Here is a 72,089-nt window from a genome sequence, read left to right on the forward strand (position 1 = left end):
CAAAAAACCTAATGACTATACAAGTGGTGCCCAAACGAAAAGGTTGGTGGATGATGAATCTCCCCGCCAACAATTTTGCGATTGGTTCTCCTAAAATTACCACTCGACCTTAAGTCGGAGTATATAAGTCGGAGTATATAAGTCAAGTCGGAGTATATAAGTCATTTTTTCTCCGCCTTCTCAACGTGCATTCGGAGTGCGGTAGTCGGCACGCTGGGAGCGTATTCCAGAGCTCCACTGTTCGATTCTCGGCGAAGGCGTAGCTTATTTTTCATCTCTTCTGCTTCCGAAATAAACCTAATGACACAACAAATTTTAGTAATTTTATATTATTATTATCTGCAAGTCTGACATAATTACGTGTCTCAACTGGGTACGCAATAATGTGTGTGAAATTTGATTTGCATTTTGTTACTAGATATTTTTTCCTTGAATTTAATATTTTTGTGTACATTGATTTAATTCCGAAAGTTCGGTGATTCTTCAGACCATTAGTATACAATCAGCAGTGAAAGAAAAACGTTATTACAAAAATAAAATATTCTATAATGATTTTAATGCTGACTCATATAAATAATCAAACCCATAAATTCAAATCTCTAAATTAGTTTAATATCAGAGTATGCAGATTTTTAGAGGCGTTACTCATTTTCAGTTTTCATGATAATCAAAATAATCGAAAATTGGACTCAAAAGGGGTAAAAATATTAAAATTGTTACAGATCCTTCACATAATAATTAGTATCATAATAATTTTGTTCGGAGATCCGCGCTCACGTGCGTACAAAAGATGTAAATTCGCGTCGAAAATTGTGTGCTAAACTAAGTGCTACAGTTGTAAAAAGGAAAAATTGAGGAACACAAATGCCAAGCTAAGATACATTTAATCGCAAACAAAACAATTTTAATTGGTATTTAAGGAAGTTCTTGCTCATGATATAGTTTCGGGATTATATACCAAGTTTCGCGGAAGAAGAGTTTGACAATGTTCTTCCTTAGAGAGATGGGTTATTATGTACGAGTTTCCTCCATCTGACATCATAATGGTTTCCTAAATGTAGCAACTAAATTCGAACGGCGAGACTATTAAATTACTGTTTATAGAAAAAACAAATTATTGCACACCAGTTTTCTCATGAACTAACACGGTATAAAAATTTAGCTACTTTTTACGAAAAATGACGTATGCAGTAGCTATCGACATTTTTTAATGAAACTGCATTGCATTTTAGAGGCAATGCGGTGGTTTTATGATGAAAGATTCGACAGTTGTGAGATTTTTCTGCATTTTTATTAACAATATATGGTGCAGCACCATACATACGAACTTTTGTTGGAAAATTTAGTGCTGAAAATTCTCCGTTCAATGGAAAGCGTGCGAATTCATAAAAATGCTCGAAAATCCTGATCTAGAGAAATATTTCACAGACGTATGCGTAAGCCAGAGCGGTTTCTTCAACTGATAAAAATGGCAATGTCAACATTTTAGCAGTTTTTCGCAAAGTCGTTTTTGCCTGGTACACATTGGACTAAGAACTATTGACGGGGTATTGATACCATTGACGGGGATCTAATAGGCTAATGAACACCTAACCCAGTTAACGAACGGTTCTGTCAATGGCGAAATGAAAGAACAAAAGACACTAACTGCTGATTAATTTTAAAGTCTTCATTTCGACTAAGAGGTTTTCTCCCTTGTTTAATGACGAAACAAAATTACACTGTATAGATTTGAAATGATGATATTAGCATAAAGCTGAAAAAATTATCCAAAAGAGGGAGACTGGATTAATTGTAAAAGAGTGTTGCATATGGCGTATGACGATATTTTTGACTTCCTCGTTAACAACAGTTTACAAATGAAATTACTATTAAATTTCTTCAAGAGTGTTTTATTGTTTCAAAATTTCGTATCTCGATGCAGTTTCTCATTTCAAACTTTAACAAAGCTGATTTTATAATGCAAAATTTCATGTGGCAGAGCGAGCGGTAACTGTGTATAAAATTGATGTAATTTTGTTCCGGGGAGAAAATTGTTTAGAGTAAACAAAGTAGTACTATTACATTTTTCAGATTCCACCTTTCTTTATATTCATTGCTACAGTTGTAAAACATTATTTTTATTCTTTCTCATTTCAGTCAAATTTATCACTGAAGTTCAGTTAATATCCATTGTTATCATGGGTAAAGCAAATAAGTATCTTCGCTCCGGATGCAGTGGTGTATAGCAAAATTTTGACAGAAGCAAATATTTCGAAATAAGATTATTCTGAAAATATAGGAATAAGACTCCTATGAATGAATGTAACTTCAGATAGAGATTGCAAGGACGTACTAAGAACTCGCAGCTAATTGAAGAGCAAAATTTAGTTTTCAGGCATCTGCATATCTTTACATTTCAAGAAACTCTAAAAGTGCATATGCTTCTGTATGTGACAGTGCCATCTTTTTTATATATATACACATAGATAGATAGATAGATTTAAAATATATTTTAATACAAAAATTTTACTATCCTGGAAATTTAAAAAATATTTTAACTGTAAATTACATTAAGAAAACTTCGTGCAACTAATAAAGCATTTTCAACTATATGTTAAGCAACGGTCACGGTAAGATAAAAGTCGCAAATGATAAATGGCAACAGTAAGAAAATGTTAAAGAAAAACGATTTTTCGAAAAAGAATAATTGACAAAATATATAAGGATAAACAACATCTTCAGGATTTTGAAGAGAACAAACAGTGAGGATCATAACTTTCAACTACAGGGACAGGAGTTCTGTGCAGTTTGACTTGTGGCTTTACGCTTTTACATGACTATTAATTTTTTCTTTTTATGATGTGGTGAAATATCCCTTCAGTGCAGTGTAAGTCTTAAAAGAGTAAAAATAAAATATTTAATAAGATAATAACGCTTGGAATTATTGCATTCTGATTAAGCATACTAATTATTCATATTTTAATGCTACAAATAGACACACCGGGTGATAATTATTTAAAATATTAAAATTGAACAGTTATGTATTACCGAATACTATACAGATTCATATCATCCTATATAGGTGTCCAGCCTACTATTGCCCTTTCTATCTGCTTAAATAATACAAATACTCCCTTCAAAAAGTATCTACTTTCCAAATAGTATCTCCTAAGCTAAAAGAAAATGATGCTCAACTTTTAGTATCAAAATGATATCTCGTGAGCTAAGACATTAGTAATGTTCGTCGGTTGTAGCAATGATCCGGAATACACATACGATATGACACACGAAATACCACGCCCTCATAGCATGTAAATTTAGTGTTTTGGTTACGTCATGTTACGTCGTTGTTCTGTCAATGCGGCCAGTTTTGACGTAACAGACCACGCCATTGGGGAGCACTGCGTCATTGAGTGAACATGTAAAACTGCATTCTACCGGGAAGATGTCTAATGTAAACACTGAATAGCGAATTAACATCAAGTTTCTTGTGAAACTTCAGGAATCAGCCAAAGATAAAACTTTTCAAATGTTAACCGACGCTTGTCTCATGCACTTGTGTTTGAATGGCATAAGCGGTTTTTAGGCGGAAGGCGCACTGTAGTAGATGATCACTATAGACATCATTATTGAATGGGTTTCCAAGTGGTCAGCCTGTTAATCAATACTACTACATTGAAGTACTAAAACGACTTCGTGCAGTAATTAGGTAAAAAGGTTACAATTGTGGATTGATGGGTGCCTGCTTTACCAGGATAATGCACCCGCTCACACGGCTCTATCTCTCAAGCAGTTTCTCACCAGCAAAAACATTGCTGTGATGGGGCATCCTCCATATTCACCTAATTTGGCTCCATGCAACTTTTTTCATTTCCTATAATTTAAGTCTTACCTAAAGGGAACCCATTTTACCTCAGCTGAAGAGGTTCAATCCAAAACGAAGAATCTCCTGAAGAGCCTTTCAAAACCCTCGTTTCAGAACTGCTACCAGCAATGGCAGCACAGACTGCAGAAGTGTGTGAATACTTAAGAGAAATACTTTGAAGGTGATGATGTCAAGGAAAACTGATTCTGTAAGTACAATGATTCATTGAAAAAACTCTTTTTGTGTGTGTGTGTGTGTCTCACTTTGCGGATTACAAACACGGTTCGGTATTTTTTTATTATGTCCAAACACGCTATGAAAAGATGACTTCTCTGAGGTCTCTGTAAGGCGAACTGGCTCTTAGTTACGTTCCACATCGGAAAAATCATGAAAACGTCTTTGCAGCCAACCCATCCCGGACTTGCGCGAATTTTTTATTATTTCGATGCATCTAATGCGTCCGAGGGCATTACAACAGGACTGTTGTTTGTGTGTGTACTTGAAAAGAATTATATATTGAGTAATTACACCACTTGTTCTGAACGAGGATGTGAGTGGAAAATTCAGATGCTTATTGATTTGCTAGAGACTCATCTTTCTCAGTTTCTTTATATGCGATCCCGTTAGTGCTATTAAGATGTGTAATATTTGTGTTGCGTCTTTATACTTAGAAACAGCATTCAAGACAGAATTATAATCCGTTGAAAGTGATTCTAAGTATCTAATCCGGTCAAGTTGAAGTTGTTTTTTGATAAGACTCCTGACCTCATTGAGTGTATTCATGACTCTTTCGTATTGCGCACAACATGATATTTTTGCAGGTTTTTCTTAGCATGGTTTGTATTTTTTAATCAGTTCTCTTAAGGCAGGAGTTTTACATCGTTTTTCTTCTGCACCTTCCTTGCCTTTTTTGGTGTGTGCGGAGCGTGAAACCTATTCGTATATTCTTTAGTCAAAACGTCTAAATCAGCAATTCTCAACATTTAACTAACGCGTACCATCTAAACAAAAATTGTAAACCTTTAATACCATTACTACATTTTTCAATGATTATATTTCAATTTCTGCATAGAAATATTAAGCAACAACAACGATAATTATAATAATAAAATCCGAAAGCTTTCAGATTGTGCATTACGCCCAAAGGGACACATTTTTTTTATTTTGTGTGTTACCTTTATTTATTAAATATCTCTTTGCACATAAAACATGAAATTCAGTTCAACAGGAATATCCCGAAATAATTTTAAAATGAGCATGTATTTAGTTTTTCCGATACACAGTATCGCGAGCTGGAGATACTTTTTTTTTCTCAGTGCAGTTTTGCCATTACTCGCTTTGAAATCGTTCAGTTTGTTAATTAAAGCTTCGTTCTCAATTTAGTTTCAGCTGCGGCTTTCTTTATTTGAGAAATCTCTCCGGAAATTTTTCCTGTTAAAGCCCGAGCTCCGTCACAGCATACGGCAACACACTTATTCCAAGGACACTGTCAGACATAAAATTGCCAATTACTTTTAAATTTTTACTTGCAGTTGCTCTATCATGAAGAGATTTACGAAATAAATACTCTTCAACAACTGGTTTATCTTCTTCTAAACGTACGTAAACTAATAATTGAACAAAGTTCGTTTTATATGATTTTTCATCCAATTGCAATGCGAAATGCTCACTGTTTTATTTTTTGAATAAGTGTCCCTTTTGCGGAAATTAGAACAATTCTGCTTTATAAAGCCTCGGCCTGGGCCATGGCGTTAAAGACTGAACAAAGGAAAATTAACCTCCTGCAAAATAAAATACTAAGAGCGATGTTAATGCGCCTTGGTATGTTAGAAATACGATCATTTATGAAGATTTAAAAATTAAACCAAATTAAACCAATACCGGAACAGATCCTAAAGGATGCTGACAACGTTTTTAAGAAAATGTAGAATTTGGCAGTCAATACTTTGAGAGAACTTGGAAAGCGTCGTAAAATGACCTAGGCCAATTCACCACACTGTAAAGTAATAGCTTTAATAGTTCTATCCAATTTATCTCATTTTATTCCAGTATTTAATCACGCATTTAATCCTAGTATTTATTCAAGTATTTAACTAAGATTTATTTCCCGTGTTTGTGAATTTGTGTTTGCGTTTACTACTAAGATTATGGACTTATTGCCTGGATAGGCAAAGACTTTTAGTGTCATTTGTACAAAATGTAAATAATTGAACTCACCAACGCCTGCCAATGTCGATCCAACCGTATTGGCTAGTACCAGTCACATGATACTCATACCCTGAATTCTCAAGAATTAGATACTACATTCTCGAATCTCTCACTATGCAGTTTAATGTTCTTTAATCAGGACTGAGATGATTTTCCTGACATAAAAATTGAAATTTTTGCTATTATGTTAGTGTATGCCACCTTGACTTAAAACTCTGAATGTCTGGTCTTTCAGACTCTTATTTTTGCTTTCGGGTAAGTAGCGTGATAGCGCCCTAAATTATTCTACAACCGTGAATGGCCGTATGGCAAGTTAGAATGATCGGGTTTAAACTCTAAGAAGCTGATGCCTGTAGTGAAAGTAAATCATAAGCGTAATCATAAGCATGAATTTGTCGACTTACTGCATTATTTGATAAAGGAATATTATTAAGTTCATTAGCCTCTTTTCGTTGAATAATGTTAAAACGATATCTTAAGCTGCTGGTAATATAAGCATTTCTTCAATACCGTGAGCCTTTACAGTCTTAGTAATACTTGGACTTACCAGGTAACTAGCTTTCAAACCTTTTCACTTGAAGAAGCAATACCTTTCATTACTTGTGTAATATTTATCCACTTCGATAATTTCCTCTTAAAATAGTCTTAAGATTTATTCTTTAAACTGGCATGCTGAGATTCAAGATATCCTTTACGAGACTATGGTTTTATACTTTGCTTGGATAATAGTTCACCACAAACAACACATTGAGGTTGAGGGTTCATTTCATCTCCATTCCAAGTAAATACAAATAAAAAAAAAACCTTTCATTATATTTTCTAGAAATTTTCTTTTCTACTTTTCTTTTCGCTTCAGTATTCTCAGTGCTAGTAGATTGTCCCGGATCCGTCACTTGGGAACCGTCCCTTTTTCGCTTAGTCAATCCTACACAAATATTTAAATGCACATTATATTACTAGTTCTTCAAAAACAGACGACTTTATTCTCAAATCGCGTAGAAAGGTAAAGAATACAAAGCAACAAGAAGACACAATGCTTACTCTTAAAGACAGCAAACCGGCGTAAAAAATGATTCTCATTGAAAATGGAGCAATACGAGCCCGGAAATGACGACATATGAAGCGCCGACATGCTAAAAAATCGATAAACTCTCAGAGAATTAATGAGATACAATTATCTTTGTTATACAAACTTATTTTTATTTCCTATGAAATACAGCATCCATTTCCTTCACGCTTTTTAAAAACATCATTTATGGAAAACTTTGTTATGTCTGCAGCTAAACGAATGTTTGTGAAGTGTACAACATGGAAGAACAACGGAAACTGCCATGCAGACAGATCGTACGCCTCTTGCTAAAGTCTATAAGCGGCTGGAATAAAGCTCAGATCGCATAAATTTAGGAGTGTTGGAGAAAAAACCTCAATCAGGATGTCGGGGTTTTAATTTTTTAATTTAGAAGTTAAAAATACTTTGCTTCTTTGCGAACCACCTACATTTCTTTTGCGTACCACCGGTTGAGAACACCTGATCCAATTCATCCCTCGTGCTAGAAATGTATCTGGCGTTGTCTAGAGCTTTGGCGTATAATGCCCAGTTAGTAATAAGGACTTTTTTGTGTTGTGTACTGTAGCACTTAATGTTGATCTACGCCATTTCCAAATTATGATCCGAAGAAAGTTCATTCATGCTCTCAGTATAAGTCGGAACGTTAATATATTTGAAAAAAAAATAAAACAATAACGGCCGGTTATATTATTATTGGTTTCTCCGGACCTGCACTAGATTTATTGGCCCATTGGGGTAAGTTTATATATTTTCTACCCTGATGTTCTACCATTCCTTGATGTATCCCAAGTTGTACCTGACGGATGTGATTCGATAGATGGATATGTGGTTTGGATTTTTTTATTCTAGGTATTATGATTTGCTAGGACAGGCTGTTAGATGGCGCTCCGAGCGTCCTGTCTCTGGAGTCATTCCATAACTTAATTTCTAGGTGAAGAACGAAGATCTTATGCCTTACAATACCGTAGGTGAATGCCCCTAATGATTCTGGCTGTATTGCGCGTAAATGTATGTGTGAATAACGACCGGAATCATCCGATTTCATACTCGAAATTAAATCTAAATATTGGTAATATAAATAGTTATCGCAAAAATATGATTCAAGAACATCCGACATTCCAGAAAAATAGAGTATACGAAAAAAGAATTGCTTGGAAAAAAAAAGTTACAAAAAAAAAGATATGAAATTTTCCTCTTAAATAATGGATTCACTTGACAAGAATGTATAGAAGCGCCCGGCGCTAAGAAGCAACTGCAGCAAAATTTATTACCAGAACTAAATCTTACACTCTCGAACACTAAACTGATTGAAAAACTGTTTTAATATTAACAGAGACAAAGCGAAATCAGTTACAGTAAAATAAAGAAACAAAAGTAGATATGGCAGACGTGAATCAATTAAAAATGACATATCATCTATTACAAATTACAAAGAAAATATTTTAATTTGCAAAACACGCATGGACAGAGATATAAAAGAGCTGTCTCACGTGAAATTATCCGAGAATATCCGATATCAATTCAGCTCAATTTAAAATTTAACATTTAGTAACCGAAACATGTCTCAAAATATTTGGACTTAGTTTAAAACTATTTTTCAGGATAACGAATTTCTAAATGACATAGAAAGGTTGAATTACTTATTATTAACAATATTTAACGAAATTTCCGCAGGAGCTTTATTACTGATTTCAGAAAATTATAACACGGCAAGTGAGATATTAAAATTAAACGCTTTGGATAGAAAAGAATTACAGCTAGACATCTGTATGCCTAGATTACCGAATCTGTCTCCATGCAGATATTCCAAAGCGATAACGTCATTAACAAAAGACCACTTTAGTATATAAACAGAAGCTTTAGCCAGGCTTGGCATTGATGTAAACGCATATGGTACACTTTTTTCCCCATTTTAATTGGGGGGGGGTACAACAGGTAAAGCTTTTGCATTTAACCGATTTCATGATCCCCCAAAAAATAAAAATACACATGTGAAGCATTTTAGAGAAAGAAATTGAGTCTAGAAAATGCAAATTTCCTTTAACTGATTGCGATAATATTTATTAAAAAAATACAGATAAATAAATTCGATATAATAAACAAAATAAAAAAAAATCGTATCCTATGAAATTTTTTTAAAATGTGAAGAAAGTTTCAACGGCTGCAGCCTTAAATAGGCTTGCTGAAAATTCAAGTTTTTCTTTTGTTGTTTTGATAAAGTAACAGATCACTTACCGGATCGTTGTAATAAATTTAATTTCGCGCAGAAGAAGGATATTCTTAGAATAAATGTTAGATACTTTAAATGTTTCTTGTGTTATAAAACGTCTCATGCTAAAAAAATATGCAGAATTAAAGTTGAATGTAAAAGGCAACAACACAGAAAAGAGATTATACGAAAACGCTTATCCGGTTGTAAATGATTCTTTATGTGAACAGGTAAATTCTGCTAATAACTGTCAGACAGCATTGAAATTACTAATGACGGAAACGACAGAAGTTAGAAATGGTAAATAAATTGTTTTTCTACAAATAAATCTGGCAGTTGTTCTTGGCGCAGGTATCAAAATGAAACCGATGATAGGCGTACCACTGGTTGTACGCAAGAGCAAGATAAGTGGTACGCAAAGAGGCAAGATACTTTTAAATATGAAATTCAAAAATTAAGACCCCAACATCCTGATTTAGTATTTTCTCTAACACTCGTAAATTTATGCGAACGCGAACGACGGCATTGGAGCCTCCGTCTCTTATAATCTGTGAGTTCTAGCACAGGAATGTGTACATGTATTTTCCGTACTATTGGATTCAACTTAAACTTTGACTCTTCAAGCCTAAAAAATGGAGAAAAATATATTTGTAAAGGCCGTTACAGGAGAATGCGTCTTACCAGAGCTAAGACATAGACATAGACCTACTTTATTATAATTAAATAAAGTGAGCAGAAATAGGAAAAATGCATAAACTAACTTATGCAAGCTAGAGGGAGCCCCATGAGCTCGAGAAAGTTTAGGGGATAGAGTTAGATAAAATTAAGATTAATAAGATGAAATTTTTAGTTTTTATAATCATAAAATCCATGGCATCATCGAATCGAAACCTGTTTCCATGTCACATGTATTTCATGAAGAAATCTGAAAAATTAACTTTCCTAAGTGCTTAATAGTACAATCTATATAAGCTGCATGCATTTGTTTTAAAATTCTTATGACACATTTTTTTTTAAAAACGCTATCAGAGATTAAATCTTCTATTGGTCGTCAGTAGTGAACAAGAACACCATGCATTTGTATAAAAATAGAAAAGATGTGTTTCTGAGATTTATTGCATGACCAATTCTCAATTTTAATAGTTTTATATTATTATCCTCAACAATTCTGATATAATTTACCTATTTCAATTAGGTACGGAAACTTGAGTGTGAAATTATTAATCTGCATTTTGTTCGTAGGTATGTTTTCCTTAAATTTAATATTTTTTAACCAACATGTCTGTAGTCAATGTGTGCGTTGTCTTAATACCTGAAGTTCCCTGATTCTGCAAACGTCAGTAGATAAGCAGTAGTAAAAATAAGTACAACGTAATTGAGAAAATAATATATTCTGCAGCGATTTAAATATCAGGTCATATAAATAATCAAATGCGTACGTTCAAATTTCTGATTTTGTTTTATACCACAGTTTGACGGCCTCTAGGCTCAGACCACTATCTTATAGAATTAGACTTCATTGCGCACAATAAAATACTGTTTTCTAACAGAGGTTTAGTCTAATAGATCATGAACATTATTATGCTGTATTATGAGCTGAGAAACCACATTCATTTTGTTAATCTTACTCAGTGCAAACCACACGGGAGCGTAATCAGCAAGAGATGGTTATACCTTCTAGCAAACCTGAACTATGTGTGAACATTCAATCTAATGGCTCACATTCAAATTTGCTTAACTTGTTAAAAAATTTCTGCTCTTAATAGCAATGAAACTCTAACCAGAAAGCAATCTTTATGAAATTACGAATAAATGATCATTAAGCCTTTCTCGTGATTTATAACAGAATATATAATACAAATCTGAAACAATAATTTGTTGGAATTAAAATAGTTTTCTCGTTACTAATTTTGGTTGTCTGATTCAGATCAAGCCAACGAAATTCATTATGTCAAGGATTCCAATTTGTGCCTATCGATAGCAAACAGGTTCATTATAGGTAGTTTGCGCAGAGATCAGCTACCTTGGAATACATATCGATAGCACACAGATACCTTGGAGAGCATACACGTAGCAGTTCGACTATCCTCATCTCCGCCGCCACATTTGAAGGAGAACACCCCAAGTGGACGCAACCGAGAGCCTCCAATCCCAATTTCCCTACCGCTAACCTCTCGAGAGAACTTTCTGCTGGTCGCATATATAGAGTTCGTCATGCTTCAGAGACACTACTCATTTACAAATATCTATGCCTTCATTGGAATTCGTAATCGTGGCTCAATACCCGTGATACCACAGTCAGCGTCTCTTACCACTCTCCTATTTTAGTGGCATACAAAAAAGATGACCAAGATGAGTGTTTTCGCTTGTAGTTAAACTAAAAAATTATGAACACAAAGTTTATTTCAGTTAAACATCTGATAAGTCTACACTACAGTTAAATTCTACAGCAACTTACCAATAGCACAATATCTACCTAATTTTAGGACTCAAATCTTGGTCTACACTCCAGTTAAATTTTACGTAGCTTACCTGTATCACAACCACTATCTAAATTTAGTTCTCATATGGATTTAGCAGGAACAACATTTTTTTGATATAATGACGAACAATACATTAGACGAGTTAAATTCGTAATTTTTTGCTCTGCCGCGTAGACATTAAATTTGTGTAACTGTCTGATGTGAGCGAAAAGTGTGACATCAGTAAAGAAAGATAAAACACCTTATATAAGCTCTCTCTAAATTTATGAATAATTATCACAAATGTTCTGAACGGAAAATGTCCTTTTGCTTGTCTTACGCTCAGAGATCACTTGCACTCATCTTTGAAACAAAGACTGCAGCTATAAATGAATGAAAGTTTTTGATGTTCAAAAAGCTCAAGGATTTAAATTAATCATGATAAGCTTCGAAGAAACTGGGACTAGAAATCTTTGAAATATTTTATGCCTGTAAATGTAATAAATTTAAGTTTTTAATATGTCTAAATATAACTTAAAAAGCAACATGTATGCTGGAAATTAAGAAAGGAATTCTCTTGAAATTGTGATATACTCCGAGAAAATTTTTCCATAAAATTGCTTCGGTGAGTAACACCCACTGAAGGCTTACCATGACAGGGAGTTCTAGGCTGATCCGACGGCTCCTGCACGGCTGTGCCTTCTGGGTTATTAATAAAAGCAAAATTTAAATTGGCATTACTCACAATAGTTTTACTAGGATTGGGCTTGTCATGAACATTATTCAATACAGCATTATTACGAGTATGAACATTACATTTGTTATCATTCTAATAGGAATATCATTTAGATCAAGATTAGCAAATATATTTTGTACCGTTAACTCGATCTAGGTTAATTAATTTCATGCCACTGGCACTTTTAGCCGACTTCTTAAAATTTGAGTCATCATCATTAGAAATACACTCATTACCATTAACAACATTTTTCGTTTGTTACTGGCATTTACAAAAATTAGTGTTCTCTATTTGACAAATGAAAATCACATTTACCCATTCTCGAAGTAACATAGACTTCGAGTTTCTTAATTTTCATGAAATTATCCTTACGAAATTGTTGCCCATAGACCAGGAGTTCATTAGATTCAGGCAAATTATAGTAATAGAACACAGCATCGATATTATCTTTATGAACGCGAGCTTATGTTTCAGTACGGAGAGAGGTTATTTTCAAATTTCGATGAGCCAGTCAACACGTGCACAATCCGAAGTATCACGCTTTGAAAAGTATAGAGATAGTGATTTATCCACATGCATATCGTCGATTATCTTATTCAGGTATTCCGAAATATCAGAGACATAGAATTTAGTAAGAAATTCCACATCAAGGTGAATATCATTTTCATGCGAAAAGCACGAGGCATCGGCCTAAATAATATTCCTAACGGCATTTTCAGACACACTATTCGAAGTATTCTCCAACGTATTCTTAATAGTACAATCTATATAAGCTGCATGCATTTGTTTTAAAATTCTTATGACACATTTTTTTTAAAAACGCTATCAGAGATTAAATCTTCTATTGGTCGTCAGTAGTGAACAAGAACACCATGCATTTGTATAAAAATAGAAAAGATGTGTTTCTGAGATTTATTGCATGACCAATTCTCAATTTTAATAGTTTTATATTATTATCCTCAACAATTCTGATATAATTTACCTATTTCAATTAGGTACGGAAACTTGAGTGTGAAATTATTAATCTGCATTTTGTTCGTAGGTATGTTTTCCTTAAATTTAATATTTTTTAACCAACATGTCTGTAGTCAATGTGTGCGTTGTCTTAATACCTGAAGTTCCCTGATTCTGCAAACGTCAGTAGATAAGCAGTAGTAAAAATAAGTACAACGTAATTGAGAAAATAATATATTCTGCAGCGATTTAAATATCAGGTCATATAAATAATCAAATGCGTACGTTCAAATTTCTGATTTTGTTTTATACCACAGTTTGACGGCCTCTAGGCTCAGACCACTATCTTATAGAATTAGACTTCATTGCGCACAATAAAATACTGTTTTCTAACAGAGGTTTAGTCTAATAGATCATGAACATTATTATGCTGTATTATGAGCTGAGAAACCACATTCATTTTGTTAATCTTACTCAGTGCAAACCACACGGGAGCGTAATCAGCAAGAGATGGTTATATCTTCTAGCAAACCTGAACTATGTGTGAACATTCAATCTAATGGCTCACATTCAAATTTGCTTAACTTGTTAAAAAATTTCTGCTCTTAATAGCAATGAAACTCTAACCAGAAAGCAATCTTTATGAAATTACGAATAAATGATCATTAAGCCTTTCTCGTGATTTATAACAGAATATATAATACAAATCTGAAACAATAATTTGTTGGAATTAAAATAGTTTTCTCGTTACTAATTTTGGTTGTCTGCCAACGAAATTCATTATGTCAAGGATTCCAATTTGTGCCTATCGATAGCAAACAGGTTCATTATAGGTAGTTTGCGCAGAGATCAGCTACCTTGGAATACATATCGATAGCACACAAATACCTTGGAGAGCATACACGTAGCAGTTCGACTATCCTCATCTCCGCCGCTACATTTGAAGGAGAACACCCCAAGTGGACGCAACCGAGAGCCTCCAATCCCAATTTCCCTACCGCTAACCTCTCGAGAGAACTTTCTGCTGGTCGCATATATAGAGTTCGTCATGCTTCAGAGACACTACTCATTTACAAATATCTATGCCTTCATTGGAATTCGTAATCGTGGCTCAATACCCGTGATACCACAGTCAGCGTCTCTTACCACTCTCCTATTTTAGTGGCATACAAAAAAGATGACCAAGATGAGTGTTTTCGCTTGTAGTTAAACTAAAAAATTATGAACACAAAGTTTATTTCAGTTAAACATCTGATAAGTCTACACTACAGTTAAATTCTACAGCAACTTACCAATAGCACAATATCTACCTAATTTTAGGACTCAAATCTAGGTCTACACTCCAGTTAAATTTTACGTAGCTTACCTGTATCACAACCACTATCTAAATTTAGTTCTCATATGGATTTAGCAGGAACAACATTTTTTTTATATAATGACGAACAATACATTAGACGAGTTAAATTCGTAATTTTTTGCTCTGCCGCGTAGACATTAAATTTGTGTAACTGTCTGATGTGAGCGAAAAGTGTGACATCAGTAAAGAAAGATAAAACACCTTATATAAGCTCTCTCTAAATTTATGAATAATTATCACAAATGTTCTAAACGGAAAATGTCCTTTTGCTTGTCTTACGCTCAGAGATCACTTGCACTCATCTTTGAAACAAAGACTGCAGCTATAAATGAATGAAAGTTTTTGATGTTCAAAAAGCTCAAGGATTTAAATTAATCATGATAAGCTTCGAAGAAACTGGGACTAGAAATCTTTGAAATATTTTATGCCTGTAAATGTAATAAATTTAAGTTTTTAATATGTCTAAATATAACTTAAAAAGCAACATGTATGCTGGAAATTAAGAAAGGGATTCTCTTGAAATTGTGATATACTCCGAGAAAATTTTTCCATAAAATTGCTTCGGTGAGTAACACCCACTGAAGGCTTAGCCATGACAGGGAGTTCTAGGCTGATCCGACGGCTCCTGCACGGCTGTGCCTTCTGGGTTATTAATAAAAGCAAAATTTAAATTGGCATTACTCACAATAGTTTTACTAGGATTGGGCTTGTCATGAACATTATTCAATACAGCATTATTACGAGTATGAACATTACATTTGTTATCATTCTAATAGGAATATCATTTAGATCAAGATTAGCAAATATATTTTGTACCGTTAACTCGATCTAGGTTAATTAATTTCATGCCACTGGCACTTTTAGCCGACTTCTTAAAATTTGAGTCATCATCATTAGAAATACACTCATTACCATTAACAACATTTTTCGTTTGTTACTGGCATTTACAAAAATTAGTGTTCTCTATTTGACAAATGAAAATCACATTTACCCATTCTCGAAGTAACATAGACTTCGAGTTTCTTAATTTTCATGAAATTATCCTTACGAAATTGTTGCCCATAGACCAGGAGTTCATTAGATTCAGGCAAATTATAGTAATGGAACACAGCATCGATATTATCTTTATGAACGCGAGCTTGTGTTTCAGTACGGAGAGAGGTTATTTTCAAATTTCGATGAGCCAGTCAACACGTGCACAATCCGAAGTATCACGCTTTGAAAAATATAGAGATAGTGATTTATCCACATGCATATCGTCGATTATCTTATTCAGGTATTCCGAAATATCAGAGACATAGAATTTAGTAAGAAATTCCACATCAAGGTGAATATCATTTTCATGCGAAAAGCACGAGGCATCGGCCTAAATAATATTCCTAACGGCATTTTCAGACACACTATTCGAAGTATTCTCCAACCGGAGAATTTCACTATTTTGGACTCAAAATAATAGTCATGGTAATTTAAAAATATCTCAGCACTTAAACACCGCAAGAAGATCACTCACAAAAATGCAAAAAGCAGGGATCTCAACGCACATAAAATACCCAGAGAGCACTTTTCTCGTCATGGTTACGCGGAGGTATAATAAGATATAGAGCAATATGCGACATGAATCTTCTATCGCACACTTGAAGGAAATCTCGAATCAAAGCGGATTTTATGACTGTCTTAGCGCGCCACAAAAAAAACTATTCGCGTTCCGCAATTTGCCCACTCTTTTGTACTTTAACTGATAAAACCTTCCGGCGGAGCTTTTGGAAAGCGCTCCTGAAATAAACATAATTCAGCTGTTGAAAGCATATATCAAATAATTTTTCAAAAAGATTACAATCTTCATCAGGCTGTAAATGGATCATTTGAATTTCATTTTTAATAGCTTTTGCAGTGAGCAGCAAACTGAGGAAACAATTTAACCACAGATAACTAAGCAGTATAATATATGAAACTACAATTTATTCAAAAGCCACCGCTCTGCCTAAAATACGCAAAGCAGTTTCATTTAAAACATGGAACACGCTTCAAAAAGAATATTAGGTTTTCTTAATTTTAAAAGCAAATGTATCGCTAGAGTGTTCGTAAAAACTAGTAAGTAACAAATTTCTTATAACGTTTTTCATAATAACTACGAAAAATCATTGTAAATATAATTTCAAAGTATATTTAAATATACATTACATTGTAATCTATAATTTTAAAAATCCCATTCATCATCGAAACGAAACCTGTTTCTATGACACATGTGATTCATGAAGAAATTGAAAGAATTATTTTCCGAAGTATGTAGCAATCCAATTTGTATAACTCTTTCGCATCGAGAGAGGGCAAAATCTCAATTCCCCAAACATCGAAAACGCCCGTATCTAAGAATTTCTCCTGGAATGCTTTTCCTTCCCCCATGACAAGTTGAATACTACAGCGCTAACAATAGCCTTACTTAAGTAAAGCGAGAACTTCTTTCTTCGACGCTTTGACACTGTGTGAAGTTCCCCCTTGGAGCAGGATTGCAACTTCGGGTATCAAAAGCTAAACACTGACAGTAAACAAAGGAAACAAGGAAGCTACTTTTAGTAGCTTCAAAAGAATGATTGACATGTGATTTAACAACACCTGAAAGCAATGAGTAATGCAATAACGTGATGAGGGAAAGCACTGGGTAGGAAATTCTTCAGGCGTTTCGGGCGTCCAGCCGATGTCTGAATGTTTGGGCGTTTGGGTCGACTTCGATGCGAAAGAGTTAAGCTGCACGCATTTGTTTAAACGTTAGTAAAGGGGTATCACAGATTTTCTTAAAAGGCTATCGGAGATAAAGCTTAATATTGATCACAAACTGTGAATACCATTTAGGAACTGAAGCGAAGTATTTCTGAGATTAATGGCACCACCAAGGTCTCATTGTTTTATATTATTATTCTCTATAAATCTGGTATAATTTACGTGTCTCAACAGGGTACGGAAATATGAGTGTGAAAAGAATGATCTCCATTTTGGTAATAGATATTTTTCCTTAAATTGAATATTTTTAAACCAACATGTCTGTAGTCAATGTGTGAATTGATTTCACTCCGGAAGTTCCCTGATTCTTCAAACATTAGTATACAAGCACTAGTGAAAGTAAAACATAATTATGAAATTAAAATGTTCCACAACAGTTTTAATGCCAAGTCATGTAAATAACCAAATCGCATATCTTCAAATATCTGAATTAGTTTAAAAACACAGTTTGCAAGTTTTCAGAGGATTTACTCATTTTAGATTTTAATGATAATCAAAACAATCTCAAATTGAACTCAAAACCTTAAAAATAAAAAAAAAATGTTAAAATTCTTAGCCATAATAATTAGTATCATAATAATGCTACTTTACTGAAAGGAAAATATATTCGCTGGTTGCGTAAGTTTGCTTGGACGGCCTCTAGGTTTACAACACTAATTTATAAGATTAGTGGTTTATTTTTTTATTTTTTTTTATTGCGCGCAGTGAAATATTAATTTTTAATAGTATTTTCATCTAATATATCTTTGACTGTAGAATGTTGTATTATCATCTCGGAAACGACATTGCTTTTCTTAACATGACACAGTGTAAACCGCACGGGAATCTAATCTGCAAACAATGTTGGCTTGAAATGGTTAAACCTTCTTACAAAGCTGAAGTATCTGTAAACACTCAACCTAACGGCTAACATTACCTTAGACTGTTAAAGATTGTCTGTTCTTAACAGCTATTTAACTGGAATCAGAAAACAAGTTTGATGAAAATACAAATAAAAGTTTATTAAGCCATTGTTTTGGTTTTTAACAGAAAATATAATACAAATCTGAAACAATGATTTATTGTTATCAAAATAGCCGCTTTTGTTACTAATTTTGGTTTGTGATTGAGATTAACCACACGAAATGCATTGTGGCAAGGAGTCATGTTTGCGACTTTTGTTAGCATACGGGTCCATTACATGTGCTGAATACCTTGTGCATAGACCCGCTGCTTTGCGCTTTAGCATACGGGTAACAGTTCCACTTTGCTTAGTTCTGTCACCAAGTCTGAAGGAGAACAGCCCGAGGTGACTTGCCCGATGGTCTCCCATCCCTCTTTCCCTGCCTCCAACCTCTCGAGGAAATATTTGGCTGGCAGCTTTTATACAGTTCCCCCATGGTTCAAATGCACTACTTTTTTACAAACATTCGCCGAGATTCCTACCCGTGGGCTCTTCGATACGGCGGTCAGCGCCGTTGACCATTGTTCAGCTTGGGTGGCAGAGAAATTAGATGACTAAGATGATTCTCTTTTCTCTCGTAGCTAAATTTTAAAATATATAAACGCAAAGTTTAATTCTAACTTAAACATCTGATAAGCCTTAATACAGTTAAAACCAACTTACCAGCAGCACATTGACTACCTAATTTTGGAACTGAAATGGATTTAGCAGGAACAATCGTTTAGTGAGGTAATGGTGAACATTAAACTAGCTGAGCTAAATTCCTACTTTTAAGCTTTGTCGAATAGGCATTAAAGTTGTGATGTGAGTGCAAATTTTGACATAAGCAAAGAAGGATAGAACACCTCAAAATATATGTGTTAACAAAGATTTTGAATAATTATCACAACTGGTCGAAATGGAAATTTTTTTTATGCTCGTCCGATGCTCAGAGATCTTTTACATTGATTTTTGAACACAAGATTGCAGCTGGAAATGAATGAAATATTTTCGATATTTAAAAAATCCAAAGACTTAAATTAACCACAATATGCTTCGGAAAATGTTTGAGTAGAAAGACTTTGAAATATATTATACCCGTAAATTTAATTAATTAAAATTTTAAATATGTATAAACATAATATATAAAGTAACCTGTATGATGGAACATTAAAAATAATTTGAAATATACCTGAAATTTCTTAAATGGTCTTATAACCGCGGAAAAAAATTTATATTTGCGAAATCTCAGAATTTTCTGAATATTTGAGATATACTTCGAAAGAATTCCTTCACAAATTTGCTTCAGAAAGAATTTTCAAGATTATTTCTGGATAAAACTATTATCTCATCTTCTTCATTAAGATTTTTTTAGAGACGAGGCTGGAACACTATTTAAAGAAACGCGATTGGAAAAACTCTGTTGCATCAATAAAAAGATAGTAAAAATTTACCTAAGAAACCTTATATCAAATTTTTCTTCATTTCGCAATCTATTTCCTCATCTTAATTGCAAATGTTGAGCAAAGCGTGAATACTCAAAATATTTCTATCTGGCTTCGTTTTTTAAACCTTTCTTTTACAACTTTTTCCAGCTGATATGAAGTGAAACAAAATGGATGAAACAAAGATCGAAATAATTGCTTAAATTCGTCTTGAAAGAAACTTAATTTCCCTGGAATGGTTTATTACAGGTGGGATGGGCAATCCAATTTTATTCTGAACACAAATAGCAGGTTGCAAATGGAAACTGTCAGATTCTCCGAAAGGAGAAAAAACTGCAATCAGTCAGTAAATCAAGAGTGAATTTTTTTTAATGAAATCAAAGGAAACTTTTGACCATGCAAATATAGATATCTCTTGAAACATGACGGATATAAATATGTTTGCACATAATAGCATTGTCTACATGGGAGTTTTTGTAAAATAATTATTCATTTTAATTAACCAGTTATTTTAAGTTACGCATCTTTACTTACCTTTTCTCTTCCAGACTGTAACTTTAGCTCGTGCATATTTAAATGATGTATAAAAAGGGGTACTATTCGGTTTCGAGGGCCGTAAAAAATTTGCAGCGAAACTGTATGCGCAAAAGCACCAAATCTAGCATTTAACAGCGCGCCAAATCTCGCGTACGCGCTGATTTCAGATTGCGTAAGTTTATATAGTTCTATATTTCTTAAGACGCCATTGAAATACTAGTTTAATTTTTAATTCCTTTTTTGATATCCTATGGATTTAACAATTTGCGAATTGCCTATGATGAAAAGTCTGCGATAGAATCATCCACTGCTTGACGCGTTTTTAAGAATTGCACATACTCGGTAACCATGTACACATCGACTTATTTTCACTTAAAAACAAAAATCCCAGAATTGCACAAAAATGGCACTGCGCACACCCCTGACTTCATCTATGTATTCATCGACCTATTGTCACTTAAAAAGTAAACAAAATTGACAAAATTCCAATTGTTTTTACCCTTGTAAAAACCGGCAAAGAAATAAGCGGGCGATTCTGCACTTTACCGAAAATATTTTCAAAGAAAAGGCATCATTCATTATAGAAAATTATGTTTGAACAACCAACGAGATGACATTATGCTTTAGGGATAACTCGGTAACGAAATATTATATGAAATGATCTTTCATTTAAATTAAAACATCAATATTTAGATAGTTATTTACTATTATACTTCCTTTCTTGCATTAGAGTTGCCGCAATTACTTTTGGCACCACTGGCATCAACAATAGTTTGGCGATTTTTTACGGCCCTCGAAACCGAATAGTATTGAAAAAGTTAGTATTTAAAGGAAGGTTTTCGACTGGAGCGAGTCCGGCTTGCTGAAGGACTCATTACTAGTTGAAATTCTGCGTTAGTAATCTGTCTTCAGCGTTGTTTTATTGATACCAATAGTGCCTGTCGTCCTCGTATTCGGGTCAGAGAACATATTCCGCTGCAGGTTTTGGGCTAACTCAAGATTTAGCTTAATTTTTATTGCAGATTCCTTACTTTTGATATCTTCCTCGGATATATGATATTGGTAATGTAGAAGATAATTTCAGTAATACTAATAAAAGACTTGTTTCGTTGTTTGGAAAATTGTATTAGTATCCATCCTTGTATTCCGATTACAAATCAGTTATAGAAGAATTCTCTAAGTCGGGAATCGTAGTGTTGCGTGTGTGCCAGTTCTTAATAGATTGAATGCGCACAGAACCAATTGGTGCTTGATAAAATTTATTTAGAGAAAGGAACATTTTACAGTTCAGGAGTTTTCCACAAAAATGATTTTACAGCTCTTCACAGGATGACAGTACAATTACAATTAGTAGTTACATTTCAAACCACTAAGAACGTTAGAAACAATACGGAGACACCTAAGTACTCCGAACTCGCCTTGAACTAAACAACTCATAAACTGATATCTTATACAGTTCTCGCCAGGTTATACAGATACCCATTTTCTCAATGTTAACTTGCTTCTGTTATTTTTACTTTTCGTCAAAGTTCGCGTCTCTAGACTTTCATGTTACATTTTACAGAAAAATACAACGATTTCACATATAAGTCCGCTAAATTCATCCATCTACACATAAAATACGTAACTGTATTTACACGCGTATTTTCTTCCCTAGCTTACCTCCTCTCAGTGGCTTCACTATAAACTCCTGATTTACGGTAACTATGTAAAATAATCCCGCCAATAGCGGAGTACTTTGTATAGGTAAAGGATTATTACTGAAATAGATACGTTCTTTGAAATACGTATATAATAATTACTAGTGTGAAATGGACGCTTTTAAATGTGTCCTATTTATCATCGAAGCCGAAGAAATAGAATATATATTCCTCTCCCAGCTTTCAATCGAAAAATTTAGCACGGAAAGAGGAAAAAATACGCTAATAAGCACTGTATTTCATATTTGAAAAAAAAATGATGTATTCATAATAAATATTTTAAAATACGCGTATAATAAATATATATATGCTTATAATTTTTTTTCATGCATGCCCTTTTGTATGAATTCAAAAATTTCTGTCCAACATTTCGCTGCATTTTCAATTCAGATTCTACTAATTGCTGCTAAAGTTTATTAAAACGTTACATATATAGATTTATACTACGGAAAACGGATTTCCGCTATTTCAGCGAAAATTTCTATTGCGGTATCATTAGCTAATAGAAACGTTTATCAGCCATATTTTTATTTCTGTTTCAACCGTAAAGCATTTTTGTCGGACTGAAATACAGGGAATGAAAATAGAAAAACTATTTATGGGAAGAGCAATTCTTCCTATAAAACAAAACAAGGAAAATACGCAGTTTGTTTCGATTCACTGTATCAGCGAACCTTTTCCATCGCTGTTTTACCTAATAAGCAGTTAGGAATACTTTAGCGCACATTTTCTGTCAATGTTTTAAGGGCATTTCTCTACTGATGAAACGCAAACATGTTACGATTGAGAACGAGAAGAAAAAAGTTAGGGGGGGGGAGAGAAGTCGGAAAGGTTTCGGGTTTTAATTGACGTTAAAAGGGTGTATTAAGTTTTTGACACTCTCGCTCAGCCCGCAGTCATCCAGTCTGCTGTTACAGTCACTCACTCATTTTTTTTTTTCTTTTTAGCCTTATTATTAAACAGCAATATCTTCGCACTTACGCATATATAATTCAACAGCAAAATTACAAAAATTTTAGCAGCAGCATAGCGCTCTACGTTTAGAACTCCCGATGCAGCTTTAAGTGTTGGCATACACTTTTCTCTTTTTTTAGCAGTCTTTCCTCAGTTCTTCATATCGATGTTCAATTTGCTTACTATGATATACTTACAAAAGTTATTTTCTCTTTCTATTATTAAAATTTTTGTGTGTCTACATTATTTATTAAGTATCGCACTCTTGGCTCTTAAGCCACATAAATCTCTATTTAACAGCAAAATCAGAAAATATTTAAAAACATCATATCTTTAGAATTTCTGATAGACAGCCTCGCCCGTCGGAGATAAAAATATTTCATTCCGTACAGTTTTGCCACAGCTCGCTTATGAAAAATTCGTTAAATTTTTAAAATATGTGAAATAGACAATAAAGCAAATTCCAGATTTGTGATTTTCTGTGGCCATGTTTGGGTGGCAGACTACGCTATTCAAAATTGGATGGACCTAAATACTGTTGTGTTTTCACAGGACGATAAGTATACGTACATTTATGCAGACTCTATTATTTAATTTCTTTAACTATTATACTAGGCGATAATATTTGGTTTGAAAATTTTGAAAATAGCATGTAAATGTTTCGACGTAAAATTCCGTTTCGAGACTCATATCACTGTCTTGATAAACGTCCCTTTTGGGCTTATTAGAAAAAAATGCGAAACAAATGCAAAAATAAATTTAAAAAAAAACTATTGTGGAGAATTTAATAAAAAAAGAGGAAGAGATTTCTCTAAAATAAGTGTGATCGCAAGAGGAGGTTAGTAGGTTATGGGCGTGGCGGAAAATCTTCTGACTTTCATATTCGAAACGGTTAAATCCCTTTATTAACAAGTTTAATCGTTGTATGTAATATATCTAATCATTAAAAGCATGATTTGTGACCACTGCAAGAATACGATTCATCATTTAAACTGTCCCTAGTCCCAAACGACTCGTAAACATTTGCCCATTAAGCTAAGTATAAAATTAATTTCGGAAATGTATGAGAATCACTTTTACATGAAAATGCTTCTACTATAAGGGTCATATTTGAATTATATAAGAGTAGTTCTTGCGCTGCAAGTCTGATTCCGGAACTAATATCAGTTTCGTAATCACGAATAAATACATTTTACAGTCAGAGCGCAGTTAGGGGGTGCTTCGCAAATATGAACATTAGAATTATACATATCGAATGCTTTTGGAAAAAGTAGTAACTTTCAGATATGATGGTTTGTCAGAGTTTCTTACATGAGGTGATAAATAGTTTATTACTAGGATTTTTACTAGGATTAGGCTTGTCATTAATATTATTCAATGCAGCTTATTATCAGTATCAAGATGACAAATGTTTTCAATAGTAATAGCTTTATCATGTACATCAAGATTAGCAAATATGTTTTGTAACGTTAATTGCGACTTACATTTAACTAATTCCGTACCTCTCGCTGTTTTAGCCGGCTGTTAATGCAATAAGTGCACAGATATTCACACGTGAAACATTCAGAGATCACTTTCTTCTACAGGGTTATGCGAAGTAACTAACTTTGAGGAAATATGTAGTGAAATGGAATATGTATCTTTGTTCGTGCACTTGAAGGAAATCTCGAATCAGAGCAAGATATTCTGACATTCTTAGGCAGGCCAAAAAAATATCTTCTTGGCACGTTATTTGCCCGCTAAATACTTTAATTTGATAAGACTTTCCGTGAGAGCTCTTGTAAATCCCTCCTCCATTAAATGTTATTCAGATTTTAAAGGCACAAATCAGTTCTTTTTCAAAAATATAAAAATGTTCACCAATCTGTAAATGAAACTTGTGAATTACGTTTCGAAGGGTGAAAAAACAATTTAATCACAAAACCAAACAAAAGAACAAAAAAATAATGTATTCCAAAGTCACCGCTTTGCCTATAACAAGCAACGCAGTTTCATTTAACATGTTGCAACTACATCATATATTAAATTGTATAACTGAATTTTAAAATTTTTATATACCGCAAGATTGTACGAAAAAACTAGCGAGTAACAAGTTGGTTATAAATTTTTACCTAATAATTATAATCTCAAACTGTAAATGTACTTTTAAAATCAGCCATGGCATCATCGAATAGAAACTTTTTTCCATGTCACATATATTTCAAGAAGAAATTTGAAGAACTAATTTTCCTAAGTGCATAATAGTCCAATCTCTATAAGCCGCACGCATTTGTTTTAGTAAAGCGTATTCACAGACTTTTTTAAAAAGCTATCAGGTATAAACCTTAATTTTGATCGACACTATTAAACGAGAATACCATGTATTTGTTTAGAAACAGAAGAGAAGCATTTGTGATATATAAAACTGAAAAAAAAATATCTAAATGAAGGAGATTGGATTAATTGTGAAAGATTCCTTGCGAGAATCGTTGTATATGGCGTATGTCGGTATTTTTGTTAACAGTATTTTACAAATGAAACTACTATTAAATTTCCTCAAGAGTGTTTTATTCTTTCAAACTTCAGTATCTCGCTGCTGTTACTCGTTGCACAATTCAACAAAGTTGAATTTATTATGCAAAATTTCAAGTGAGATAGCAAGCGGTAATTGTGTATAAAATTGATGTAATTTTGTTCCGGGAAGAAAATTGTTTACAGTAAACAAAGTAGTAGTATTACATTTTTCAGATTCCACCTTTCGTTATATTCATTGCTACAGTTGTGAAACATTATTTTTATTCTTTCTGATTTCAGTCAAATGTATCAGTGAAATTCAGTTAATATCCATTGTGATCGGGAGTGAAACAAATAAGAAAAGCTACCTTCACAATAAGAAAGCTCTTCATTCAGTGGTGAATAGAGAAAATTTGACAGAACCAAATATTTCGAAATAAGATTATTCTGGAAAATATAGGAATACGACTCCTATGGACGAATGTAACTTCAGATGGAAATTGCAAGGACGTAATAAAAACTCGCAACAAATTCAACAACAAAATTTAGTTTTCGGGCATCTGCATAACTTTGCACTTCAGAAAATTTGAAACTCTAAAATGCATGTGCGTCTGCATGTAACATATCACCTTCTTTGTATACGTACACATACACAGAAGGATTTAAAATATATCTTTTTATTACAGAAATGTTAATATCCTGGAAATTTTAAAAATATTTTAACTGTTAATTACGTTAAGAAAACCTCGTGCAACTAACAAAGCATTTTGAACTATATGTTAAGCAATTTGATGGAAATAATTAAAGAAAAAAAGGTTTAATTAACTTCTTTTTAATAAAGAAAATCGGCATCTCGAAACCGAGAGCTATCACTCGTGTGGTCACTGCAAGAAAAAATTCGCAACTGATAAATGCCAACAGTAAAAAAATCTTAAAGAAAAACGATTTTTCGAAAAACGAATAACTGGCAAAATACATAAGCATAAACAACTTTTGAAGATTTTGGAAAGAACAGACAGGAAGGAGCATACATTTTAACGATAGGAGTTCTGTGATGTTTCTCTTCTGGCTTTAAGCTTTTACACGACTAGTAATTCTTTATTTTTATGATGTGATGACACATATCTTCAGTGCAATGTAGGTTTTAAAGGAGGAGAATAAAATATTTAAGAAGCTAATAACACATGAAATTATGGCATTCCAGTTACGCATACTAACTACTCATATTTTAATGCTATCAGAGACACACTGGGGGATAATTATTTAAAATATTAAAATTGAACAGTTAAGTATTACTGGATTACTATGCAGATCCATAACTTCCCATATAGGTGTTCAGCCTGCTGTTGCCCTTTCTATATGCTTAAATATTACAAATACTCGCTTAAAAATTATCTACTTTGAAAATAGATTTTTAAGCTAAGAGAAAATGATGCTCAACTTTTAGTATCAAAATGATATCTCCTAAGCTTAGACATTAGTAATGTTCATCCATTGTAGCAATAATCCGGAAACATTAGACAAATGCACATACGATACGGCACACGAGTTTCGACTCCCTCATAGCATACATATTTGGTAGTAAGTTGTAGGTTACGGAGAGATAACTATGACTGATGAATACTCATACGAGGTACGAAAACTGTGTAGCTTGAAAACAGAGCGGAGTTGGCCACAACTGTTTTCGTGATGTCATGTCAGATACCTCTTCCATCCGTGCAGCAAGTTTCGATTTAACCGGAAACGTCATTGGGGAGTACTTCGTCAGAGTGAACACGTGAAACTGCATTCTGCCTGAAAAATGTCTAATTTAAACACCGAACAGCGAATCTACAGCAAGGTTCTAGTGAAACTTCAGAAATCAGCCACAGAGGAAACATTTCAAATGTTAAACGAGGCTTATGGAGATGTAACTTTTGTCTCATGCATGTTTGAATGGCATAAGCGGTTTTCAGGGGAAAGTGACACTCTCGAAGATGATCATGATTGACATCATGATTGGATGGGTTCTCAAGTGGTCAGACTGTTAATCAATACATTAAAGTACTAAAAACGCTTCGTGCAAAATTTAGGAACAAAAAGGCCACAGTTGTGGAGTGGTGGATGGCTGTTACACCAGTATAATATATGCTGTCACATTGCCCTATCTGTCAAGCAGTTTCTGTCCAGCAAAAATATTGCTGTGATAGAGCCTCCTCTTTTTTCACATGATTTGGCACCACGCAGCTTTTTTTCTTTCCTAAAGTTAAATCTTACTTAAACGGTTACCCTTTTCCAGAACTGCTACCAACAATGGCAGCACCGAAAGCAGAATTGTGTGACAGGAAGTACAATCACTTATTCGACCAGTCTCGTTTTTTTGTATCACACATTGCATATTCCAAAAAGGCTTCGGTTTGTTTGATTATGGCAAAAGACGTTGTGGTTATTTGTCTAAGGGGAAATATTACAATTTTTAGGTCTTTGTAAGGCAAACTGACTCTTAGTTACGTTCCACATCGGAAAAATCATGAAAATGCCCTTGCAGCCAACGCATCCCGGACTTGCGTCCTTTTTTATTATTTCGATATAGACGCATATTTCCTTCCCTAGCGTACCTACTCCCAGTGCCTTCACTATAAAATTAAGTTTACCGGTAACAATGTAAGATAAACGTGCAAATAGCGATGTACTTTGTAAAAGGATTAGCTTTGAAATTAATACCTTCTTTTAACTATATATATAGAATTTATTTAGTACATTATGTTCTCTATTCCTCATCGAAGACGTCTTTTGAGAAATAGAGTATATTTTCCTCTCCCAACAATGTCACCTTCTTTGTATACGTACACATACATAGAAGGATTTAAAATATATGTTTTTAATACAGAAATGTTAATATCCTGGAAATTTTAAAAATACTTTAACTGTTAATTACGTTAAGAAAACCTCGTGCAACTAACAAAGCATTTTGAACTATATGTTAAGCAATTTGATGGAAATAATTAAAGAAAGAAACGTTTAATTAACTTCTTTTTAATAAAGAAAATCGGCATCTCCAAACCAAGAAGAAGAGCTATCACTCGTGTGGTCACTGCACGATAAAATTCGCTATTGATAAATACCAACAGTAAGAAAATCTTAAAGAAAAACGATTTTTCGAAAAACGAATAACTGACAAAATAGATAAGCATAAACAACTTTTGAAGATTTTGAAAAGAACAGACAGGAAGGAGCATACATTTTAACGATAGGAGTTCTGTGATGTTTCTCTTCTGGCTTTAAGCTTTTACACGACTAGTAATTCTTTATTTTTATGATGTGATGACACATATCTTCAGTGCAATGTAGGTTTTAAAGGAGGAGAATAAAATATTTAAGAAGCTATTAACACTTGAAATTATGGCTTTCCAGTTAAGCATACTAACTACTCATATTTTAATGCTATCAGAGACACACTGGGGAATAATTATTTAAAATATTAAAAAATTAGCAATAAAAAAGAGACGACGCTGTAATAAGCAGAGTATTTCATATTTGAAAAAAAAAATAGAAGCATGCAGAAAACATAATTTACGATATTTAATAGAATAAATATATGTACTTATAAAGTTGTTTCATTACATGCCCATTTCTCAGATTTCTATCCAACAAGTCACTGCATTTGTATTCAAAATTCATTTAATTTATGATAAAGTTTAATAAAACGTTACTTACATATATTTGTCCTAGGGAAAACGATACATGTTTCTTCCGCTATTTCAGCAAAAATTTAGATTGCGTTATCATCAACTAAGCTGAATTAAAACGGTTTAGCTGGCATTTTTTATTTCTGTTTCAAACGTAAGGCATTTTTTTCGGACTGAAATACAGAGAATGAAAACAGAAAACTATTATGGGAAGCGTAATTCGACGTAGAGCCCAAACAAGTAAAAAAGTGCTTTGTTTTGATTCGCGGTATCAACGAAACGTTTTCAACTTTCTTTTCTCTAATAAGCATTTAGAAATACTTTAGCAGACATTTTCTGTTAGTGCTTCAAACGTGATGATGAACGTATTGATGAACGCATTGACGAAACGCAAACATGCTGCAGTTGAAATGAAAAAATGTTTTCTAAAAAATGTGGGGTATATGTGTATATATATATATATATATATATATATATTAAGGGGGTAGAAAAGAAATTTGAACGGTTTCAGAATTTATTGGTCGCCAAATGGTTAAGGTTCCTTAAGCGCAGCTCACGGCCCAGCAGTTTACTGTTAGAATCACTCCTACTAACCCATTTTTTGTTTCTTTTAACTTTATTATGAGACATAATTTTCATGGCATTTACACCAAGTAAAATTTAGCAGCAATATTACAGAAAGTATAAAAGCAGTAAAAACGTTAAGCGTTTTCTCTATTTTGTTTTCCCAAACTTTTCTCAGTTCATCACCTTAATGTACAAGTTTCTAAGATGGACTTACAAAACACATTTTGTCTTTTTATATTAACATTCTGTGTGTTTACTTTATTTATTAAATATCACATTTTCAGCGCTTAAGCCACCTAAAATTCGATTCAACAAGAAAAGCAGAAAATATTTAAAAACAGTATATCTTTAGAATTTCCGATAGTCAGTCTCGGGGGCTGGAGATAAAAATGTGTTATTCCGTACAGTGTTGGCATTGCTCGATTTGAAATAGGTGAACTTTTTAACCAAAAATTCCTTAAAGGTTTGCAAAATATCAAACAGACACTAAAACAAATTCCAAGTTCGGCCATCCAGGCAGCCACGTTATGGTGCACGATTGCGATGTTCAAAATTTGATGTCTATATTTGCCGTTGTTTCTTCACATTGCAAGAACCATACATACTTTAATGCAGATTCTTCATTTTTTAATTTCTTTAACACTAGATTGTCCAAGGAAGTCATTTTGACAGCTTTTTAATTTCAATTAGAAAAACAAATATGTATATAATGACAAACGTAAAAAATATTCAAAAACAGCACAGCTTTAGAATTTCGGATAGGCAGTCTCGCGCGCTGGAGATAAAAATGTTTCCTTACATGCAGTGTTGACACTGCTCGCTTTGAAATAATTCAATTTGTTAAAGAAAAATTTTTTAAAGTTTTACAATTCAAATTCACCGTTCCATGTTCGGATGCACGAAAACAATGTTCAAAGTTTGATGTCCACAGGTGTCGTTATTTCTGCACAATGCAAGAAGCATACATACATTAATGCAGATTCTTCGTTATTTATTTTTTTAATATAATACAGTGCGATAATATTTGGTGGGAACAATCTGAAAAGTGATACAGCGCATTTAAGTATTTCGATGCAAAGAGTTGTTTTGAGACAAATATCCCATTTCGTTAGAAACATTGCTTTTGGACTAATAAGTATAAAATGCGAAATAATAACCCCCCCAAAACAAAAACGATTGCAGAGAATTCAATCATAAAAAGAAGATATAACCCCAAAATAAGTGTAACCACGGAGGACGTGAGTAGGCTATGAGCGAGATTGAGAATCTTCTGACTTTCATACTTAAAACGGTGAAATTCCTTAATTAACTGTTATCAGCAATTGTTGTATGTAAATGTATCCAATCTGTAAAAGTAGAACTTGTAAACACTGCAAGAATAGATTTAATCCTTTAAACTGTTCCTAGTGTGAAACGACTTGCAAAATCTCTTCGAATAAGCTGTCATTTCGGAAATATATGAAAATCTCTTTGGCATGAAATTGTTTCTGGGGAGAGGAACTTTTCCAGTTAAACCCGGGTATTTCGGGAGCAGTAAGTCTGATACCCGAATTAATACTGTTTTCGTAAACGGGAATAAATATTATTTAGAAACACAGCGCAGTTAGGGAGGGGAGGGGGCCTTTCAAAGATCAACATTAGAATTATACGTGTCGATGCTCTTGGAAAAATTAGTTACCTTCAGGGATATTTTCTCAGAGTTTGGTTAGCAAGGGGAAGTAATAGTTTGTTAAATTTATTTTACGGTTTAGACTACTAAGTCGATATTTTATTTTTTTCGTTTATTGAGATATTGTTAAATTATTTGCATATGAGTTTAAATTTGTTTTCATTTTTCATACTAAGCAGTATCATGAATGAATGAGTTTATTTACCAGTTGACATTGTAAGTTTTTAATTGTATACGTTCTTTTTTTAAAAAACGTTTTATAGGAACTTACATTATTTCACTAAAAGTTTTGAAATAGTTTTGATAAGATGTGATGAACTGTCTAGAATGTAGAAAAATGCTAAACACGTCTCTGACTCCAATACGATTAATATTTACTTACATTTTTCATATCGAATTGCTCAAACTGCAAATCAGTCATTGTTACTTTTGATTTCCCTGTCGCTTAATTTTTCCACTCCACTTCAACTTAACCTTTACAAAACCTAGATGAAGACGAAATAAATGGATGTGATCGTAGCGACATTATATCAGTGCTATTACTTTATATGAAATTAATCAACACTATAGATATTAATAAACAAGATTTTGTGACAGCTCTTCAGCAACACCCACACGTTTGCTATTTTATTATATATATATCTAATTTTCTCTTGCAATTAATAAATAAAATTTTGCCTTAGTATACAATTTTCCAGTTGTATTGTTTTTATTTCTTGTGGTTTCATATTTTTATAAGTATTTTGCTTGAGCTCACACCAAACCCAATGCGGCAACTTACGTAAAGTTTTTATTTACATCTGTTGGTTGATACGCAAAGCTGAAGACGTCAATACACAGAATTTCTGGAAACAAGTATTCATACGAAAACGCATTGGTTTTTAATGCTAAATAACGAATCTTCCGCGGTGTATATAAAAAAAAAAAAAAAATATTTCCCGCCTATTGCATACCAGTTTTCTAGTGCAGTCATAAAGTATAAAAGTTTAGGTATTTTTTCCTTATTTCGCATCGGTTTTTGGTTTTCTTTTTTTAATGAAACTGCATTGCCTTCAAAAGGCAAAGCGGTGGTTTTTTTAATGTTTAGAGCTCTAGCGGGAATATTTTTATTACTGTTAAGGTTATTCTTAACCCACGTTTGGGAATTTGAGACTCTACAATTCTGCATTTTGTTTAAACTGTAAAGTGTGCGAATTTATGAGAAAATTCAAACATTCTTCTGTAGGGAAAATTTTCAAAAAAATACGGATAAATCAGACTAGTTGATAAACCAGACCTAAATAGACCATTTAGAAATACCTTCAGCATAAATTTTTTGTCGGTGCTTCTTAAGCGACGCATTTTTGTAAGGATGAAACGCAAACATTCTGGAGTTGGAAAAAAAAAAAAAAACAATGGGGTTGTCGGAAGAAGTCGCACTTACGCTACGTATAATTCAACAGCAAAATTACGAAAATTTTAAAAGCACTATAGCAGTATACGCCTAGAACTACCGATTAAACGTTAAGTGTTGGCATATATTTTTCTATATTTTTTTTCTTTTGTCTTTTTCTAAATTTATCTCCTCAATGTTCAGTTTCCTTACTAAGATGCACTTGAAAAACTTATTTTCTCTTTTTATTATTAACGTTTCGTTTTTTTTTTCTTTATTTCTTAGATATCACATTCTTTGCGCTTAAGCCACATAAAACCCGATTCAACACCAAAATCACAAAATATTTAAAAACAGCCTATCTTTAGAATTTTCGATAGGCAGTCTCGCGTGGAGGAGAATTCCGTGTAGTGTCGCTTCAGTTCCGTTAAGTTTCTAATTAAATTTAGTTAAAGCGGAATGGAAACACCTTCTAGTCTCCGCGAAGAACGAAGTAAACAAACTTCGAGTTTTTGTGACGCGATGCTACGTGCATGTAAAATGTAAATAAATCTCATGAATAAGAATCTATAACATCGTAAGGAATAAAATATTGGTTCCATTGGAGTCAGAGAAGTGTTATTTTTCTATATTTGCACACCAGACACTTCACTGGTGTATCCCGGCGTGATCGAATTCTACAATGCCTGACGAAGACGAAACCGAAATTAAAGCAATAACTGCATCTGTCGCCAAGGTAACCGTTAAAGTTCCTCCTTTTTGGCAGCCAGATCCTAAAATATGGTTTATTCAACTAGAAGCACAATTTAGAAATGCAAAAATTAGTGCAGATCAAACAAAATATGATTATGTTATAAGTTCCATTGAACCCGATATTTTGTCACAGGTATCTGATATTTTGCTAAGTCCACCACAAGATAATAAATATGAGACAATTAAAAATAGACTAATTTCATTATATGCTGATTCAGAGACTCAAGAAACACAAAACTTACTGAGTGAGTTAGAACTGGGTGACAAAAAGCCATCTCAATTACGGTGTGAGATGCGTAATTTGGCTGGCGATAAAGTAACAGATACTTTCCTAAAAACTTTGTGGCTACAACGTTTACCCGTTAATATGCATAGCATTATATCTGTTAGTAGTGAAGATTTGTCAAAAGTGGCTACAATGGCCGATAAGATTTGGGAATTAAACCCTGTTACTCCCCAAATAGCTGCTGCATCATCCATAACGGTAAAAACGGAAGTGATTGAAAGTTTACAAAAACAGGTTAGTGAACTTGGCTTACAAGTTTCTGCTTTAAACAAGCAACGCCACAGTCGTCCCTATTGCCGTAACCGATCCAAATCAAGAGATAGGAGTTACAGTGGTAACAGATCTAGTGATATTTGTTACTATCATAAAAAATTCGGTGATAAGTCATTTAAGTGTGTAAACAACCCTGCAACTACTCATCAGCATCACAGACAAATAGTCTGGAAAACCAGCTCCCCGTCTCTCATTGACGACGGAGGGACAAGGGGTGCAGCTGAGTCGTCTTTTCTTCAGCGACAAAGAATCGGCTACCCAATTTTTAATAGATACTGGGGCAGAAATTTCTGTCATTCCTCCCTTGCGTGCAGATAAAAAAAATATCTCAAAATTAGAACTCTTTGCTGCAAATGGTACGAAAATTAAAACATATGGCCAAAAATTACTCAAGCTTGATCTTGGACTTAGACGATCATTCACATGGCCTTTTGTAATTGCGGAGGTAAACAAACCGATAATAGGCATGGATTTTCTTGCAAATTTTAACCTTTTGGTAGATTCTAAAAATCGCAAGTTGATTGATGGTACTACATTCTTAACAACCAGTGGAACTCCTTGTTTTCAAAATAACAATAATAATATTCCGATTTTAAATGCCGTAAATGATCCATATAAACGTATCATTAACGATTTTCCGGATTTGTTAAAACTGAATATAGTTAAAAATCATAACATCGAACATTATATCGAAACCAGAGGTCCACCAGTTTTCGCTAAAGCCAGGAGACTGTCAGCTGAGAAACTCAAAGCGGCTAAAAAGGAGTTTGAATTTATGCACCAAATGGGTTTATGCAGGCCATCCAAAAGTGACTGGTCGAGCCCACTACATCTCGCTATGAAGAAATCAGGTGATTGGAGACCTTGTGGAGACTATCGAGCGTTAAACAACGTCACGATTCCTGATAGATACCCTCTCCCATTTTTAAGAGATTGCAGTTCCATTTTAGCTGGAAAAAGAGTTTTCTCATCCATAGACCTCATTAGAGCGTACCAACAAATTCCAGTTCGCGAAGTAGATATACCGAAAACTGCCATTCTCACTGCCTTTGGCTTATTCGAGTTCCCGTTCATGACGTTCGGCCTACGAAATGCGGCCCAAACGTTCCAACGTTTCATGAACAGTGTGTTGAATGGACTAGAATTCGTGTTTTGCTATTTGGATGACATTCTAATAGCCCCTCCAGATGAAGAAACTCACCGAAAACATCTACGAGCAGTCCTCTAGAGACTAAACGAATATAGCTTGTGTATTAATGCGGCAAAGTGTAAATTTGGTCAAACAAAACTTGCATTCCTGGGATACGAAGTGTCAGCTGAAGGACTCAAACCTCTTTCAACGAAAGTTGATGCCATCAAAAATTTCCCAGAACCAAAGTCATTTACTAGTTTAAGACGTTTTTTTAGGTATGGTGAATTTTTATCACAGATTCATACCAAATTGTGCAAAACTGCAACAACCTTTAACAACATTGCTCAATGGTATTAAAAAGAACTGCAGAAAAGAAATAACCTGGACGGCATGAACAAGAAACGCCTTCCAGATCTTAAAAGATGCACTTATTCATGCCACAAACTTAACTCGCCCATCCGAAAAGGCTAAAATATTGCTAACAACTGATGCTTCCGATACTGCCATTGGAGCCGTTTTACATCAGATTGTGAATAATGAAAAACAACACTTGAGTTTCTGTTCCCGAAATTTGACATCAGCACAACAAAAATATAGTGCCTACGACAGAGAACTCTTAGCCTTAATACAGCAGTAAAACATTTCAAATGCATCTTAGAAGGGCGAACTTTTGCAATATACACGGATCACAAACCACTAACATTTGCCTTCCAACAAAATTTGGAAAAAGCTTCGGCACGACAAGCTAGACAACTAACATATATAGGCCAGTTCTCAACCGATATCCGATTCATACAAGGGCATGAAAATACCGTCGCTGACGCTCTCTTTCGCATAGACACCATTTCTGTACCATCTGCAATAGACTTACAAACTATAGTAGACTGTCAAGAAGATGACGACTTGGAGACACTAAAAAACAACCCAAACTTAAAAATCCTACAGATCCCTATACCGGACAGCGACAAGAAAATTTACTGTGATACTTCTACAAATTATAATCGACCATACATCCCTGCAAAGTTTCGGCAGAAAATATTTTCTTCAATCCATAATTTATCTCATCCTGGAATAAGATCCACGATAAAATTGATAACACGACGTTTCATATGGCCCAATATGAATAAAGACTGCCAACTATTGACTAGATCATGTTTATCTTGCCGAAGATCTTAAGTTCACAGACATACACAGTCATCTTTGGGAGAATTCAAAGTACCTCCACACAGATTTCAGCATTTAAACATAGATCTGGTGGGTCCGCTACCTCCTTGCAAAGCATTCAAATACCTTCTAATCATCATCGATCGGTATACACGATGGATCGAAGCGGTACCGTTAGAAGATCAATCAGCAAAATCTATTGCTAAAGCTCTTATTTATACTTTGTTTTCACGCTTCACCATCCACAGGCAAATGGCCTGATCGAAAGACAACACCGAATTTTAAAAGCAAGTCTCAAATGTCATCTACTCGAATCAAAATCATGGCTGGAAGCATTGCCTTTCGTTCTTCTAGGCATAAGATCTGCCATCAAGGAAGACTTAGGTTGCTCATCCGCAGAACTTGTATACGGAACCTCTTTAGCATTACCTGGTGAATTCTTTTCAACAGTACCTCATATGAAACAGTCTGAATTTTCTCAAAACCTTCAGAAAATAATAAGAGCTATGAAGCCAAGTTCTACCACCACCCATGGAAATAGAACAGTCTTTGTTTCTAAACATCTTTCCAACTGTTCTCACGTATTCCTATACAACAACATTAATAATTCGTCGCTACAGCCTGTCTATCTTGGACCGTATCCTGTAAGAGCAAGAAAGGATAAGTACTTCGATATTGAAATCCAAAGAAAAGTTAAAAGAGTTTCAATAGACGGACTAAAGCCATGTTTCCTAGTGCAAGATTCTGATATTCCTTTTCAAAACTCCCATTCCAAGAAAGCGGAACTTGGGGAAACACCTGCACTCAAGAACACTGAAGAAAATTCAGAAACTCATGATAAAACCAAGACTACTAGAACCGGCAGACATGTGAGGTTTCCCAGTCACTTTAAAGACTATCTTCCATAATCGCTGTCACTAGGAAGGGGGTGTGTAGTGTCGCTTCAGTTCTATCAAGTTTCTAATTAAATTTAGTTAAAGCGGAATGGCAACACCTTCTAGTCTCCGCGAAGAACGAAGTAAACAAACTTCGGTTTTCTGTCACGCGATGTTACGTGCATGTAAAATGTAAATAAATCTTATGAATAAGAATCTATAACTTCGTAAGGAATAAAATATTGGTTCCATTGGAGTCAGAGAACTGTTATTTTTCTATATTATGCACACCAGACACTTCAGTGCCGTTATTTGCATCAATATTCACAGGATTGATATTTTATTATAAATATTTATATTCTCTTGTAATTAATAATTAAAATTTTGCCTTAATGTATATTTTACCATTGTGTAGCTTTTATTTCTGTGATTGCACATTTTTATAAATATTATATTGGGCACTGTAGGGTAATTTAAGTAAAGTTTTCATCAAGATTCGCATGTTGATATTCAAAAACGCAAACCGGTGACGGCAACATAGGTTAATTTCTGGAAACAGGCCATCCATACGAAAACGCATTATAATACTCTCTCTGTCCCAAATCAGTTGCTGTATTGACTATTGATCCTGATTATGATCTCGTTTGAGCATTTTTAAGAAATTTCAAGGTTTTACATATTCAATCAACAACATTTACTTTCGAAGCATTCCCTCCTTAAATCAGTACCAAATTAGTTTAAAAAATCCAGGGCTCACACACCTTTAAGCCACGCCTCTTTTCTTGCGGACTCGTCTAGAAGTCATCGCACTACTTAATGAATTGTGAATATAATAATCTTATCGCACCCAGAAGCTGACTACGGGGTACCCAAATTTATTTTGCTTTCACTGCATTTTACATTCCCTAATGTCCGCTAGGCACTTTTTGATCATAGCCTATACTTTTACGAATATTTTAAAAGGTTAGTCGCCATATCCTGAACATTTGGACATTAGGTGCACTTAAGTTTTATGCATCAAGCTCTACCTGCGAATGCGATGACTTCCCGCTGCATTAGTATATTCATTATTACCTGTAAATGCTGCTGTATATACTTATGTGCTTTACATACTTGTTATTTAATCTGATAGACGAAATTTATGTCTTATCTGGCCTGTTATGAACTGCGGCTCCTAATCTATCCCTCACTGCTGTTCTTCGGAGATCCACGCTCATGAACACATGACTGTCAAGTGGCCTTCGGGCCTAATATTTAGGGAGCAAGAAAACGTTGTACCAACTGCGCGATATCTTCTTCATAACGTGAAACCTTGATCTTTATTGTGTATACGATCCAGCTTAGAAAGTCCTTGACGACGGCATCCCTTTCCTTACGCAGATAGCACTCGAATTGGCGTTAATTGCGTTTGGTTCGAATCATCGGCCCTAGAGTCTTTACTCCACACTTACTACGCGTTTTTAACGAGAAATGAAATCCACTTAAAATAAGTGGAAATTACTTGTGTTTTAGCTGTAGTAAGTGCATGATGGCAGCCCTCGAAAGTTTTTCTTAATCACATAAACATAATCTTTCTGATATGCTAGCGGTAGAGCCCATACGAAATGGGCTGTGGCTTAACAGCGTGCGAAAGCTGTAAATTCGCGTGGAAAAAGTGTCCTAAAATAAGTGGTACAGTTGTGGAAAGCAAAAATTGAAAATGAAAATGCCAAGTTAAGATAATTTTAATCGCAATTAAAAAAATTTAATTGATATTTAAGGAATTTCTTGCTCATGATATATTTTCGGGATTACATGCCAAGTTTGACGGAAGAAGAGTTGGACGACGAAGTTTTCCCTTAGAGCGATGGGTTATCTTGTACGAATTGCCTACATCTGACATCATAATGTTTTCCTAAATGTAGCTACTAATTTGAGACGGCGAAACTATAAAAATACTGTTTATAAAAAAAGATTTTTGCATACCAGTTTTCTCGTCAACTTATACGACGTTTCCTAAATTTTAATAAAACCGCATTGCATCTTACAGGAAAAGCGGTGGTTTAATAACGTAAGATGCGCGTGCTGAGAGATTTTTGTGCATGTATATTACTTATACGTGGTGTAGCAACATAGCTCCGAATTTTTGTTTGAAAATTTAGTGCCGACAATTTTCCATTCAGTGTAAAGTGCGCGAATTCATAACACTCGAAAAGACTCATACAGAGAAACATTTCACAAAGTATGCGTACACGTGAGCGGTTTCTTCAACTAAGAAAAAATAGCAAAGTCAATATTTTAGTAGTTTTCTGCAAAGTCTTTTTTTCCTGATTGCATTCACGAGAATCTAATAGGCTCATGAACACTAACGCAATGAACCAACGGACCTATCGATGGCGAAATAAAAAAACGAAGCACACTAACTGCTATAACTGCTGATTAATTTTAACGTCTCCATTACGAGTAAGAGCTTTTTCTCACTTGTTTTTTAATGCAAAAATATTACACAGTATAGAGTTTAGATGATGGAATGAACATAAAGCTGAAAACATTATCTAAAAGAGGGAGACTGGATTAATTGTGAAAGATTTCTTGGGAGATGTGTTGTACATGGCCTATGTTGGTATTTTTGAATTCCTCGTTAGCAGTAGTTTACAAATGAAACTGCTATTAAATTTCTTCAAGAGTGCTTTATAGTTTCAAAATTTACTGTCTCAATGCAGTTATTCATTTCAGAATTTAACAAAGCTGAATTTGGTATTCAAAAATTTAAGTGACAGAGCCAGCGGTAATTGTGTATAAAATTGATGTAATTTTGTTCCGATAAGAAAATTGCTTACAATTGCAAAAATGTACTATTACATTTTTTAGGTTCCTCCTTTCGTTTTATTCAATGCTACAGTCGTTATATCCAATGCTATTTTTGACTTAACCGAAAACGCCATTGGAGAGCTCTTCGTTGAACATTGTGAAACTGCATTCTGCCCGAGAATTTTTAATGTAAACAGCGAATCAATATCAAGTTTCTTGTGAAACTTCAGAAATCAGCGACAGAAATATTTCCAATGTTTACCGAGGTTTACGAAGACGAAACTTTGTCTAATGTTCGTGTGTTTGAATGGCATAAACGATTTTCAGGGGGGCGGGACACTGTGAAAATGATCATGATTCACATCATGATTGAATGGGTTCTCAGTGGTCGAACTTTTAATCAATACTACTACATTCAAGTACTAAAATGTCTTCGTGAAATAATTTGGAACGAAAGGGCCGGAACTGTGGAGTGATGCATGGCTGTTACACCTATATAATGCACCTCACACGGCCCAATTGTCAAGCGGTCCAAATCATTACTGTAATGGAGCATCCTCCTTATTTACCTTATTTGGGTGACCGCGGCTTTGTTTATTTCCTAAAGTTAAAACTTACTTAAAGGATTATCTCGTTCCAGAACTGTTACCAGCAATAGCAGCACCGAAAGCAGAAGGGGAACTACTTTAAAGGTGATGATGTCAAGGAGTACAATGATTTATTGGACCAGTCGTGTTTTTTCCTTGAGTCCCACCTTGCATATTCCAAAAATGGTTCGGTTTGTTTGATTATGGCAAAGCATGCTGTGGTTATTTGTCTAAGGGAAAAGAAACTTCTTTGAGGTCTTTGTAAGACGAACTGGATCTTAGTTACGTTCCACGTCTGAAAAACCCTGAAGACGCCCTTGCAGCCAACCCATCCCGGATTTCTGCGATTTTTTATTATTTCGATATATCAAATCACCTCCGGAGTTTTAACAAATGGGATGTTGTTTATGTGTGTTCTTGAAAAAAAATTGTATGTAGAGTAATTACACAATTTGTTCTGTTTGAAGATGGGATATGTTGTGAGTGGAAAATTCAGATGCGCAGTGACCTGCTAGAGATTCATTTTACTCAGCTTCTTTGTATGCGATCCCATTAAGAAGTGGAATATTTGTGTTGCGTTTTTATACTTAGAAACTGCATTTCACACGAACTATCATCAGTTGAAAGTGATTCTAAATATCTAGTCATGTCAAGTTGAACTTGTTTTTTAGTAAGAGTACTGACTACATTGGCTGTGTTCATGATTCTTTCGTCTTGTGGACAACATGATATTTTCGAGGTTTTCTTAGCATGTTTTCTATTTTTTAATCAGTTCTCTTAAGGCAGGAGTTTTATATGGTTTATGTTCCGCAAATTCCTTGATGTGTGCAGACTGGTGTGTGCAGACTGTGTAATTTATTCGTAAATTCTTCAGTAAAATCATCTAAATTCATTCCTCATATATATGTGATGCAAATGCATCAGGTGTTGTCTAGAGCATTGGCATATAATGCCGAGTTAGTAATAAGGACTCAACCTTGATCTACGCCATTGCCTAATTATGATCCGAAGAAAGTTCATTCATGCTTCCAATATAAGTCGAAGCATAAATACTTTTGATAAAAAAAAAAAAAAAAAAGAAAAGAAAAAAGAAATCAATAACGGCGGGTGTGGAAGCGGTAAATTATTGGTTTATTCGGAGCTGCACTTGAAATACTTGACATATTGGCCCAATGGGTAAGTTCGTATGTTTTCTACCAAGATGTTCTACCATTCGTTGATGTATCCCAAGTTGGGCCTGACGGTTGTGATTCCAGAGAGTGATTTGTGGTTTGAATTATTTTATACTAGGTATTATGATTTGTTAGCTCCGGCCGTTAGATGGCACTCAAAATGTCCTGTCTCTGGAGGTACGTGAAGAACGTAGGTGTTAAGCCTAACAATACAGTAGGTGCACCCCTAATGATTCTGGTTGTATGCACATAAATTTATATGCGTTAATATCGACCGGAATCGTCGGATTTCATACTAGAAACTAAATCTGACGAATGGTAATATAAAGAATTACGGTAAAATTATGATTCACGAACACGAAAATTCCACGAAAATAGAGTATACGGAAAAAGAATTGCTTGAAAAGAAAAAAAAAAGAGATAGTGAAATTTTCCTGTTAGATAATGAATACACTTGAGAAGAATATATAAAAGAACACGGCGCTAACAGCAGCTACAACAAAATTTATTAACAGAACTAAATCTTATTCTCTCGAACATTGAACTGATTGAAAAACTGTTTTTAGTATTAACAGAGAAACATCGGAATCAGTTATAGTAAAATAAAGAAATACAAGTAGATATGACAAACGTGAATCAATTAAAAAAGGCATAACATGTACTCAAAATTACAAAGAAAAGATTTTAATTTACAAACCACGCGTAAACAGATATATAAACAGATGTCTCACGTGAAATTAGAGTGCAGGATAATTTTAGGTATTCTATCTAAATCGACCATATCGGATTTCAATTGTGCTCAGATAAAAATTTCACGTTTAGTAACTAAAATGTATTGCGGCGAATCACCCAAATGACAAAATATTTGGGTTTAGTTTAAAACTAGGTACTATTCACGATAAGAATCGCTAAATGACGTAGAAAGGTTTAATTACTTATTATTTAGCAACTGCTCCCCACACTTTTGTAAGAGGTCAATTATTGATTTGAGAATAGTATAACAAGGGAAATGTGATGTCAAAATCGCGCTCTGGTAGAAAGAATTACAGCTAGACATGTGTTACCAAATCTGACTCCAAGGGGATGTTCGAAAGCCATGACGTCATTTAAAAAAAAATTAAGGTCACGTTAGTAGCGAAACACAAGCTATAGCCAGTCCTTGCATTGATGTAAATGCATATGGGTACACCTTTTCCCCACTTTTAATTATGGGATTGCCAACAGATGTAGCTTTTGAATTTAACCTATTTTATGATCCCGAAAAAAAAAAAAAAAAAAAAGGCAACAGACATGAAACTTTTGAACGAAACAAAAATATGAAGCAACAGAGATTTGAAGCATTTTAAAAGAAAGAATTGAATCTAGAACATGTACATTCCATTTAACTGAACTGATGGATTGCGATATTATTTATTAAATAATACAGATAAATAAATCGCTCAGATCATAATACAGATAAATATTCGCTCTAATAAACAACATAAAGAGAAAAAAATTCGTATCTTATGAAAATTAAAAAAAAAAAAAAAATTGTGAAGAAAGTGTCAACGGCTGCAGCCTACAATACGTTTGCCGAAATTCATGTTTTTTTTGTTTTTTTTGTTTTGTTTGTGCGTGTTAAGATAACGGATCACATATCAGATGCTTATCATAAATATAAGTATATTCTTAAAAGAAATGGTGGATACATCAAATGCTTCTTGTTATGCAGAGTTTGCCCACCAGCGGCCGAGCGGTAATGTCGCTAAACACTGGTAGTTCGGTCCGAGGTTCAAATCCCGCGAACGGGCTGGCTGCATGGGAGTTTTCGTGGTTTTCCCCATGTGCAACGTGTATACGAGCCAGTTTCTCTTAGAAAGTCCTCCCCTTAGGCAGACAGCCCTCGAAGCTTTGCCATAATCACACACACACACACACAAATATGCAGAGTTAAGGTTGACTGTTATATATGCAATAGAAGACAAAGGTTACAATAAATTTACTTTGGCGCAAAAAAAGCATATTCTTAAAAGAAATGGTATATATTTTAAATGTTTCTTGTGTTACAAAAAGTCCCATGCTAAATTATGCAGAATTAATGTTGATTATAATGTATGCCATAAAAGACTGCAACACAGAAAAGGATTTATATGAAAAGGTTTATCCAGTTGTGAACGATTCTTTATGTGAATCATGCTAATAACTCCATAATTCCGGAAAAGACAGAAGTTACAAATGGTAAGTAAATTGTGTTTATAAAAATATTTCTGGTCGTTGTTCTTGGCGCAGGAATCAAAATGAAATGTTCGTTGTTTACTTGATTCAGAAAGTCAAAGAATAGAAGTTTTCTTATAAATTTATTGAAGAAATTAAATTTGAATATAGTAAATAAAAAATAAATTTACACGTTTTGAATAACAATACTGCAGTAAACATCACAAGATGTAAGGTTAAATTCCAGTTATATAACATCGAAAATCAAAGTAAATGTTTGTCTTTTGAAGCATCAAAGAACCAATCCCCCATAGCACAAAACATCCTCAGGATGTCCTATTTAAGTCGCAATATCCCGGAACATACTTAGGATGTCCTAAGGAGGTTGATTCTCAGATGTCCTGAGGAGGTCGTAATTTAACATCCTGAGGATGTCTTATTTAAGTCGCTATGTCCCGGGATATGACAGGATGTCCTGAAGATGTTGATTCTCAGATGTCCTGAGGAGTTTACCAATTTCACATCCTGAGGACATTCATTCTGCATTGTCCGGAGGACTTCCGTTGTCAAACATTTTGAGGATATTTGTTCTCAAATTTACCAGTTTTAATTTTTTGACATTGCACATCTGAAACTTGCACATTATTTTATTTTCCATATGTATTTTACTAAGTTGTTTCTAAATGCTGTACATTAAAAATATTGATATGATTGATGATTTATTCTTGTTATTTTGTTATTAATTTTAACTGCTATTTTTTCTGACGTTTTTAAAAATTTATTTAGTTATGGAAAAGATTTTTTTCAATTGATTAGCATTTTCTAGAATATTTGCAAAATTCTAAATAACATATTTTTTTATAAAAAATGTATAAATTACATGTATAATTAATTACTTACAGATTACAAACCCTACTACAAATATAGGTAAAATTAGATATATATATATTTAATTACGGAAACGATTTTTTTTTTTTTTTAAATTTGGGTATAGAGACATTAGGTATTTTTTTGGAAGCAGGAAACATGAAAAATTAGCAACTGCCTTCGCCGGGAATCGAAGGACGGACCTCTGGAATACCGGCCCAGTGTGCAGAACCACTACACCACGAAGACACGCTAGGTGTGGTGGTGGTGTATTTAATTATGCCAAAGCACACTAGGGCTATCTGCCTAAGGGGAGGGATGTCTTCGTGGAAGACTTTCTAAGGGAAAGTGGCTCGTATACACGTTACACGTGGGGAAAACCACGAAAACACCCATGCAGCCAGCCCGTTCGCGGGATTCGAACCTCGGATCGCACTACCAGGGTTCAGCGACTTTACCGCTCGGCCGCTGGTGGGCCGAAGACACGCTAGGAAAGCGGGAGAAATACCTTATATTACTTCTCTTTTTAAAGGCCGACTTTTTTTTAAGGGGATCCAATCACTAAATCCTGGGTGTGGATATACCTCATCCAACACCTTTTTAGTTCGGGCGCCACGGTAGAGACATTAGAACTTTTTTGGGAAGCCGTAGAGGTGAAAAATTAGCAACCGCCTTCGCCGGGAATCGAACCACGGACCTCTGAAATACCGGCCCAGCGTGCAGAACTATTACACCACGAAGGCACGCTAGGAAAGCGGGAGAAATACCTCATAAGAAAAATTTTTTCCCTCTAATTACAGGACAGAAAATGTTTTTCAATCGCGCGATCTGTTATTGATATTGAATTACAGTCGTGCGATAATTTCGCAGTAAAGATACATCTCTGATGACTATCCAAGATTCTAGAAACTTTGGTCTTATATAGAGATGGTCGTCTTATAGAAATAATGCTTAATATCAATATTTATTTATTATCTCAGAACTATTGGTCACTTTCAGAAGTGGTCGTTTGAGAGGCGATATTCTATATATTTATTTACTGATACTCTCAGATGCCAAAATTTGTTTATATTCTCAGAAACATTGGATGGAAGGTGGTCGTCCCATACATGCAAAATTTTACATTTCATTAAAAATGAATTCGGCGTTATTTAACTATTTCCCTATTAATTAATTAATTAGATAAAGAAAAAAATTAGGAAATAGTACTGTTTATTACGGAATAATGTAGGAAGTTCTTCAGAACTATATTCTTTCGCGTCATTTCACATTGTATCCGGCAAACTACTAGTTCCTCGTATTCTTCCGCAAATCCGTAAACATCTGTCTGATTTGAAACGAAATCCAAAATGGCTGCGCCATGAGGTTAACTTGTATGGATATTTTTTGTTGCATGAAAGGTAAGTTCAATTGCAATACTTGTATGTTTACTTTTTTTGCTTTTCGAATTTATGTCATTTTGACAGTTAAATGTTTCACAGCTTTATGAATTGTTACCATTCTGTCGTGAATTACGTGTATCTCAATGGCTGGCTGTCTTTTCAAATATCTAATTTGCCCTGCTATCCAAATGTTTATGACTGAATTTTTTTTAGTCTAGTTTATGCATTCAGTTTCAAAATAATATGTGTGATCAGATTGCTTATTATTTTATTGCAGCAATAAATTTATGTTAAATAGTTTGAACAATTGTATAAAAATAAGAGTTTGCATTGTTTTGTCCAAAATATGTATGGTTGAAACGTTATCTTAATCTAGTTTGTAATTCAAGTTTTTTTGGGGGTACTGTTCTGTTATTGGGACCAGAATCGGAAATGTATGAACCTGTGTTCGTAAGTATGTGCATAGATGTGTATATGTAGACACACAAACATACAAATATACAAGCATACATAAATACATTTCTGAACCCGGTCCTGATAACAGAACAGTACCTTTTTTTAATCTTTTTTGAATATTTTATAAAAGGATTAAGCATTTTTCAAACTGCATATCATTTTAAGATTCGACTTGCAGGAGGAAGACAAAATATGATCATTCAATCAAATGCTTATGAATGCTTTTATCATTTTCTCATAAATATTGTTTGCATTTTTATTGTATTTTAGATACTTTAGTTATGTAAAGTGAACATGAGAATATTAGGAAAGCTGAAGAATATGAATAGCTACCATAATACATGTATTTTTTCATCGAGCCCATTGTTTTAGAAACCAATGCACCATTATTATATGCTGGCTTATTTTATAGTTATATGCAGTTTAATTTTATGTTCATGTTACTGTAGTATTGTCATTATAGTAAAAGTATTGATAATTTTTGTTGAATCTTGCAAGTTGCCTAACATTCAGAATTATTACTACCGAATTTTACTGATAGGTTTTTTCGAGTTGACATAATCTGTCTGATAAATAAAATAAACTGGTGTTTAAATTATATGCATTTCTCTTAATGTTTCATTGAAAGTGAGATGGAAATATAAATGCTATCCAGAAAAGTGAATTCTTTTTGCCTGAAATAACAAATTGTGCTAAATGATTAATGTTTATATCATTTTAGAAATGTCAATATTAAAGTTTCTCCTCCTTCTCTTCTTTGATTTTGAAATAATTTATAATAAAATAATATATGCATAAGTGTAATTAATGTAAAGTGTCATTCAATAATATAATTTATTTTTACTGATATTTTTATATTTCTTATCTGGGTTTTCTTTTGGTGTTAGAAGTAGGAAAAGACTGTAATGTTTTAATTAAGGAAATAATTAAAACATTACAGTTTTTTAAATAACACAGTTACAGTAATGTTTATTGAAGCAATCAGTACTGTGTCATTGCCAGTGATTGAATAATGTTAAAATGCATTGTTCATAAGGAAATCTTTGTGTTATAGATTTTATTTTGACACAAGCTGAAATTTGAATTATTAGGAAGCACTTTGAAAACTCGAATTATTTCCTGAATCATTAATCAGGCCAATATATAACATACAAATTTTCATACAAAATTATTTCTTTGAGCATATTATAAAGAGCCCATTTAATTTTATTATTTGTACAAATTTTGGACAAAAGTAGCATGTAACAGTTAAAGATTTATTGAAGCCTACTTGTTACTTGTGGTAACAAAGAAGTGTGAAAGATATTGCCACATTAGCGAACATGACGATCATTGATGCTTAGTTTAGAAATTTAATAATATATTGAGAAATGCTGGGAACTTTCAGAAGTAGACATTTTGGAAATGATGGGCTTGATAAGAAATTTGCATGGTTTTATTATTTATTCTTTAGTTAAGAATGGATTTTAGATGTTCATGTGAAAGAATTCTCTTTAATTATATGTGAAAGAATTGTTAAAGTTTGGCATTTAAAAAAAATGAATTAATAATATGCAATTATCTTTTTATTATACATATATTATTATATATTTCTAATGCACTATGTAAATGTCAGTGCTAAACAATTGAGATACTATTTTCGGGGCAATCTTTTCTTATACATGAAAAATTCTGATACTTTCTTATCATCTGCCCTCACAGCTTCAACTTATGCTAAAACAGCAAGAGTATGCACACAATAATAGCAAACTATGAATATGCATACCACACACATGTATTTACATGCTTTATATTTAATCTTTATTTCTGAATAGTATTCCATTGGATGAAAAATATGTGAATATTGACCCAATATATATATTTTTGTGTGTGTGCATCCTAAAATTTCTTGTTTCTTATAAAGTGCTTATTTGAATTACTACTTGTGAACAGAGCAGTAGATATGAACCGTAAACTAACCATTTTGCCAATTTTCACAGCTTCGCAGATAGTCAGAAAGCACCAAAATTTGTAATAATCTTAAGTTTAAATGATGTTCTATACTTTTGTGTTAATTTTTCTATTCTATTAATTCTATTACTGTGTTATCAAACTTTCTGCAGGAATTTCAACTGGTTAAGATGTTATTACCATGTGGAGAAGAATTTGGTTTTCAAGCTAGAAAAAAATTGCAGCTGAAGGATTTTGTAGAAGGTCAGTCAAACTGGTTTTAGTTAATTATAATTTAATTTTGGGTGAAGAATTCTCAAATTTATTTATCATAAGTGTCTAAAGGTCTTCTAAATTAAATTCTGCTTGTTTTTGAAATTTTTCATGACATTCATTCTTTGATTACTATTATTTATTTTTTTTTTAATTTACTAACTTATGTCCAGGCACATAATGTTGCATTTAATGCCATACCTTAAATATTGTAAAATGTTAAAATAATACATTTCACTTAAAAATGTGGTTGTGACAGTAAATTTTCTGTTACATTTAATCATATCTATAAATATTGGTATACGTCATTTTTCAATAATCTGTATATTATTTTGTGCATTTCTTTTACATCCAAGATCTGGCATATGACTTGCTTTTCAAACTGATAACATGGTGTAATAATGTAATCTAATGGTTAAAGTTTACTATGGAACGGGCCAAATTTAATAAATTATTCTTTGATAGAAATTTATTCATGTGTTCAGTGTGTCTCATCTCTTTAAATTGCTAAAGTAAATTTTATGTACTTGCATTTAGGAATTTTGACTGTATCAGAGTAATTTTCAGTTATTATAACATGCAAAGGAAAAAATTCATTCATAGCTCCGTATTTAAAATTAGTTAATTAAAGTCCTTAATAAAGAGGGACGTTTTGTTGTTTTTAATGTCGATAGAGTTTAATTCAAAAATATGCCACATTAAGGGTTACTTTTTAACTTAATTTAAAATTTTCATTACTTTAACATGTCCAATAATTGTTATTTTAACTCCGATATTGTAATAATATCAAAATTCCTTACTTTTTGATAGGTAATCCAAATGTAAAACAAGAAAAGAAAAAATTAAAATCTAGAAGTATATTTATTTCATACCTCTAACAAATAAAAACAACACAAGCACTTTTTACTGTCTATCTGCATAGTGTGGCATGTCCCGTAAGACTGAGATTTGTATGGTCAAATCCATGTTTCAGTTAAAGGAAAATGCATGCACAGTCTTCTGATTTTCCCTTCGATTAAGGTATATACTAGCATAAGAAATATATTAGTTAATGCAGTGTTATACATCAATATTTATAGGCAATTATTGTGGCTATGTTTATTATAATTTTGTTCACCGTAATGGCTGGAGTGCCTAAACCATCATGCTGTGTAAACAAAACTCAAATCTTCATCTCTGCATACTGCTCCACTAGTGTTTAAACCACTGAAATGGTGATTATGGTAGAACATCTTTGGTAAAAATTTACTCTACTGTAACCCTTGGCGAATCGTTTCTTTTTTTCATATCAAGATCGGCACCAATTTCAAGGTGGCCGCTACACAAAACCAAAATAAGAAGTCAAAGACATACACAAACTCTGTGTCCATGTACACATCAACCTATTAAAACGAACTGCACAAACTGGGCATTGTACACTGCCTTAACTTTGTCCATGTACACATTGATCTATTTTCACTTTAAGAAAATCAGAAAGTTAAAAATATCATAGTTACCAGAAAAAATTCACCACTGTCTTAACATACAGACAACCAAAAATACACAAACAGAGAGGAATAAGTTACCAAAAATACATATTTCCTAACATAAAAACATTAAACAACAAATCTTCTAACAAAAATTAACACACAGAGACAAAAAAATAAATGAAACGTCATTTTTTTCACGTACCTTTTTTTTCACATGCATATGTTTAGGCTTCCCACCACCATCCTCCAGGTAAGCAATTCAATTCAATTTTTCGTCTCTTAGTCACCTCAGACATACTCAAACGATGGTACCCACACCAAAATAATAAATAGCATGTTCAAAATACAAGACCATACCACTTCCGTGCAACCAAACACAGCAATTGAAAAGAATGGTAAGAACCAAAAACCTGGGACCGTACAAAAGGTTTACTATTAAAAAAAGTAGCTCAAAATAAATTTATCACAACACGTTGGCAATATTTGAAATAACTCCTTTTTATTGACAAAAAAAAAGTTTTTTTTTTTTTTCCTAAAGGCTACTTTCGCCAACATTATCAACATTAGGGTTACTGAAAAACTTATTTGACGCAATGGGCTTCCACATTTCACAAACAACCACTTTGCGATTTTTTTTCAGACAGAAACCAAGGTGTACCATACAGTAAAGATTAGCCACATGTTCATTTACTACTGTTACAAGTACTTCTTTGGTAAATTTCTGCGGTTAAATTCAAAAGTTTAAAATTGCATTAACATGATCAGATTCAGAGTCATAGCTAGGGTTTTCAGCGCTCAGGGACAACTGAAGATTTCGCACCCCCTACTGCTTGCCAAGGATGGAAAACATTTAATTCTAAAATGTTCTAACATCAGTTTGGCACCCCTTGGATTCTGCACCTGGGGACAGATGCCCCTCTAGCTATGCCCCTGATCAGATTTTATTTTCTGCACGTAGCTAACAATTACATATGTGTTGTCAGATAAATGTTACCAGATGCAGTTAATTATTTTTTACTTGCCAATCTCATGAGGCAAGTTTTTTTTGCTCCTGCAAGACTTTACTTTGTGTTGCAAAATAAATTCATTCTCACTCTTTTTGGACTTGCCTACACATTAAATTTAAAATAGTTTTATGAATAGGTAAGATGTGATTATCATAATTTTGTTTCTCTCTTTATCTTGGCAACTTTATATGTTGATTCAGTATCCAGGTTACCTACCAGTGGCTGATTGATAAAACTGCTCATATGTTCAGCTGGTGGTTTGAGTTTATTTTCTGACATAAAAAATTTTAAAAGGCATCCCCCATGTTTATTTTACTATAATCGAAAAATCAATTAATTGCTACTCTGTTTATAGGTATTAAATGTTAAAATATTTTAAATGCTTCCTTTAATTTGCATTGTAATAGTCATTTGTTTAAATTTAATTATGAATTATATTCACATATAGTAATTGTGAGTGTTTTTTTTTTATTTTAGGTGCTGTGAAAGGCAATGACAGCGATCCGATTTATCAAGAGTTCTTATATACATAAGAATACATGGATATAAGATTGTTTTTCATGAATTCAAATAAAATGTGATAAATTGGATTAATAAAAACTATTTTGAATTTTGAAAAGTGTTTTTCCTCTGTTAATCATAATATAGTGCCATAAATTTCTGAATGTGTTTATTTTTCATCCAAATAAATAGCTTTACAAAAATTTGTCATATTAATAGATATTGCATAATTTAGCATTATTATAAATATTAATTATAGCAGATTTAGCTGAACTACCTTTTTAGTCTCTCTGCAGATGAAGTCACAAAGGTAAGTGGTTAGATATTTTTCTGTATTCCCCATTAAGTAATTTTATCTGGTAAATTATTATTACTTATATACTAAAGGTGAAAGAATAAGCTTTCCTTGAAGATACAAAAATTTGCATATATTTCAAAAAATTGGTATACGTAAAAAAGTTCTTAAATTGCCACATATGCGAAACTGAAAATGTTATATATGAAATAGTTCAGAAATATAAATATTTTCACTATTTTTTAACTATAATTCACTGCATTTGTTATATATAATCACAATTTAAGGTAGCAGTGCTTTTCTCACTGTGATTTCTCATGTATTTTGATTCATAAATACACGTACATAAATCCACGTATTTTGATTTCTCTTTTGAGACCGAATAAAAAATGAACTAAACATTCTCGTTGACATTGAGAGTTGAATAAAAACTCACCTCAAAATAAAATGAATTAATAAATTTATGGAAAATTTTACATAGCATATATTGAGCAGAAAAAGTAAACTTAATATACTTAATGGAATTAATAATTGGTAAAGTTGATTGCAGAATAAAATGCCTTAATTGCATGGTAAACAGTAGATCTTTTGAAGTTTTTCTATGTTGCGTAAAATGCAGATTTAAATTTTTGATATTGATTGTCATATAAATGGCAATTACTGTTTTATTTTGCTCTGAAATGAATGGTTAGTAATAAAATTCTGGATGAGACAACCTTTAACATGCGCTAGAATTTACAAAGTTTAATTTGGTGCTGATTTCAACAGGTAAATTTCATTTTACTGAATTTTGCGTAAAATAATACGAATGAACCATTGCAAATTATTTTCAGAACTTTTTTTTTTTTTTAATCTAAAAGGGCTATTAGTTTTGAAATGTGACTTCATATCGTCAGTCGTAAACTTGTTTCGCTTTTCATTCAAGTCTTGCCATTTGGCAAAATTTAACATATTTATCTTTAAAATCTAATATATTATTGACTAACAAGCCAAGCTATTTAAAAGCATTACACACAGTTCTTAACAATGCTTTTTTTAATTTTTAATCTGATTGATTTAAAATGCATTTAATTCATGATATATCTAATTGAAAACATTTTAATATTTCTACATAATTACATAATATATTTCTTCAGTTTTCAGATATATAGAAGATATATAACTTTCTGGTGTCAGTATCTTATAAAATGTTTTGCTATTTCCACTGCCCCATCTGTATTGATAATCTATGCATTCATAAACTTTTAGCCTCTTTGAGTGACTGCTAAAATCTGAGGCCTTTCAGATTTTTTTGTTAATTGTGTGAGCAGAAAGATAGAATTTTAGAAGAGCTTCTTGAGTTACCTTTTGAATGATATAAAGAATTGTTAACATAATGTCAAATTTTTACAACTAAATATTAAATATATAAAAAAGCCTGCAGCATTCTCATGTTACAAAAACATATTTATTTATTCTGAGGCTAGGAATTGATTTAGTTTTAAAAATACAATTTATTCCTTCTAACAATTTCCCAACAGTGTCATCAAAACACTATAAATTCCTTACATGTTTTAAAGAAAGATGATTCATTAATGTAAAGATTATTAAATGGCTAATTTTATTATTCAATTTTTAATACAAATTAATTGAAATTAGAAACTGATTTTGTAAAACAATTTAATTATGAATAATTCAATTTGGGGGCTATTGGATGTTTAAAAATGATCAAAAGATTTTTAATATCTTAAAAATAAAAGCAAAATTTTCAGTTTTAATATTTTGTATTAATAATTCATTTTAATTTCCTTGCTCAGTTTTAATATATTCACAAATTCAGATTTCAAAACAAAATAAGTTGTATAAATATTTTCAACATTTCTCATTTTTCCATAGTAACCATAGGAGAAGGATTTGAGACTATCTGTGTAAAAAAAGTAGGTTTTAGATCATCACACCTTCACATACTTTCACTGGAATTTTCCTCTGTATATATACTGGGATGTGACACTAAGCAGTTGAGAGTATGTATTTAAGAGGTTAAAGGGATATTGTAACTAGTGTTTCAAATCCTGATAACATCCCATATGCTGTCGGTGGGACGTATATAGTATGTCCTAAGGATATACTGGGATGTGACATTAAGCACTCGGGAGGAGGTGTTTAGGAGGTTCGCGGGATGTCCTGAGGATGTGGGCATATCCCGCGAGCAACATCCTTGGGATATCCCAAGGATGTTTTTGTGCTATGTGGGATAAAAATTCATTCGAGTTGCGTTAATAGAAATTCCTAGCAAGGAACTAATTAAACAGCTAGAAGCTTTAGATATTAATTTACCTGACTATGAAAATGATAATTGTAATAATCGTAAAACTGACATACTAATTGTATCAGATTACTTTTGGGGAAAAGGTTCAAGTAAAACAAAACGCTTGAGTTTGTCGATAAATGTTAGTAGGTATACTGGTGGGATAGTAGTTCAAGGTCTAGTCACATATTCATCTTTAAAATTCAAACTATCACCAGTTGGAGTTTTCAACGTTGTTCTTATGAAAAGTTTTGATAAGGATCAGTTAAAAGCTTTTTGGATATTAGAAGTCCTAAGTCTACATAACGACATCTCGTTCCTCTGATGTCCATTTCTGATGAAGAAGCTTTTCGAAGATTCGAATCAAGTTTGACTTTTATAGAAAGAAAAAATTTGTTTCATCGGTTCAAAATCTTAAAAGGATCCATCCTTTTATGTTGACTGTAAATCTGTAATAGAACACTGGAAATTGGGTATGGTACATTCAGTAACTAAACAAAATAACACGTCAAAATCCGATGTAATTCCAAAGGCTAAGAATACAACTAAATTAAGAATTGTTTTCAATTGCTGAACCCAGTTGCATTTATTTCTGATACTGAGAGGGCATCTTTTCAAATTCACCTTCACTTCAGACACCTGATCAATGTGTTGTACGTTTTCTGCGTGCAGACGATTTACTAGATCAGGGGTCTCCAAACTACGGCCCGAGGGCCACATCCGGCCCGCGGATAGATTTGTCCGTCCCGCGGAGAGCTAGCATACTTGAAAACTCCTTTTAGAGAACATATTTTTTATAGAAAATTAAATTTAGTTTACTGAAGTATTATAATTTTATGTTGAATAATTATTAATATGACATCTACATTGATATGGTCATGGGCTAACTACTCATAACATTGTTGTAGGCTTATTGTTATTGTTTTTGTGATAAGTTGGATAAAGAAACACAGAACTGTAATGAGTAAAGACATGTATAATATGCAGAAAATTTAACTTCAGTATATAATAACTAACAAATTATTGAAATGAATCCAACTAACATTTTATACATTTTAAATAAAAACATAACTTATAAAAAGTATAATGACATATGAAATACTAATGAGATTTATGTAATTGAGATTTTCCACTGACAATAGTTTGTAGTTGTGGACTAATTTTACTTGTACCAATTATTAAAAGAGATTTAAGATGCTCATCAGTTAATTTAGATCTGTAAACATTTTTTGTGTACTTCACTTTCGAGAAGGTCTTCTCACACAAATAAGTAGTACCAAAAACAGAAAAGAGCCCACGAGCAAATTTATGCAAATTATCAAATTGTGTCAGTGGAAGACTCTTATAAAATTCCAACAAAGATGAGTTTTGATATTTGTTCTTAATTATATCACTGCACTGTAGATCAATCATTTCCATTTGAAGTTCCGGGGCTAGGGTTTCAATGTCAGTATCAAAAGGATTCTGAAAAATCTTAATTTGATTCGCAATGGCATCAAAGTCCGAGAAACGAGTATCAAAATTTATTTTCAAATCACTCAAAGTTTCGATTGCAAAATCGGTAGGAAACTCAGTCTCAGTGGTGTTGGCTAAATATTTCACATGTTTTAAAATGTGAAAAACATTTACTTCGTAGTTGTGATTGAAACAGTATCAATTTCTTCCGGAATGATTTGATATTAGTGTATAAATCAGGAAGATGCTGGTTTTCTCCTTGCAATCTCAAATTCAGTTCGTTCACATGTTTTGTCAAATCAACATAGAATGCTAACTTCCACAGCCATGCGTTGTTTTGTAATTCAGTAAGAGGGCGATGCTTTTCATTCAAAAAAATTTCGATCACTGCTCGAAGTTCAAAAAAGCGCTGAAGGACTTTCCCACAACTAAGCCAACGTACGGCAGTATGATAAGGTAAGTCATTTTCTCCAATCTCTTCAATAAATTGTCGGAATTGTCGGTGATTCAGCCCAAAAGATCTGATAAAATTAACAGTTGATATGACTGGTTTCAGAACTTCAGACATATCCAAACATTTTCCGCACAAAGACTGTTGATGAATGCTACAATGTAAGACTAATGGTTTTGAACCACCGTCATTTTCTACAGCCTTTGACACAAGAGCGACCACTCCTTTATCTTTCCCACTCATGTTTTTGCCTCCATCAGTTGTAATACATTTCAAGTTTTTCCATCGAAGGTTCTTTTGATTAATGGCCATTTCAACTCCTTTAAAAATATCTGTACCAGTAGTTGTGCCATGAATACTATACATATCAAGAAGTTCTTCATGCACTTCATAGCTTTTATCTACTCCTCGAATATAAATCAACACCTGAGCAGTATCTGACACATCCGTTGACTCATCCAAAGCCAAAGAAAACCACTCAACATGTCCATTTTTGTCGAACAGTTGAGAGGATATATTTTCAGCGATGTTTTGTACCCTTAGAGCCACAGTGTTTGCTGACATACTGACAGTTTTTAATAAATTTACCTTTTCAGGGCATATTTCTTCGGCTACTGCAATTATGCATTCTTTGATCATTTCTCCATCGGTGAATGGTTTTCCACGTTTTGCAATTTCAAGAGCCACACGAAAGCTGGCACGAGTTGCAGCCTCTTGTTCAGTTTTGAGTTTTGTAAATGGAGATTGCTGCGATTTCAATCCGCGCTTCATAGCTTCAAATTTTTCTGTCGCAAACTTCCTGTATATTTTGAGTAATTTTGAAAATGTTTTGTTTCATAATGACGTTTAATGTTATATTCTTTGAGAACGGCTATGCTTTCATTGCAAATCAAACATAGCGCCTTGTTACTGGACTCAATTACGAAATACTGAATGTTCCACTGATCTTTGAATTTTCTGCATTCACTATCAATTTTTCGCTTCTTTTCCATACTACTAAATCACACACAAAAGCAACAATTCAAATCAAAATACTGTTACAAAGATGTCTTAAACTTAAACACGCACAAACACGTTTTAAGGAGGTACGCACTATTTTATTTCACAACAGTGTCATAGGAACTGACTTCAGTACGTGCTATTAGCGCCATCTGTTAGCGATAGAAGGTACTACCTATTTCCACTTGTGTCCACCAGATGTCGTGTCACCTTACTCCTCATGGCTCGTACTCTACGACTAATCTAGAAATTACAGATAATGACAGGAAAATTAATACAGTCAAAAGTCGTTAATCCGGACTCGTCGGGACTTCGGCGATTCCGGATTATCGATTTTTCCGGATTATAGATCATCAGTTTAAATCTGGTAAGATGGCATGCACAAATTCTAAAATTAAAAATATGAAACCGTATTTTAGGAAATAAAGAACAATTATGATCTAAAGGGTATCAAAATTTACAAAAAAAGAAGCTTAATATTTATTTGTTTACTTTATTAAACATTTCTTTCAATGTAAGTTGTTTCGTTTTATGTGATAATACTTTCTCTTTAATTCTATAAACAGACATAATTTCTTGTTCAGTTAAAAAGCTCCGCTGTTCAAGTCCCCTAATTGCTATGCCGAGAATACCGACTAACTTGTCAATCGAAATTTTTTCGTTTTCACTAACCTCTCTGTCACCTTCTTCATGTCTTTATCCAATTTTTGCAGCAATTTCACTTTTTGTTTGACGGACATCGAGACATACTTTCGTTTTGTAGATCCTCTGGGAGCTCCAAATCGGAAATTGGCATAATGGAAAGTTCAAGTTTACTTTTATAAAATTGCTCTTACAATCTGCAAAAAATAATAAGCTGCATCCAGTTCGAAGATTAAGGTATAACGCAAGCATCAACATTAACTGAAATAGATAATTGTATAATTTTAGTTTATATCGTCCGTTATACGTTAAACGCGCACGCGAAAACGTATTCTGCACTTGCGCACACGCATATGCGCGTGCGCGTAAAGGTCTTACGCGCACGCGTAAACGCCTATGCGCATGTGTCAACGCGGCGCATGCGCAGAAAGTTTTCAGCTTTGAGGTTCGGATTATAGATCATTCCGGATTATCGGTGTCCGAATTAACGACTTTTGACTGTAATATGCAGTGTTGCCGTTTTGCGGACTTCAGTCCGATTTGCAGCCTTTTTTAAACGTTGCGTACTTTTTCGGACTTTTTTTTTCATCAGTGGACTATTTCACTTTTTACCACCGGCAACAATGATAATATGGTTTTGGCCCTCGGAACTTACTGGAGTAATCAGTATGGCCCTAAGGCTGGAAAGTTTCGAGACCCCTGACTTAAGTACCGTATTGGTTTAGGGTTGAGTTCAGGTATAAAAATAATAAAAGTGTGCAATCACTGAAATAAAAGCAATGCAATTGTATAGATATATAATAAGGCAAAATTTTATTTATTAACTGCAAGAGAAAATTAAATATTTATAATAAGATATTAGGCATGGTGGATGCTGATATAATTAGAGGCATAAATTCTGGCTTTATTAATACCTATAATATTGCTACCTATTTTGTGTTTAGTTAGCTATTTTTAGTAGAACAGTAAGTAAATTTGTTTACATTCCTTGTAATGCAGTGCGCGACGAATTTTAAGCTACGCCGAATTTTAAGTTACTAGTAAAATTACAGAAGCACGCGTATTTAATAAATAGATGCCTCGTAATTTATATTTAAACTGAATAATGCAATTGTGTGTTAGATGTAACGAATATAATTATAATAACATAACATTAATATAACGGTCTGCGAATATAATTATTTTATTTTATCTTACTTATTTATTTTTTGTTTCTATTGAAATACTTTAACGAAGTTTTTAAATATTAATTTGTATGTTGATCTTAAAATATAGCCAGACAATGAAAAGAATGTTTTTGACAAAAAGGTGAATGCTTATAAAAAATACCAGCCGCATATTGGAATTATGATCACGCTCTTTTCCATGCCATTTTTGAAAGCCGTGGGTTTTTCAGAGCCAAAGATTAAAACAGTCAAAGGGTTTTCATGAATACTTAGCTGTTTAATTTTCATCCAATTACAAAAACCATTCTCTTTGTTAGGTACCCATTTAAGTTTTATGTCAAACGTCTTCTTGCATTTTTATCCTCTTTTTAAGTTACTTGCTATTAGCGGAAACCATTGCTGAGGTAACCTTCTGGATGCCGCGTTGTTGTTGTTGCAAATGCAGCCGTTCAAATACGTCATGAAAACATTTCATTGCAATCGAGAACTAAGTGTGAACTAAGTGAGATCTGTCAGTAATGTACCTTTGCTAGAAATATTGATAGATGTTAGAATTGAATATTTTCTTCGTCACAGCAATTTGCAGTTTAGTCATCAATTGTCTTTGCTACAGAAAGTAGCAATTACTGCAGTAAAGTCAAAGGTTTATTTTTCGAGACAATTTTATTTAGTTTTTTATTATTAGGCCTTATCTATTTTTCATTTCATGTGCATGTAAATATGCAATTTCATTAAAATGCAAATATATTCGTCAGTTTATAATAAAATATTACGCTTGAAAATGCGGTTGTGGTGGATTTTTATACTAGGACGTTTCGATAGATTATGGTTATAGCATTAGAAGGCAACGTTTAGAATACACACGTATAATAGGAATAAAAGAATTCTATTTACCTTGTAAGGAGAAATATGGACGCAATCCCTATATATATCATATCCTACCTGAGACTCTGACACGGAACTGGTAAGGGCAAGAAAACACTGATGTCCTCCTGAAAACAAGTTTAGTAGAAATGTAGCAAAGTATATTTTCCTGGTCAAGTTACTGACTTCAGAAAAGATCAGTATCAGGGACCTTGGCTATAACAATCTCATCTTAAATTCGGGGACCTGCGATATAGTTATGTAAATGTTCTAAAAGAATGCTTTAATGACAAAATTGCTGCCTTCGAATCATATACACAAAAAGTAGTCCATAACGTTGACGAATAATTTCAAATACTGGTCATGATGTTAATGTAATTGCATCCCCTACCATCATGATTATAATGTAAATCAAGCGATAATCTATAAATTTATTTCGCTTACTGGCTTCAAAAAAGTTGAAAATGTTTTCTGCTTTGTCTTCGTCTAGCATGGAGATAGGAAAACCGGTTGCTTGGATTCGTGCACTAATCCTAAGCAGTCATCGATGCTCGTTAAGTGTTTAATCTCTATGAACCAGAGGCACTTTTAGCGTTTGTTTTGGTTTGGTTTAGTTGTTCATGGCAAAAAACACTCGAGCTACCTGCCTAAGGGTAAGGATGCCTTCATGAATCACGTTTTAAGGAAAACTGGCTCATATACATGTTACACATAGAGTAAACGAATATGCAGCCACCCTGTTTTGCCTGGAATCCAAATCAATTGCGAACATCCAGTTCTCAGTGATTTTACCTCTCCGCCACTGTTGGGCGCAAACTACTAGCGAGACGAAATTATTCTAGAGCGCATGATAAGAGGAGACCGGCGCGAGACAACTATTTCCGGTCCCGGAGATGTTGTGCAGCAAAACTTTAGCAAAACTTCCCTTTTATTGCAAGTTTAAATCGCCCACTGTGGAGGTTATTCGACGATGCTCCCGGTGATGAGGCAGCTAAACTACCGATACTTTCGACCATACCTCTCAAATGATTAATTAGCAAAGTGCCTGCTTGCTAAGGTAAACATCCTTTGAAATCTCCTCCGAAAACAACTGCCAGTCGCAATTGCCAGTGCTCAGCGATTTTACCGTTCCACCGCTGTTGGGCGACAACTAATAGCGAGCCGAAATTCTTCTAGAGTGTGTGATAATAAGAGAGGGGTTGGAAGACCACTAGATCGGGCCCATTATATGTGGATCTGCACCAAAAATGATGCAGAGCTTTCCGTTTATTGTCAGTGTAATTCGCCCCTTCTGGGAATTATTCGAGAATGTTCTCGATGATGAGACAGCTAAAGTACCAATAGGTTCGATCATTCCCGTGAAATGCTTAAGTAGCAAAGTGTCTGGTTGCTGAGGCAAACGTCCTTTGAAATTTTGCAAAACTTGAAAAACAAATAAAGTCCAGCAAAGGATGTCTGGTTGATATGGAATCTGTTAAGCTCAAATATACATCGTAAGCATCGAAATATTTTTTCAGATACCTTGAAAGCTCTTAAGATGATTACTTAAATAGCAAACTTATTGTAGCACAATTTAAGCAATTATTTGAAACACAGTTTCACCCATTTCATTTCACTTCATTTCAGATCAAAATTTATTTAAAAGGAAGGTTTAAAAAAGAAAGTGATAAAAATACTTTAGGTATTCACACGTTTCTAAACATTTGCATTTAAGCTGGCGTAATCGATTGCGAAATTTAGAATAATTTGGTATAAGATTTATTAGCTACATTATCAATTTCGTTTTGAACGATGCAACAGCGTTTTTCTAATAGCGTTGTTTAGTTAAAATTCTAGCTTCGTCTCACTCTAAAATCTTTCTCCTAAAATATTACACAAGACCTGGACAGGTGGTTGTCATATAATGTCACTGTGACACTTGTGGTGCTGCGATGATTTTTCGTACACGTGTGGGCGTCGCTAGGCCAGCAGGAGGTATAAAGGTCGGCGACCAGTTGTTCAGCTCATTCCGCTCTGTAACAGAGTAGTGATTTTTGTAGTCTTTCTTGAACAATCTCATTGAGTTTTGCTGTTTTTGTATGAAATGAGTATACATCATCGCATAGACGAAGGTATGAGAGGAAGAATCTTTCGTAGGCTTGAGGCAGAGCAACCAGAAATTTAGGTTGCACGAAAACTGAATATCACATCAAGTGTCATCTCGAATGAGTTCAATCAGATTAAAAACAGCGAGACTGTCTCCAGAAGACTAGGACAAGGTCGCCCGAGATCCAAACGACTAATCACGGTGTTTATTTGACATTTTCAGCCAAGCGCTAGAAGACGGCTACAGCCACACAATTCTCTCGTAACCTCGCTTCTGACAAGGAACATACGTTTCAAGGACGACAGTTAGCAGAAGGTTCCATGTGACCTGACTGTAAGCCAGAAAGCCCACTATTTGCATCCCACTGATTCCCGCCCACAAAAGAGAGTAATTACAATTGTGAATACAGCAGCATCACGGGACATAACTTCAATGGGCTAATATTGCTTTTACGGATGACTACAAATTCAGTCTACAACCTTATTCTCGACCATTATTGAGATGGAGAGAACTTGAGATTCGATGCCATTCCAGCAACATCATGGAAAGGAACCTTATGGTTGTGAAGGAGTGATGGTCCGGGCAGGGATCAGGAAAGATACCCGCACACTGCTCTATGTGTTTAATACTGGTTCTGTAATTCCCAGATGTTAGACAACAGATCCTAAAGCCCTACATACGACTTCTCAGGGTTGCTGTTGGCGCTGTGTTGATTTTTATGGACGACAATGCAACGCCACATGAGACTCACGTGGTTGATAACTATCTGGAAAGCGAGAATATTCACCGAAGGAACTGGCCAGCCACATCTTCTGACTTTAGACCTATTAATCCTATTTAACATGCTTGCCATGCTCTTCGGACGACTACTACAACACGCCAACACCCACCCAGAACTATTCAGGATTTAAAACGGCTCTTTCGGAGGGGTGGTTGTGACTTCCACAGGCACTCCTGAACTAAAATCTACATTCTTTTGCAAAAAAAAAAAAAAAAAAATCACAGCACCGAAAAGGACTTTTGCGATCGTGACGAAATTTAGTATACGAAATTATATTGATCGAACATGCAAATGATCAAAACGTCAAGGCACATGAACATGAATTGCGATCATAGCCCTTGTTTCTAATGCGCAATTCACAAAGTATAAAACCAATAACAGAGGCGGAAAAATTTATCTTTCTCTATTGCTGCCATTTTAACTCCGTAAAGAAGCGATTAAAGATGCTATTACGACGATATCGAAGACCTTACAGACAGGTCACAGGAGGACGGGGACGCCTTGTGTATAACAGAGGAAAACAGGCATATGTCCCACGTCCTCCACTATCTCGAAGCAACAGCTCCCTGGAGCCCCATGAGGCAGCACCGGGAGTTTACATGGCCATACAGAGGCTAGGTGTAAAGTAGATGTTACATAGGATGTGGTTTATAAGACAAAGTAACTTAAAAAGAATATAAAGGAAAGCATTAAAACACTAAAACACACATATAAGCTGAAGCACATAGATGCACAAAAATAAACATAAAAACACACTCATAATTACATAGCATAAAGACATAAAATACACACGAGAATACATAACATGTAACATAGAATACATGCGGAAACACATAGAGCACATAAATGCAAATATTGCACACATAAGAAACATATGAGACATAGAAAGGTGTGCGTAAAGCAGAAGCGCTATGCGGAAATATGCTCAATACCTATAATACATAACATAAATATTTTCATTAGAGGTGTGTGTTGCATGATTTACATATGTTTCATTGCGAACACTACATTGGTGCATTGTACCGTGATCTGGGATAATTACAGTTATACAATTCTGGAAGGATTCATGGTTACATTAGAGACATACAGTACATTAAATAAATACACTACATTAGGAACATACATTACTTCATTAGAGATCGCCAGTGTTTCAGAGCAGGGTATGGGGGAAACCGGTTATGACTCTTACTTCCTACCTCCATGGAAATGGCAGAGTGATACTTCAAGATTAAGCAGCAGTTATAGAAGTTAGTGTATTTCCTTCTTTCTTTTCGCCATCGACAAAACAGTCATTGCGTCAGGTGCTCATTAGCCTGTTAGTTTCCCGTCAATTTAAGGAATAAAAACTGGAGCTTGCTTAGATGTCTTCCGGGAATAAGACATTTCGCAATTAAAATATTCAAATTGCTAAATTTTATTTAGTTTACGAAACTGGGCTGGCTTACCAATAATTAAAAAAAGTTCCCTAAAGAACTTTGGAATTTTCTTATAAATTCGCAAGCTAAATACTAAATGGAGATTTGTTGGCATTCAAATTTCCATCTAAATTGCAATTATGTTGCTGCAACGTATAAAACAAAGAAGTATTCAGCAAAACATCCTATTGTGAAACTGAACATTATATGACGATCTCTTCGCCTCGAAAACGCAATACAATTTCATTAAAAAAGATTAAAAAAAAGGATACTAAGCTTTCATATAGATAAAAGCAGCCAATTGTTTTTATAAGTGCAGGAAGAAACTGGTATGTAATAAACGCGCACCATTTCTGTTTCGTAAAGAGTATAAAATTTGTTTAGGTATGCGTTCTGGTTCCAGAAATTTCCTGTGTCCCCGGCTTTGCGTTGTTGGTTATCAACCTACAGATATTGATGAACACTTTATTTAAAAGTAGCATATTGCCCTTGAGGTAGGTTCCAGTATCACAATAATAAAAATTTGCAGTCACGGAAATAAACGCAATACAAGTGTATAATTATATACCAAGGCAAGATTTTACTTATTAAATGCAAGAAAAAATTAAATATTTATAATAAAAAATCAAACGCAGTGCGTGTTGACGTAGAAAGTGGTATACAATCTAGTTTATTAGTACCTATAATACAGATAATTTTACGTACAGGAATACTGCTGATGAAGTATCGTTTCGATCACATTGATTTATTTCGTCATCATCTAGTTTTTGATACAGTAAAGTTGGAGTGGAGTGGAGTGGCAACATTAAGTGGCCATGAAATCAAAAAGAAAAATGACTGATTTTCTGTTTGGGATATTCGATATCAAACAATGTAAATAAGTGTTAATCTTATCCAAGTCAGAGTAGTGTTTAGCATCCTCCTACATTCCAGACATTATCTAACGTTTTTGGAAAACTTTTAATGAATAATATAAATTCCTATAAAAAAGTTTAAGAAAAGGACGTAGAGAATTAAATGCTTGCATTGTCGACTGGTAAATAAACTCGTCAATTCATGATACTGCATAGTATGAGAACTGAAAGCAAATTTAAACTGACATGCAAACATTTTAACAAAGTAATTATAAAAGGAAAAGGTTAAAATATCAACTTCATATTTAACACGATAAAATGAATTTAAATACTTTTAATCATTCCTTGGTAGCAAACTCTCATAAAATATCATTTGTAAAAGATTCTACATTTTTGCAAGGCTTCTTCCTAACTGCGCCGTGACAATCAAAATTATTTATTCACGATTAACAAACCAATAATAATCCGGATATTCAGACTTATAATTTACGAAATACTCATATATTACTGACAAATCTGCCACCCGGAATTACCTTCATTCAAAAATGTTTTCCATAAGTTTTGTACTTAGCTTTGTAGGAAAACGTTTACGATAGGTTTGAATCTATAGACTTTTCAATGATTAATCGTATTCTTGCACTGTTTACAAATCCTGCTTACAGACTGTATATACTACATACAACAAGTTCCTTTTTTAATAAAGGAATTTAACGGTTTCAAACATGAGAGTTAGAAGATTTTTCCATCCCGCCCATTAGCCTATTCACCTCCGCAGTTTGCTTACATTTACACTGGCGTCACCTCTTCCTCTTTTTATTATTAAATTCTCCATAATAGTTTTTTCTCTTTGCATTTCTTTCTCATTTTGTACTTTTAAGCCAAAACGGACGTTTATCTCAAAGGGGGATATCAGTCTCCAAACGGCATTTCGCGTCGAAACGCGAACGTGCTTTTCAGATTGTTGCCAACAAATATTATTATCTTGTGTAACATTTACTAAAGTTAAATAATAAACAATCTGCATGAATGTACGTATGTTTCTCCACCTGTGAAAAAACAGCTGCAGGTAGAGCCGTACAGTTTTAAATAGCGTAGTCCGCCACACGAACATGGCCACCAGGAGCCCAGGATCTCGAATTTAGAATTTATTTTATTCTCTATTTCATATTTTGTAAATCTTCATCGAAATTTTAATTAACAAACTCAACGATTTCAAAAAGAGCAGTGGTAACACTGTACGAAATTCTCCTCCGCGCGACACTGCCTATCGAAAATTCTACAGATATGCTGTTATTAAATATTTTGTGATTTTGGTGTTTAACTGAGTATGTGGCTTAAGCGCCAATAATGTGATATTTAATAAATAATGTAAACACATGAAAAGTTAATAATAAAAAGACAAAATAAGTTTTTTTAGTAAATCCTAGTAAGAAAACTGAACATTGAGACGACGCACTGAGAAAAGACTGGAAAAAAAAAAAAAAAAAGAAGAAGAAGAAGAAGGAGAAAAATATATGCCAACACTTAACGTTTCATCGGGAGTTCTAGGCGTATATTGGTATATTGCTTTTATAATTTTCGTAATTTTGTTGTTGAATTATACGTGGCGTAAATGCGAAAGAAATTATGCTTAAGTTAAAAGAAAGAAACAAATGTGGTGGTAGGAATGACTCTAACGGTAGAATAGCGTACTGCGAGCTGCCCGACTGCGTGAAGAAACTTAATAAACCTTTGGGCGATTGTTACATTCGGAAACATTTCAGACTTCTCCCTCCCCGCCTACATTTTTCCTTTTTTAAAATTTTTCTATTTTTAGCTGCAGAATGTTTGCGTTTCATCTTTGCAAAAAATGCGTCGCCTATGAAGCACCAACGAAAAATTTGTGCTGAAGTATTTCTAAATACTCATTAGGTAGAACAACGATAAAAAGTTTTCGCTTATGCACCGAACAAAAACGAAAAGCGTTTTTTGCTATTTGGGTTCTAACTCGAATCGCGTTTTCCATAAAATTTTTTTGGTTTTCTTTCTCTGCTTTTCAGTTTAACAAAAATGTTTTATATTTGAAACAAAAATAAAAAAAAGGCCTGTTAAAACGTTTTCATATATATCTATTAGCTGATGATATGCAATCGGTATTTTCGTTCATATAGTAGAAGAAACATGTAACGGAGTCCATTTTCTCTAGAATAAATCTCTCTATATATAAAACTTTAATAAAAATTAACATAAATTAGGAGAATTTTGAGTAAAAATGCAGTGAACATTTGGCTACAAAACTTATATATCAGCGGAAAGGGCATGCATGGAAAAGCTTTTTATGTATATATATTTATTTTATGAATATTGTAAAATATTTATTCCGAATACATCTATTTTTTCAAATATGAAAACTGCGCTTATTACCTTAATTTTACCCCTTTTCCTGCTAATGTTTTTTAATTGAAAATTGGTAGAGAAAAATATATCCTGTTTTTGAAAAGACGCCGTCGATGAGAATGTAATCAATCTTTGTAAAAACGCCTTATCCATCTCAAGCCAATATAGTTGTCAGATTAGAGTGTCATGCTATTTAGACTGTGTCAAATTAACAAAATGAATGTGGTTTCGGAGCTGATAATGCAGCATAGTAGAGTCCATAATCTATTAGATTAAAACTCTCTTAAAAATCAATATTTCATTCTTGGCAAAAATCACTAATCGTATAAACTAGTGGTCTGAAACTAGAGGAGCAATCTTACGCAACCAGCGAATACATTTTCCGTTCAGTCAATTAAGCATTACTACGATACTAATTATTATGGCAACGATTTGTGAAAATTTTAGGATTTTAACTGTTTTCAGTTCAATTTTAGATTATTTTGATTATCATTAAAATTAATTAATTCAGAAATTTGATGTTATGCACTTGATTATTCATATGACTTGGCATTAAAATTGTTGCAGAGTTTTCTTATTTTCATAATTACGTTTTACTTTTACTGCTGCTTGTTGATCAATGTTTTCACACTCAAATTTCCGTAATCAGTTGATACATGTAAATTATATCAAGCATGTATAGAATAGTAACATAGAACTACTAAACTGAGACTCGCTCGATTATTAAGTCACACAAATATTTAGTTTCTGTTTCTAAACAAATGCATGGTATTCTCGTCCACTACCTTCAATGAATATTAGGATTAATCTCTAAGATCTTTACAGCAAATCTGTAATAACCCATTACAAATGTTTAATCAAATGTATGCCTCTTGTACAGATTGGACTATTAAATACTTTGGAAAATTCATTCTTCAAATTCCAGATTTCTTCATGAAATACATGTGACATGGAAACAGGTTTCGATTCGATGATGCCATTTATTTTTAAAAGTATATTTACAATTTGAGATTATTTTTATTATGAAAAAAAAATTGTCATCAATTTATTACTTACTAGTTTCTTCGTATTCTCCTTCGGTATATACATTTTTAAGATTGCCTAAAGGGCGCGTTTGACGTATGGCTTTCTTCATGTTTCTTAAATCAAACTGTTTTGCCCATACTAGGCAGAGCGGTGGCTTTGGACTAAATTGCAGTTCTTTCTTATTTGTTCTGTACTCAAATTGTTTCTTCGCCCACCAGCGGCCGAGAGGTAAAGTCGCTGAACACTGGTAGTTCGGTCCGAGGTTCGAATCCCGCGAACGGGCTGGCTGCATAGGCGTTTCTGTGTTTTTCCCCGTGTGTAACGTGTATACGAGCCAGTTTCCCTTAGAAAGTCTTCCACGAAAAGCATCCCTTCTCTTAGGCTGATAGCCTTCGAGGCTTTGCCGCAAACAAACAAACAAATTGTTTCTTCAGTTTGCTCTTCGCCGAGAAATATTTTATAAACCTAAGATATTTCGTAACATAACGTAACGTAAGAGTAAACGTTTAGATATTTCAACTGATATTATCAAACTTTTGTTTCAAAAACAATTAATAAAACAATATAATTTTCTTTAAAAACGGTTTCATGCCAAAAGATTTTTATATATTTTCGAAATTAATTTCCTATTTCGTTGGGACGTTGGCGAGTCGTATGAGACTAGGTACTGTTTAAATGATTAAATATATTCTTGCACTGTTTACAAATTCTGCTTTTACAGATTGGATATACTACGTACAACAACTCCCTTTATCTATAGAGGAATTTTACGTTTCAGATATGAAAGGCCTCAGATTCTCGACCCCGCGCACAGCCTACTGATCTCTCTGAGATTACATATATATTAGAGTCAATCTTTTCCTCCTTTTATCATTTGACGTCTCTACAATAGTTTTTATTTATTTATTTATTTTGTATTCCTTTCGCATTTGGTTCTTAATGAGCAGAAAACGGACGTTTTTCTCTGATGGACTATTAGACTCGAAACCGCAATTTTGTCGAAGCACTTAAACGCGTTGTATCGCTCTTCATATTGATCCCAGATATTATCGCCCTGTATTATATTTAAAGAAATTATAGCATAATGAAGCATCTGCATGAATGTATGAATATTTCTCGATCTGGGAAGAAATAAAGGCACCAAGAGCCATCAAATTTGAATAGTGTAGTCCTGCACCCAAACATGGCCACCTGGAAGGGCGAATTTGGAATTCTGTATAAGATTTTCAGTTATAAACCAAAAGAATGGCTTAATAAACTTTTATTTGTATTCTCATCAAAGTTGTTCTCTGATTCCAGTTACATAGCTTTTAAGGGCAGAAATTCGCAATCAGGTTAAGGTAATTTTGGATGTTAATCGTTAGGTTGTGTTCACGCATAGTTCATTTTTGTAACAAGGTTTACCCACTTCATAGTTTGCAGATCAGGTTCTCATGCAATTTGCGCTATGTCAGATGAAAAAAATGAATGTGGTTTCCGAAATGATAATACAGCATAGTAGAGTGCATGATCTACTAGACTAAAACTCCGTTAAAAATAATATTTCATGTTTCGCAAAAAACACTAATTCCATAAACTAGTGATCTGAATTTAGAAGCCGTCCAAACAATCGTACGCAGCTAGCGAACGCATTTTCAATTACAATTATTAGACAGTCAATTAAACATTATTGTTGTACTAATTATTATGGAAAGGCATTGTAACAATTTTAGGATGTTACCGGTTTTCAGTCTAATTTTAGATTGAACATGGAGATTGAACTAAGTACTTGGGAAACTTCGTTCCTGAAATTTCACTTCTTCATGAAATACATGAGAGATGGAAACAGGTTTCGATTTCGATTTTGCCATGGATTTTAAAAATATATTTACAGTTTGAGATTATAATTATTATGAAAAAAAATTTATGAGAATTGGTTACTTACTAGTTTTTTCGTATTTTCTTGGAAAATATGTAATTTAAAATTGCAAAACTCGTGTGCGAAACCACATGTTTTTTCCGTATGATATTAAATCAAACCGCTTAGCGGTGGCTTTGGAATGAGTTGTGATTTTTTTCAAAGCTTAAATCTGAAGTTTGATTTAAGGCGTGGTGAAGATTTTAATATTGTTTATGCTTTTAGAAGCTGAATTATAACCGCCTTGCAAAAGCTCCACCGGAAAGTTTAATCGTTTAAAGTAGTTAGTGGGCAAATAGCGGCACGGGAACATTTTTTTTTCTGTGTGTGTGTGTGTGTGTGGCTCGTTAAGACAGTCAGAAAATCCTGTTTGCTTTGAGATTTCTTTCACGTGCGCGTTTGAAGATTGATGTCGTATTTCGCTATATATCTCCCTAGATTTAGTTACTTCGGGGTAATCATGTCGAGGAAAGGGCTCTCTGCGTATTTTATATGAGTTGCTTTTTGCATTTTTGTGAGTGATCTTCTCGTTGTGTTTAGGTGCTGCGATATTTTTGAATAACCATGAACATTATTTTATCCAAAGATTGCCAAACTGTAATTATTCCTTTTTGGGGGTTTTCGACAATGTTCTCGGTAACGAGACATAGGATGCCCTCGAACGCTTGAGTAGCAAAGTGCCTGGTTGCTGACATGTTTTGAAATTTTATTACTAATGAAACCCAGTCTGTTTGATATGGAATCTGTTGAGAACAAATATATTACAAGCATCGAATAAAGTTCCGGTTACAGTGAATGTTCTCAGGGTGATTACTTGGATAGGATCTCATTGCAACACGAATTTAAGCAATTATTTCAATCACTGTTTCATTCATTTCATTTGACTTCACTTCACTCTTTCCTCTATTCCATTTCACTACATTTCAGCTGAAAAATGCTTTAAAAGAAAGGTTTGAAAAAACAATGTCAGATAGAAATATTTTAGTTAATCACAGTTTTCTAAACATTTGCATAAGCTGAGGAAATAGATTGCGAGATTAAGTATAATTTGATACATGATATATTAGGTAGATTATCATTAATATTTCTAATATATCTTACCTAATATATCATCAGGTATTTATCGATGAAACAGCGTTTTTCTAATTGCGATTCGTTAATTAAAGTTCTAGCTTCGTCTCACAATAAAAAAAAAATCTTCAAACTATTTTGACACAGAGGGTAATGTAGAAGATGAGAGAGCAGTTTTAGCGAGAAATAATCTTGAAAGTTCTCACCGAAGCAATTTTATAGAGAAATTATTTTGGGGTATATCAGAGTTTCAAGAGAATTCCTTTTTTAATATCCATCATACATGTTACTTCATAATTTATATTTAGATATATTAAAAACTTGAATTTATTACATTTACGGGCATAATATATTTCAAAGTTTTTCGA

At 33.6% G+C, this 72,089-nt stretch overlaps 1 protein-coding gene and 1 long non-coding RNA gene across 2 annotated transcripts; one reads left to right on the forward strand and one right to left on the reverse strand.

Annotated features, from left to right (window-relative positions):
• The first annotated feature begins 46,347 nt into the window (after positions 1-46,347).
• LOC146993920 (uncharacterized) lies at positions 46,348-52,170 on the forward strand. Its single transcript, XR_015043925.1, has 3 exons — positions 46,348-46,439; positions 48,980-49,070; positions 52,033-52,170. It is a non-coding gene; the product is annotated as an uncharacterized LOC146993920 (long non-coding RNA).
• A 4,044-nt stretch (positions 52,171-56,214) lies between these two features.
• On the reverse strand, positions 56,215-57,315 carry LOC146993921 (general transcription factor II-I repeat domain-containing protein 2-like). The gene has a single exon (XM_085826278.1). The coding sequence runs from the start codon at positions 57,313-57,315 to the stop codon at positions 56,215-56,217; it is 1,101 nt and encodes a 366-aa protein (XP_085682404.1).
• Positions 57,316-72,089: the final 14,774 nt, after the last annotated feature.

The sequence above is a fragment of the Stegodyphus dumicola genome, chromosome 11, assembly GCF_044657685.1.
Source record: "Stegodyphus dumicola isolate Sdum_Otavi_A_Nest chromosome 11, ASM4465768v1".
Classification (NCBI taxonomy): Eukaryota; Metazoa; Arthropoda; class Arachnida; order Araneae; family Eresidae; genus Stegodyphus; species Stegodyphus dumicola.

What these genes read in the sequence shown, in the direction of transcription:
- LOC146993921 (XM_085826278.1), bottom strand. Translation starts at nt 57,315, where the DNA reads ATGAAGCGCGGATTGAAATCGCAGCAATCTCCATTTACAAAACTCAAA.